This window comes from Martes martes (genome assembly GCF_963455335.1).
Source record: "Martes martes genome assembly, chromosome: X".
Classification (NCBI taxonomy): Eukaryota; Metazoa; Chordata; class Mammalia; order Carnivora; family Mustelidae; genus Martes; species Martes martes.
The window spans coordinates 9,195,917-9,266,811 of record NC_137897.1 but is presented as its reverse complement, the minus strand read 5'-3'; the positions used below and the strand labels follow the sequence as shown (position 1 = coordinate 9,266,811).

The 70,895-nt window shown below is 50.4% G+C and overlaps 1 protein-coding gene across 2 annotated transcripts; it reads left to right on the top strand.

The window, feature by feature from the left end:
- Window positions 1-30,307: 30,307 nt before the first annotated feature.
- Window positions 30,308-70,465, top strand: GPM6B (glycoprotein M6B; the record flags this gene model as incomplete). 2 transcript variants are annotated; one of them, XM_080795035.1, is made up of 7 exons in its annotated part: window positions 30,308-30,368; window positions 57,079-57,265; window positions 57,610-57,766; window positions 63,341-63,512; window positions 65,181-65,254; window positions 66,362-66,427; window positions 69,245-70,465. In XM_080795035.1, 7 exons carry the CDS (start codon window positions 30,308-30,310, stop codon window positions 69,392-69,394), a joined length of 867 nt encoding a protein of 288 aa, XP_080651161.1. In that variant the 3' UTR covers window positions 69,395-70,465. The 2 variants fall into 2 exon arrangements, with proteins under 2 accessions (XP_080651161.1, XP_080651162.1); XM_080795036.1 differs by having other exon boundaries at window positions 67,765-70,465.
- Window positions 70,466-70,895: the final 430 nt, after the last annotated feature.

Sequence of the window (70,895 nt, the reverse complement as noted above, 5' to 3'; positions counted from 1 at the left end):
GTCTTCACATTGTGAGGACTATTAATATAACCCAGAATATTCCATGATATTCAGCCTGGGGCTGATTTTGTCCCATTGGCCCACCATTCAGGTGTTCTTGCGTGTTTGTGGTGCACCCACGGACACATCCGGCTTCTAGGCAAGGAGAGTGTGCACAGCTCAATCGATCAATCATGGAAGGCAGGGTGTGATTATGTCCAGATGAACGGGACTGAGTGTTGGTGCCGTGAGAGTTCACGTGATGCTAAAGCGGGTAAGGAAAGACTTTGTGGAAATCCCAACCGTTCTGTCTTCTGAGCTTCTCCTGAATGAGTTCCCCTTACTATAATTTCATTCCTCCCTGGCCCAGGCCACCCCCGTCTCTGATCCAAATGACTGTACCTGCTTCCTGATGACTTCTCCGACACGGATATTTTTTAAGCAATGGCATGGAGGTAGCACTTGCGTCCCAGAGCATTCACTGGTATTAAAGTGAAGTAAATGACTTTCAGTAAATTTGCCAAGTTGTACGGCTCCTGGCACCACAATCCCAGTTTAGAACATTTCCATCACCCAGTAAGATGCCTTGTGTGAGTTTACCATTTGGCCCTGTTCTCATCCCCAGTCCCAGGTTGCCTGGGGACCCACGAATCTACTTTCTGTCCACTGTTTGCCTTTTCTGAACATTTTATATTTTTAAAAAATTTATTTATCTATTTATTTTTAAAAAGATGTATTTGAGAGAGCATGTGCACGAGCAGGGGGGAGGGGCGGAGGGAGAGGGAGAAGCAGACTCCCCGCTGAGCAGGGAGCCTGATGTGGGGCTCCATCCCAGGACCATGGGATTATGATCCAGGCCTAAGGCAGACACTTAACCGACTGAGCCCCCCAGGCTCCCTGTGAACATTTTATATAAAGGGACTTACGTATATTCTTTTGCGTCTGGCTGTTTTTACAGAACGTAACATTTCAGATGTTCATACACGTTGACGTGTGTATCAGCACTTTGTTTTTATTGCCAGATAATATTCTACTCTGTGTATGGACCACGTCTTGTTTATCCATTTTACCAGCTGACGGGCACTTGGGTTGTTTGTACTTTTTGGCTATTGGGATTAATGCTGCTCTCAACTTTCACGTTTAAGTTTTCGTGTGGACCTATGTTTTCATTTCCTTTGGGTATATACCTCGGAGTGGAGTTGCTATGTGGTAACTCTCTTGAACTTTCTGAGACACTTCCATGTTGGTTCCCAAAGCGGTGGCCCTGTTTTCACTTCTTGCCAGCAGGCAGTGTCCGAGGGGTCTAGTTTCTCCATATCCTCACCAACACTTGTTACTATCTTTTTGGTGATGGCCATTCTAGTTCTTTTTTTTTTTTTTTTAAAGATTTTATTTATTTGACAGAGAGAGAGATCACAAGTAAACAAAGAGGCAGGCAGAGAGAGAGAGAGGGAGAAGCAGGCTCCCCGCTGAGCAGAGAGCCCGATGCGGGGCTCGATCCCAGGACCCCGAGATCATGACCTGAGCCGAAGGCAGGGGCCCAACCCACCGAGCCACCCAGGTGCCCCTCTAGTTCTTGTGAAGTACTAGCTCATCCTCACATTAAGTTTTGCAAGGTGAAGGGCATTTGTAATGTGGGGCAGTTGCCTGAGTAAACAGGAAACGTGACTGAAGATCTTAGTTTATTGTTTTGGTGGGTAGCTCCCTTGATATCTTTGTAATGGCTGTGGACTCATGTAGTTCTTGGCTGAGACTGTAGAGAGAAAATGTATGTGTTTACTCTGTACTTTACATTTTATATCTTGAAACAAAATTTAAGAACGGTATTTTAAAAAATCAGTTAATATTTAAATCACAATGTTCATAACATTTGAAAAAGAAGCCTGCTACGAAGCATGTGTTAAAGCCATAGTTTGGAGGGCCCTTTGGGCTTGATTATAAAGTCCAAAATCGAAATTACTCATTTGATGTGATCCATAGGAGCCATTTTCTAGTGTGCCAGCATTAATCCACTTAGAGCTGAGTGACTAATGGATTAGCAAGCCATTCCATTTTCTATAAAGAAATGGGTATCACAAAGGCCAGAGCGGCAAAAAGAAGGCTGAATAGAATCATAATTCATGTGTTCAAACCATGCAAAAAATATAGGTGGGATTAATGTTGCATTCGAGTTTAGTCGGGATGTTTAGGCATTGCGTCTAGAAATAATATTCTGAAATCCATAAAGAATAGGAATCCTTAGGTGTTTAAGTAGACTCCGAGAGAGAAACTTCTTGGTAAATGTTAAAATTGGGTCTTGGAATACTTAATTACATTAAAAATTGTTTGGACTTTGGCAAAACTTGTCTTATTGCTCTTTCCACTGATTTTCTGCCGAATTTTTTCTGCTCGGTGCGCAGAACTTCGGCAGCGACTCATGTGTAAAGATGTTTGCAGACACACAAGATGATATTTGTGCTTATCTTAAGTCATTTCATCAGGTCTCATCTTTATGTTATTACTGGTTTAAGGATTTGGGATTTCTAGGACCTCGTTGATATTTTTGGCAGACTGAAACATGACGAGTGCTGGGGGATAGATCGTAATACACAGAGACATTGACAGACCATCCGAGCCATCTGCTTGTCATGTCCAGTAGGAGTTGTCTTGTTGGCGTAGTTGAGGAAAGGTGCTCACCCTTCCCGTACATGCCTGTGATGGGACCAGAAAGTGAGCAACGGCTGTGCGTGTTGGCGGCCCACTAAGGTACCTGTGTTTGCTGCAAAAGTATGAGTCAGTTCTTGGAATGATGATTAGTCAGAGAAGAAGAAAAGTGAGTGTACAAAAAAAAAGTGCTGGGGAGAGAGAAGTCCATATTTGTTCCAGCTGATGAATGTCACTGTCTTTACGCTTGACTATACGGGACAGGAAAACAGAAATACGACCTCCAGTGAGTATAAGGCAGCCTTTTTGTAAGTAGTGGGTGTTGAGTCTTTTTCTTTTTCTTTCTTTCTTTTTTTTTTTTTTGGTTCAGGGAGGGCCTGGGGACATGGATAATAGGGCCGAGGAATGCAGAGCAGAACCAGACAAACTAGTGTAGAGGTTCTGGGGGTGATGGGGAGCTACAGTAGATCAATGTGTGGAAATTCTGAATTCCATAGAGGAAACACAAGCATGGGAAAGGAACAGAGCTCAGGTGGAAAGACCAGAGGTTTAGATGTTGCAGGAAGGCAGCCAAATGGCAGAGGAAAAGACGGACAGAAAATGAGGAAGGGAAGAAGGAATGGAGGGTGGAGAGCAGGGCTTTTGGCACTCTTTCCTCCCCACTCCAACAGAGAACCCAGCAACTGGGACACAGTGCCTCTTCGTGGGTTGGGGAGAATCCTCAGAAGGACCCCACTCCCTGCACGGAGAGGGGACGTTTCTGAGAAAAGGCATGATGGAGGGAGGGTCCGTGATTTGGAGGTTGCACCTGGCCCTGAACATTTTACACCTGCCTTCCACAGTCGCTGGCTGTCCCTGCAGACAGCTGAAGCATCCCATTGAAGTGGTAGAATGCTCAAGATGTAACCTGATTTATAAGTCTATAACTCACGGTATGCTGAAAGCCAAAGAACTTTTAGTTGACCAGAAACACAAAAGTACGTATTAGAGGACAAAGAATTGCTGCTCTTAACTCCCTCCTGCAGGGAAAAACAGCTTCCATCTTCTTGGTAATAAGAAACCTTTCGTTTTGGGAATGGTCGCTGGCATAGGTTGGGAAGGAGGCCATTTCCTACAAGCGCACACGAATTCCGTGAGATGGAAAATGGCATTCTGTCCTAAGCAAATACGGAAAGAGCTGGAAGCCTTTCAGGTGCTTGCATTTCTGCTGTAGAAAAGAAAAGCATTCTGGCAAATGTTAGAAGATCCCCAGGTAAGTGAGGCAAGATCTCTCCCAGCTTTCTCAGTCTCACTCCCGTTAAAGACAGCGCGTTGTCTCTTTTCTTACTTTCCAACACTAGGAGATGCGCGGGTAGGTTTCGAGGGGAACAACCTGTAGCAGTAGGCAACTGGCAAACGCTGTGGACCCCGCCAGGAAATATTTTGTCCTGCTGCAGTCTCAGGATCCTTCTAGATCCCAGCGCTGACCTGTAGAATGGCATTGTTCAGTTCCCTGGGCTCCGAGTCTATCTGTCCGAGGCCTGGCAATCATCTCATCGTATCCAGCTGAAAAAATTAATTTGATATTTGTTCAAATAATTTTGAATCTACTGAGGTAGGGGAATTGTTAAATGGGATGCTTGACTTTCATAGGCTAGGTACGTGACCGGATCACTTTTCACAGTCCAAAGATGAAGGCACTAAGAGGTTTTGCCGTCGAATGGACAGTCAGATGTGAATTTAGGTTTTTCCAGCCAGTTCTAATATAACCAGCGTTTGAGTTAAAATAGGATTCTACCAAATTGGAATTTGGGGGTCCTCAAACAGCCTAATGACCCCCAAACTACAAAGCTACGGTCATCGAAGCATTCTGGTACTGGCCTAAAAATAGACTGATAGAACAAGAGAATAAAATTGAAATCCCCGGAATAACCCTTACATTTGTGGTCAGCTGATTTTCAACAAGGGTACTGCTCTAGAATAAAATGTGCACCCCCAACCCCCTACCACCCTGCTCACCTGTTGAAACCTAATTCCCAGTGGGACAGTATTTGGAGGTGGGCCTTTGGAAGGGGATTAGGTCATTAGGGTAGAGCCCTTATGAATGGGATTAGTGCCCTTATGAAAGAGGCTCCAGAAAGCTCCCTCACCTCTTCTGCCATATGAGTATGCGGGGAGAAGGACCCTCTATGAACCAAGAAATGGAACTCACCAGGTAGGGAATCTGCTGGCATCTGGATGTTGGACTTCCCGTCATGCAGCACTGCGAGAAATAAATGTGTGTTGTTTAAGCCCCACCAGTCTATGGTAGCTTGCTAAAGCAGCCCTAATGGACTGACAGATACCAAGACAATTAAAAACAGGGTAAGGATACTCTTTTCAACAAACGATAGTGGGACAACTGGATAGCCACACACCCCCCCACCCAAAAAAAGGTGAAGTTGGACCCCTATCTCACACCATTCACAAAAGTAACTCCTAATGGATCACAGATCTAAATGTAAAAGCTAAAACCAAAATCATTGGAAGAAAACAAGGAAGTAAATCTTCATGACCACAGGACAGACTGTGGTTTCTGAGATGTAACACAGAAAGTATAAGCAACAAAAGAAAAAAATAGATACATTGGACTTTATCGAAAATACAAAGTTTAGTACTGCAAAGGATGCCATCAAGACTGAAGAAAGCACCTGGCAGACTGGAAAAAATTTGAAAATCATACATCTAAGAAATTAGTATCCTAAATATACACACACACATGCACATATATGTGTGTGTATATATATATATATTTTTTTTTCAAAGTCTTAGAACTCTGTAATAGAAACACAACCTGAAAAGAAAAACAGAAAAGGGTTTAATACTCATTTCTTTTAAAAAGATATGCAAATAGACAGCACATGAAAAGATGTTCAATGTCTTTGGTCTTTGGGGAAATGCAAATTAAAACCACGGTGAGATTACCCCTTCACAGGCACTCGGATAGGACGGCTAGGATCAGAAAGACGCGATAGCCAGAATTGCTCAAGATATGGAAAACGTGAAACCCTCTCACACTGCAGGTGGAAACAGAAAATGGTGCAGCCGCTTTGGAAAACACTGGCAGTTTCTTAGGTGGTTAAATGCAGTTACCATGTGACTTGGCCATTCCACCTTTGTGTATAGACCCACGAGAAAAGAAAAGTTACATCCGCACGCAAATTTGTACTTGAATGTTCCCAGCAGCGAAAAAGTGCCAAAAAATAGCCAAAAAGTGGGAACAGCCCACGTGCCCACACGCTGAAGAATGGACAAGCTGAATGTGGTATATAGTCCCATAGGATATTACTTATCAGTTAAAAAAAAGGAAGTTTGGATACTTGCTGCAACACGGCTGAGCCCGGGAAACATTGTGGTCAGTAGATTGGTGGTTGCGCAGAACTGGGTTTGGGAGGGATGGGGTAGTGTGGGGGGCAGGGCGAGTGACTGCTAATAGGGTCAGAGTTTCTTTTAGGGGCTACCAAAATGTTGACAATCAGATTATGGTGATGGGTAAATCATAGAAGCTGAACAAGTGGAAAGGAAGGCCAAAAAAAAAAAAAACCCTAAAAACTATTAAATTGTACACTTTAAATGGCTGAATTATATGGTGTGTCAATAATCGCTCAAAGCTTTTTAAAAATGGTTTTTGGCTTAATCATACATCGTAACCGGGGAGAGAAATATGCTGAGTAAATGTTAAAACATTATTTTATGTTCTGCCCATTGACTCCTATTTTAATTAGGGAAATATGCATTTCTAATTACTGCCATTGTGTGCCTAAGGCTGATGTGTTTGGATAGATCTTTTTGACCATGGAAAATAGTTGTTCTTTAATCAGGTCAATAAAATAATTACTGCTGGCAGATGGATGTGCCTCCTGTTCAACATTGAGGTCATTCGGGGCCCCTGGGCTTCACAAACTGTAGGTAGAAAATTAAAACCACTTAGTGTTTCTACACATCGAGCCCTCCCAACGTAATACAGTCGGCATGCAGGTTTGCGCTCTGTAATACACTTGGCCAAATTTCCCCTCTTCAGTAATGGAGTGCTTTTTACTTACCAGTTTCTTAAAAGAGATGGTACCATGCAGTCCATTTTTATGTTTTTAAGATAGAAAAAATGATACTCCAATTTTAGAAGCCATGGGACCGAAGCACTCAATGAGTTCTCATGGAATGTGAGCACATGTTTCTAAACCTAGGCTAGGTGTTTTCGGTATGGCACCAGAGAAGGGCCCTGTAGGGTCCCTGTGGTGTCAGAGGTCAAAGTCATTTTGGAATGGAGGACTTAAACACAAGGGTGCTTTGGGGGAAAAGCTAGGACGTCATCATGCGGTAAATTGGCGGGGTATAGACCCAAGGTGGGCTGAGAACTGAATCCTTGGGAGGGTTTCCCACAAGCTGTAGCCTTGGAGTGAGGCCATGAAAGTGAATAGAATTAGGACAAGTGAAAGGAGGGAGGGAAGAGGGAGAAGGAAACGGGTCCAAGAAGTAGAGGCAAGAGGCGCCATGCAGGTAACGGAGAGAAGCGCTGCAGGTGAGCGCCGATGACTGGCTTTGAAGGATGGTGGTCCCCATGGGTCTGTGAGAACCAACTTGATCTGGGAGGCAGGGATTCCACTGCAGATGGAGCCAACAACTCAGCGAGAGGGTTAGGTTTGGACAGACGAGCTTTGGTTTGGCGTTTGAGGTGGGGAGATCGTAGGGGTTGGGAACCGGCTACATGGCCCTGGCCTCCATCCAAGCCTCAGGCCAGGAGAGGTTGGATAGAGGGGCAAGGATGGATTTGAACTACTGAAACACACACAAGCCAGTACCCATCCAGCGTGCAGAAGTCCGAGCCAATGACTATATATTTTAGAAAGAGTGTGTGTATGGTATATAGAGAGATTTTGTAGAATTCGAGTGACTCTTCCAAACAGCACATTGACGTGGGGACTTGTTATGACCACTGTGCAGATGTGGGCACGGACGGCCAGAGAGGTAGAAGTTAAATGCGTGGTAAACGGAGGAGCTGGAATTCTGGAATTCTGGAATTCTGAATGCCTAAAAGCTGTAAGTTGTTCAGATGAGGGTGATGCTTTTGACAGCAAGGGAGAGCTTTGGGAAGGATGAGGGAGGCATCAGGTGGGGGTGGAGAAGATGAATTCAACTTAGCACATTCTGAGTTTAGAAGGATGTGAAATGCTTCACAGAAAGTACGTGTATATATGAATATGACTATGCGCATATATGCCCGCCCGTGTGTGTGCACGTGCAGGAGGGTATACGGGTACATTTGCACATGCACGTGTTTATCATACATATACGCGCACACATCTGTGTGTGCGTATGTCTGTGAGGGGTTTGTGTCTGCATGTACGTATATGTGCGTGCAAATATGTGTGTATGTGTATCCTGATATGACCACCTGTACACACAGGCATATATACGCTCACATACTTTTTTTTTTAGATTTTATTTATTTGAAAGAGTATGAGAGAGAGCACAAAGCAGGGGGAGTGGGAGACGGAGAAGCAGACTCCCCACTGAGCAGAGAGCCCGATGTGGGACTCCATCCCAGGACTCCAGAATCATGACCTGAGCCAAAGGCAGACGCTTAACCCACTGAGCCACCCAGGCACGGCCGTCCACACAGTTTCACTTGAATGTTTTACATCTGTCACAGTTCAAAGTATTCTAAGCCGAATTCGTTTTCCTCGACCTCATCGAAACTTCATCATCCTTCCCTTCATGTATGTATATACGTGCGCATGTGTGAACGTGTGTTGAAATGTACATGCGAGTGCGTTGTGAACGAGCCGCGGGAGCTTCGCAAAGGAATCGCCCCCGATTTCGTGTCACGGGGTCTTGGGGAGCCCTCTTACCCTATCAGAAGCGGTGTCACTTCCTGAGAGAGACCGGACCCTTAATTCTCTGAGCCTCTTACACGCTCACAGATGGGTCATGAGGAGCATAGGGGTGGCCAAAGAGGAGGAAGACCGAGGAGAAGGAACTCCTTCTGGGGTGGGCCAGCGTGCTAGGCCGCGCTTGGGTGGACACAGCAGCCTGACCAAGGCCTGTAGGTGGGCTAGTGGTTTGGTTTGACTGGACGCCCGTGCGCCAGGCACTGAGTGAGGGCCCCAGGGACACCGGAAGTCTCCGATACAGAGCCAGCCCTCACCGAGTCGTCAGGCCACTGGTGGTGAGCGAGAGGACACGCGTGGCTTGAGAGAGTGGACCTGCCCGTGCGGCTGCGGGGGTCCGGCTGCAGAGGTCCCTGAAGAGGATCGTCAGCTCTGAGTCGGGGGGGGGAGGGGGGTAATGGCTGTTTGTCCTGCGGCACAGGGCCCCGACCCTGCTGGGGCAGCGTCCAGCAGGACGTGTTTCACGCAAATTCATCCGCTGGGTGAAGCCCAGGTCATTAAAAGCCTTTACACCAATTACTGCGCGCCTCCCTAAGCTAGCATCCTGATAAAGTGTACCTTGGCAGAATTTTGGTTTGTCGATCTTGCTTCCAGTGTTGGATGGAAACACCTGTCACCAAGCCCGAGATCAGGCAGATTTCCGCCTGTATTTTCCTCTGGGAGTTTGATAGGTTAACGTCGTGGGCTCTGAGCCGTTTTGAGTTCCTTTTCGCGTATGTGTCTAACTTCATATTTTGCATATGGACGGCCAAATGTTCCAGCACCATTGGCTGACAGGAATATTCTTTCCCCATAAAATTACCTTCTTCAAAAGTAAGTGTATTCATGTGGGTCTATTTCTGGCCTCTCTCTTCTGTTCCGCTGATCCTTGTGTGTCCTTTTGTCAAAACCACACTGCCTTGATTGGTGTGGCTTTGGAGTAAGTCTTGAGATTGGGTAATGTGAGTCCTCTGACTCTGTTCTTTTTCCGAATGATTTCGGCTCTTCTAGTTCCTTTACCCTTTCTAGAAGGGCTTGAGAGTTAGCTTGTTGGTAGCTACAGAAAGCTGGTCAGGATTTTGACTTGATTGCATTGGACCTATAGCTCAGATTGGAGAGAATTAAGCTATGGTTTTGAGCATCAGGGTTTTTTTTTTTTAAATACTGTATTTTTTTTCCTTCTAATTTTTCAGCTTTTATTTTAATTCCAGTGAGTTAACATACAGTGTTAGTTTCAAGTGTACCATCTAGTGATTCACGGACATCAGTTTTTAAATTGGGCTCTCATTCTTGGCAGAGCTGGGTTTAGGGGAGGCCCACGCTGCTGGGCGGTGCAGGCCAGCGAGACAGCAGTAAAGAGAGACGAGAGGGCAGGTGGGTGCTGTGCAGGAGAGAGTGAGACGGAGGTGGGAGCCGGGGGACTGGGGGTCCATTGGAGAAAATGGGCCTAGGGCAGGGGGCAGTGTCTAGGCATCTACTAAAGGCAGGATGCTAGGCCAGCTCCGTGGGGGCACGGTTGGGAGGCAAAGCAGATGGCCCCACCATCGTTGTCAGCCTCCTCCTTCTCCCTTCCAGAAGGGAGAGAAGGCAGGAGCGCATGGGCCGCCTTCCAGAGCCAAGCTTAGCCCGAGCGGGTGCCTGGCTCCGGAAGGCTCCAACCGCGCCCAGCCTCCCCGGCCTTTGGGACCTTGAAGATCAGCCTGAGCCATAACGAAGGAACCAGAGCTGGCGTGGAGTAGGGCGTCATTTTAATTACCTCTGATGGTTTGGAGTTATTGTTAAGGGGCCGAGCCCTTTCAAAACATTCATTCTGAGCCAGAGAAGTCATTTCTCCCCCTTGAATTGAGATTCCATCTTTTGGAGAATTAATATCTGGTGGAGTGAAACGCAAATCATTTCTTTGGCTTCTTAGAGGTTTACTGGGTTGATACGGTTTTTATGACCTTTCAGACGTTCCTGTCTGCTCTGCCAGGCCGAGCCTGTTGCGGCTTTAGGGCTCTCCTGTAGCAAAGACGAAGGTGACGTCTTCGGCAAACACAGGGACACAGCCTGCCAGGCAAGGTGAAGTCATTGCTCCCAGCCCACGGTCCGTTGGCTCAAGGTCATCACGGTGTTCCTGGTGCCTTTCAGCCCACCCCCGGCCCTTTTTATTTCTGAAGATCAAAAACATATAAATAAACATGGCAAGGGCGTCTCCTCTGAGCCTCCCTCCCCCCAATAAGTATTACAGTAAGTGAATTTCTTCCTTTTGCCAATTTCTCCAGGAGCAAGGGCGGTGCCCTACTCCGCAGCAGGACAAGAGGAAGTTTAGGGTTTATAATTAATTTTTTAAATCAGAGTTTAATTGCAATTTAATAATGAGAGGGAAGATGTTTACTACCTAGTGGCCCAATGAATATTTTCTGCTAAGTTTCGAGGCCATTTGAGAGGAGACCTGCTGTAAGGAAATTGAAAAACTGGCAAGTTGCTTTGAGGGAGGCAAATCATTACATTCAGACACTGTTGCTAAGAGCAGCCCAGCCCTCTCCCCTCCTCCTCTCCCTCCGCTGGGTTTAAAAAACAGAAGCTTAAAAGCCTCCTTTGTGTGGAGGGGAGAAATATGCTAATTTGGGGCCCATTTCCCCTCCCGCGTCTTCTCTGGGCCTGTCATCGCTGCGATATGAATGATGATCGGGGCAGGCTCCGGTCCGTATTGTGCAGGGACAAAAGGGATGAATAGGGCGGCAGCTCCGTTCACCCGTGACGCCCCCCGGGGCTGCAGGCTGCCCGGAGCCGAGTGGGTTCTCATGGGTTTGCTCTGTCCTCCCACCCCCCACCCAGGCATTGCCTCTTGTTGCCAGACAGCTCGCTTCTCCAGGGCCCTGAGGCCGCCCCCTTGCAGGAAGGCTGTGTGCTGGGGACTCAGGGTGGCGGGGTAGGGAACTTACAAGGCAGAGCCAAGAAAAAAAGAAATAGGCCGTTTGAAATGGCAAAAACTTGATTAAGTCAAGGCCGTGACTGCAGAGTGCTCCAGATCCCTGCGCTGGCCAAGGCGGCCTCCTCGCGCTTTACTTTGTTGTTTTGTCGTGTCTTCAGCTTCGTCATCTGGTGCTGTCCTTGGATGTGTGGTTAGATTTGTCTGTGTCCAACTTTGACTTTTAGGTGGCAGAGTTAGCCGGGATCCCTGTGCAGTGAGATGACAGTATTGGATGTGGAATCCCACGTTCAACAATAGGGAAGAAATGTTTTCCTTCCTGCTCCGACTGGCTGATTTTTATGCGGGGAAGTGCACTGATTTAATTCCTGTGGGCATGGTTTAGCTCAGTTAGTTCTTTAAATGTGCGAATTTTATAACTGAGGAATAATGCATGCATTGCCAAATAGCCATTAAGACCAACAAAAGTGCTTCCCAATTGAAATTTCACATGACTCATTGGAGGCAATTTGTATATTTGTCATGTATACTTGTAGTGGCTGCTATGCCGCACGTGATCGTGAGTCTTATACCACCGTTTGAAGCTAGAAAATGAATGTTAATTGAATTCTGGGTTTGTGCTGAGTGCTTAGTAGACACTGATAGGGGCACGCCTTCCGTGCAGAACAAAATTATAAGATGTCTCCATTGCGGTGGCATCTTTTTTTCTCTTGGCCATAAATTCAGAAAAGCTGGTTAATCTTTGCACTGTAAACAAGGGGATGTTATTCACACCCAGGGAACTTCATTGGCTAGAAACCGCGATTAGAGCTCATCTGTTCACCTCTCCAAGAGAAGTAGCTCCCGGACTGGATGCAAGCAGGTTTTAAATGACAGGCTCTGTGGATTTGTTTCTTCCAGTTAAGGTCTAGGTTTTGTTCACTGGTATGGTAAGCACGGTTTCGCATTAAAATCACAGCCGCTGGCTCAGCAGCCACCATTAATCTATTTTTCTGATTAAAATCAGTGGGTCAAGGAAGTCACGGTGAAGAAGCAGATCCGCCACCTAATTTTAGTGACTTAAAGTACCAACTGGTGATGGTGGCAAGCCCAACACTTGTCTCATTCAAACTCACATCAGAAAGCAGTGGTTTAACACGTGTTTTGTTTGTTCATTTGTTTAACCTCGACAGGTGGCACAAGATCGGCATTCAAGAGCCACCTTGTTCCTGGTAGCGTGTGTGAGCGCGCGTGTGCGTGTGTGTGTTAATACAGAATCTTGATGAGAATTTTTTTTTTAAGATCCTGTTTATTTGAGAAGGGAGGGGAGGGGCAGACAGAGTCTTAAGGACACCGTGCAGAGTGCTGAGTCCCATGTGGGGCTCGATCTCACAACGCCAAGATCACAACCTGAGGGGAAACCAAGAGTCAGTTGCTCAACCGAATGAGCCACTCAGGTGCCCCTTGTTGAGCATTTTTTCCCTGCATCTAGCAGTGATCATCCACTCACACGTTTCACAACAAAAATGCAAAAGTTGAGGGGTTCCCTGGATGGCTCAGTCGGTTGGGCACCTGACTTCGTTTCGGCTTCCGTCATGATCAAATGCAGTTGTGAGATTGGGTCCCACGTCAGACTCCACATTAAGCCTGGAGATGGCTTGGGATTCTTTCTCTCACCCTCTCCCTCCCTCTCTGCCTCCCCCCATGAGTTCTTTCTCTAAAACAAATAAATACATCTTTTTTAAAACTGTAGAAGTTGAATGAAACGGGGGGGGGGGGGGTAAGCAAACCCCTGCAAACGAGACTTCTTGCCCCCGTTTTGAAACTCAGATACACAAACCCCTTGTAGAGTTAAGGGTTCCGGCAGCCACTGATAATGGTGGCAGCTTGGAAGAAGTCTTGTATAATGCTGGCTTTGAGAAAGGCACGGGTAAGGGACTAGCTTTTATCTACGCTGACCTACAGTTAATGCCCCACTTTGCTACATTCTTATTTACTCTCTTACGTCACTTGAAGGTGTGTGGACTGAATATGACCGGGCTCTACAGGTGAAGATCTGGGACCTAACTCGAGGTTTTGAGGAACTTGCTTCCCAGGTGGCTTTGGGGAAAATGGTGAACTCCCAGTTTGAACAGTGAGCTCTGGGGCTCGTGAAGACAGTGGAGTTCACCATTTTACCCCAGTCTTTATCTGCCATTCTCCTGTGAGATGAGCTTTGTTCCATCACTGCCCCGTAGCTACCCACCCCCCAGTTCCTCCCGTCCTCCCGTCCTCCCGCGGTGGGTCGTGTGTGTTCTGGGAAGCTGAGAACCTGGTCCCTCTGGTTGTCCCATCAGTGACACCCATAGTGGTTGCCAGATGCTGGGCCTGTGCTGGGGAACGAATTGGGTGTGAGACCTGTGCTCGTGGACTGTCCATTCTGGTGATGGTGCCCCCGCACCATGGGGTAGGTTGCTGTTTGCTCATCAGAAGCGAATGTTTGTGTCCCTCTGCTCCCAAGATCCCCTTAGCTGATCAGACGACAAACCACCCCCACTCTCTTCTTAGCCTCACAGGGCCCCGCACAATCCCTGGCACGTGGCTGGAGCTTGAGAATGTGTGTCAAGCAAACCAAAGAGGTAGGAAGAGTTAAAAGGTTTGGACCTGCTTTTTGGTGTTGCTAGCAGTAAATTATACGTCTTTAAAAAGAAAAGAATTGGCTTTCATCACCTTCTGTGCCCTTTCAACTGTAAGCCTTAGTCTAATTTTAATTGAGAAATAATGACGTATCTGGATTTTTTTCCTGAGTGAGAAACAAAGGGAAAGAAATACAGATGTTTTGGCTGAAAGTTCAGAAGGTGAGATTTTAGGCAGAGGTTTCAGGCCGAGAACCATTAGGGCAGCCCAAGTGAGAGGGAGTAAAGCTGATATGTGAACTGACTGCTTTTTATTCACGATAACAGTTTAAACTATGAAGTAATTTCTGTCTTTACCCCACTGAATGTATTAAAACAAGTTTGGGGTTAACAGGTTTGAAATTGAGATCCCCTTTCTTTTTGAATATTACCAAATTAGCAGTCATTAGTGAAAAAGAAATAACTTTTTACTTATTTTATTTTATTATTATTTTTAAAGATATTATTTATTCATTTATTTGACAGAGAGAGAGAGAGCACAAGTAGGCAGAGAGGCAGGCAGAGAGAGAGAGAGAAGCAGGCTCCCTGCTGAGCAGAGAGCCCGATGCGGGGCTCCATCCCAGGACCCTGAGATCTTGACCTGAACTGAACGCAGAGTCTTAATCAGTTGAGCCACCCAGGCGCCCCTAGAAATAACTTTTTAAAAAGGAATAAATACACCAGGTAATTAACATATCGACTGATCAGCTATTGGGAGTGAATGTGACAAATTACCTGTCACTTTCACCCATGAAGCTGTTCTGTGAGCAGCGGAAGAGGTTACACAGAGAATAGGATTTTTGACATTTTAAACAAGCTAATTGTCAGGGTGGCCAATTAGAAATAAAAATGTCCGTGGGCCACCTGGGTGGTTCAGTCGGTTAAGCCTCTGACTCTTGGTTTCCGGTCAGGTTGTGATCTCAGAGGTGGTGGGATCAAGCCCAGTGTGGGCTCCATGCTCAGCAGGAAGTCTGCTTGAGATTCTCTTCCTCTGCCCACCCCGTCCCCCACCGTGTGCACCCCTCTCTCAAATCTTAAAAAAAGAAAACAATTAAAATGCTAGATTTTCTAAATACACGTGAGTTTCACAGTACTGTGTTCCATTTATCCTTTCTCTGCCAACCATCAGAAACAGGCATTTAAAAAAACAAGGCCACAAACTCATATTTAGTTTTGGGACTTGAGGAATCGGCCTAAATCAGGAATTTGCTTATTTTTCTCTGTCATCACAAACATCAGGGAGGCTTTCTTCTTTGGTGATAAAACAACAGCAACAGCAGCTTGGATTCTTTTAAAACATTCTAAGTGCTGAGTGGCATTTCATGTTCCCCCAAAGCAGCCATTCTTTTTTTTTTTTTTTTAAGATTTTATTTATTTATTTGACAGAGAGAGATCACAAGTAGGCAGAGAGGCAGGCAGAGAGAGAGAGGAGGAAGCAGGCTCCCTGCTGAGCAGAGAGCCCTATGCGGGGTTCAATCCCAGGACCCTGAGACCACGATCTGAGCCGAAGGCAGAGGCTTAACCCTCTGAGCCATCCAGGCGCCCCCAAAGCAGCCATTCTGAGCTGTGGGACGGATCACACTCACGCTACAGCTCTTGGTGAGAGGTTCCAATCTGTTGCTAATAAGAAAGCATGGAGGTGTGTGTAGATTTCCTTTTTATCAGGATAAGTGTATGCATCTGTTCTTACCATACACTGCCATCCCTCCCTTGCACTTTGATCAACTTTTCTGAGTGGGCAAGAATCAGTGAGATCTCAGCTGGGGAGCTGGGAATTTCCCATAATCCTCAGTTCTCCCCTGAGAGCTGGTGGAGCAGGTGACCGATATCCATGCATTATCCCGTGGCTGGGGCTGGTTGACAAGTTCCATCCTGGAGCTTTATTGCCTTCGTGAAAAAAGCATTTTCAACCCCAGTCTGGTCCTGCCTATTAATCATAACAGCTACTTTTTATTGAGTGTTCCCAGCTCTTGTGCAAAGCCCGTGGCATGCATTAGCTCACTTAATCCAATGGCGTGCTTTATCAGTGGCTTTTCATTAAAGAGATAAATTGATGTTAACAAGCATTGATTTCCAAAGATTTATGTTGTCTTTTCCGTTACACTGTCTTAGCCCAGTACGATTTTACTTTTAAAAGGTATTTTGTAAAACTCATGTATGTGTTTTTTTGCAAAGCTGTAATGTGTATTTTAGGAAGAATTATCTCTGTCGAGTGCGTGCATTGCCGATTTGGCGGTTGGGCCTCATCCTAACAGAATATTTACTTCGATAATTATACATCAGGCAAAAACAAGAGCATGTTTGGCTGTGAGTCAAGAGACCTGAATCTTTACTCCTGTCTTTCCCAATTACAGACTAGAAAAAGAGAGAAGAGCTAGACGGTTTAAAAATTTTCCTCCTGCTTTTAGAATTCTGTGTGTGCGTGACATTTATTTTAAGCTGGACCGGAAAATCAGGGAAGAACGGAACAAAACTCTTCTCGTGGGGCTTCTGTGAAGAAATTCTAGGTTGATTACAGGGACTTCATCTTAAATGCCCAGGTGGTAAAATGAAGGTAAATGGCTTGCGCTTTCTGGGCCCTGAGTGACATTGCCACCTTCGTGGCAGACGGAAGGCAAAGCCCAGTGACATAGTACTTGGTCACCTTCCTCTCTGAATTGACCCCCTCATTTGGTGGCCACTTTGAAATCGCATTAGCCCATTCTGATTCCACTCGAGTATATGATTAAGTGACCTCAACCTGTTTGTTGATGGAGAACATAGAATGAACTTTTTTTTTTTTTTTTTTAAGATTTATTTATTTGAGAGAGAGCGACAGCACGAGCTGGAGGGGCAGAGGCGGGGGGAGAGGGAGAGGGAAACCCAGGCCGACTCCGTGCTCAGCGTGGAGCCCGACGTAGGGCTCCCATGTCACGACCCTGAGATTGGGACCTGAGCCGAAGCCAAGAGTCAGGTCGCTTAACCGACTGCGCCCTTCAGGCACCCCTAGAATGAACACATTTTAAAGCATGCTGGTGCATTGCCGACATTACACACTATCTTACTCCCTCAGACAGGGGAAGTGTTTTATGCAGTGGCTTGTGGGGTCATTGTGGAAGAATTCTGTTCTGTCTTCAAATCATGGGGCGGTCGCTGCGTCCCTTCTCAGCGTCTGTCTGGCCTCACGGCGATTGTCCATAGCAGTTTTGCGGTCATGGCCAAGAGTTCTCTCAGGACTCTTGGGGTCTAGAGGCACGATTTTCCATTTTTGACAAAATCGTAAACTTTCACATTTAGCGACAGTGTGGCCAGTTTGTGTCCTAGCCACAGCTGATGGGCTTCGTGGCCCATGTCCATTCCTGAGGTCGGAAACTACACCGAAGTCGTTCCTCAGACACTGCCCTTTTCTTGGAGACGTTCAGAATCTGTATATTCCCCAGTAGGAAGACATAACGTGCGATTTAGTGGTGTAAAATACTGTATCAGTAGCTTTCGACGAGATTGCTCACCTAGATTCTCCATTGATGGTCCTTTCTACACACTGGGATGGCTTCCATCTGACCAGGCAGGGATGGGTGGTTATTTCAAGCGGTCTCAGTGGTTTCCGACTTTGAGAGCCCACCATAGTGGCAGAGTGAAGGACCTATCTGAGCTCCTCCTGCTTCTAATTCCATCGCTGAAAATAAACAGAAGAGACAATTCAATAAAATATTGCATTTGAAAAAATGTGTGTTTAAAAAGTATGTGGTTGGGAGGTCTTTTTTATTTTTTTCTTTCTTTCTTTCTTTTTTAAAGATTTTATTTATTTGACAGAGATCACAAGCAGGCAAAGAGGCATGCTGAGAGAGAGGAAGGGAAGCAGGCTCCCTGCTGAGCAGAGAGCCCGATGTGGGGCTCAATCCCAGGACCTTGGGATCATGATCTGAGCCGAAGGCAGAGGCTTCAACCCACTGAGCCACCCAGGTGCCCCTATTTTTTTATTTCTTAATTTTGACCGGCGGTGGTGGGGGCGGGGGGGGGGTTCTTCTTTAGTATAGATTTTCATCAGCAGTAGACTCGATGAAATAGCTCATGTTTTTGTGCAAGTCCTATATTCTACAAACTCCAGCCCAGCCAGTGGCTGACCCACCAAGGCACTGGGTTTCTGGGGACTTCCATGTAAGGGCTCTTGAGTGACATATCTCCAGGTCCAGAGTGTTTCCCCGAATTAGCAAGAGCAGGCATTCTAATACTGGAAAGTCAATTTCAAAGACTCTGTCAAGCTACCTCCTGGCAAATTTCAAAGAGGTTGCCAAGCTCTGTTCTGGGTAATCATACCCTGCTGTGTGTGAGTGGTTTTTCAGACTTCAGCGTGTAGATCAGAATCACTTGCGGTGAGGCTGCTCCTCTGAGTCGTTCATCGTCCATCCGAGTAGGCAGGCTCGGGAAGGTCACGTCTGGAGGAGAGGAGGGGAAGGTGATAGCCACGTGCTCACCCACATCCCCTTAATCCCCCTAGCAGTTCAAAGGCTGACAAATACCATAGTCTTCCTAGCCTAGCCTATGAGTAGCCTATTTTTTCATTGTTAAAAAGTACAGAAATAGACTGTTTCGGGTGTACAACAAAATATGATCCCTGGTCCATGAATCATTAACTGGTTTACCAATTTTCCACTGAAACTGTCTACCAGATTTGTGTTTGGGGTGGGGGGAAGGACGGACCAAAGCCTATTAGAATATCAAGTTCAGGGGTGCCTGGGTGGCTCAGTGGGTTAAAGCCTCTGCCTTCGGCTCGGGTCATGATCCCAGGGTCTTGGGATCGAGCCCCACGTCGGGCTCTCTGCTCAGCAGGGAGCCTGCTTCCCTTCCTCTCCGCCTGCCTCTCTGCCTACTTGTGATTTCTGTCTGTCAAATAAATAAATAAAATCTTTTAAAAAAAAATACCAAGTTCAGTTTTCATACTAGTCTACGGAAGGGCACTAAGTTTTATCCCTTTTGTTTGTGAAATATATTTTTAAGTGAGTGATAAGGGTCTAAATTTTGTCAGAAACTGTCTTGGTGTCATGGTTTGACTGGTTTCCATTTTCTTTGTGCTCTCAGCTTATGAAGAAAATCAGTATAATGTGACCACTTTGAGAGGTTCAAGGGCACGGGTCAGTGACATCAGAGCTGAGGACAGCTGAGCTGTCCCCCCCAAGCTTCCGAAGAACCAGTCGCTGGCATCTCGCCCCAGAGAATGCCGGGAGCCTGGTGGAATCCATGCTGGGTGTTGAGGCGTCCGTTCGCGCAGGTGAAAGGTCATTTGTCCTGCACAGTTACACGACTTAGGTGGACAGGAACAGTGATGGAGAATGGGGGTGCTGCAGGAGACCTCACGTGATCTTCTTTTACTTCTTACAACCGTCCTGCTGAACTGGTTGGTCACTTAAGGCCCAGTGGACCTTAGAACCAGGACAGGCTTCACGAAGCATCTTGTCCGGTCTCTGACCAGCGAGAAAGCAGAGACGCTCAGGTATGAGCAGCCCAAGTCCTCAGGATGGCGAGTGACAGAGCCGGTGCTTGCTTAGTAGGAAACACGGCACCCTTCCCTTGTACTACCTCGGAATCTCACAGAACTTTCCCCGCCTTGTGGGCCTGCTGGAATTCTGTGCTCACGGGCCGTGGCGCATGTCACGTGCCAGGAGGATGGCGAGGAGCTCGCAGCTGCTCCGCTCAGTCACCAGCTCCACTGGCCGATTGGGCTGCACTTGCGAAATACAGAGTTAAAGATGAAATTACGCAGAATTCGGAGACCGTGACCTCAGAGCATTAAACCAAGTTTGAGGCCCTTCTAGAGGGCAGGGCTCTCTGTGTCCTTTTTTTTTTTTTTTTTTTTTTCTTTTTAAATAAAAATCAGAGGCAAATCTAATTTGGCTCTGAGTACCCAGGTGTTAGCAACGTCCTCCAGATTCCAGAAACCAATTTTGACAATTTGTTAAAGAGTGCCCTTGGAGACACGTCTTTTTTAATCTCATTGCCTTATTCTTCTTAGCTCCGTTTATTTATTTGGAGCTTAATCACAGACTTGACCCTCCGCGGGGAGGTGTGGGGGGACGTGGGAGTCAGGAGTGCCCTTAAAAATCCAGTTAAGCCAGGCAAGGGCTCTGAAATGACCCCCCCACCCTGGGAGACAGGGAAAGACCTGGAAGGATAGAAATAATAGCACTTCCAAAGTGCCACATAAGGGGCGTCGTGGAGACTTTATGCGCCATAGTTGGCTCATCATGAAGGAGCCTGGTGAAGGAGGCTCTCCGTGAGCCTGTTGAACGGGCGGCAGGGCCGAGGCCCAGGAAGGTCATGCGGCCTCGGGAGGTCGGTCGGTGGTAGAGCTGGGCTGCAGGGGCTGGCGGGGCGGGCTGCGGGCGCGGGGCCCCCCATTCCCTGGGGAGGAATGCCGCCCTGTGTTTCACCAGAGGGTGGTTGACTTTGGCCTCCCGTGGCCTGGGTCCAGGTTCAGCTCAGCCTTTGACCTGCCGTGTGACCTTGACAAGTCCCTCGGGCTGCCTTTGGTCTCGGTTTCTCCATCCATACAAGAGGGGGACGGTTAGGCCACCGCTGTGGAGGAGCGAGGATGAAGCCCTCTGCCCCCCGGGAAAGAGAGGCGGCCCCAGCGGATCGGTAGGCAGTGGGCACCGTGGAGGACGGGTTTGGAGGGGTCCATTCCCCCAAAAGGTACATGGGGGGGTGTGGTGTGTGCCTTCCTGCCTTTACTCAGCAGCCTGACAGCTAGAAACCCGCTCATCCGCACACTGACTCCGTGGTAGGGCAAGGAGATGGTGAGTCCCGCGTCTGGATGCGAGTAAGTCCTCCTTAAACTCACCGGGAGGCCCCAGAGTTTAAAGGGGGTACCATCAGCTCTGTCCCCCACTGCCAGGCCCATCCCGTGACTTTCCAGCCTCCGTTGTGACGATTTTCACAGCCCGCGTGTCTTGTGAGTTCACCTTGAATTTGAAAATGTCTGGCTTCCTGGAGCCCTGCCTTCCGTGGGGGTGGTACGGTGTGCGGGGTGGGGTGGGGGTCCGGGTTGGCAGGAGTCTTTGTCTCCCACCTGCGTGGGGCGGGGCGGGGCGGGGCGGGGCGGGGGGGGGCAAGGAAAGGCAGGTTGAGCCGCCAGCTCTCTCCGGGCGAGAGACTACTCCAGCCGCCGTGGTTTCTGGCAAGCCGGGCAGGAGCTGCCCCGGAGACGTGCCTGGGACTCCAGGAGCCCCGGGAGCTCGGGGGGCCCCGTCCTTGTCCGCGGGGGCCGGGTTCATCCGGAGCCCTGGCGGGGAGCGCTCCTGGGCCGTTGTGGCGCGCTCCTGGCGAGGGATCGGAGCTCCCCAGGGACGTGATAATTAGTCAGGAAGCTCGTTCTCAGTAGATCAGCTGCCTCCGGATGTGTGCCTTGTGTGCTCAGGAAGGAGGAGAAACTTTGCCTTTTTAATGAAAACCACCTCCTCCCATCGGGGCCTCGCTGCTGTTTGGGCTTCCGGTGTGGTTCCGTGGCACTGGGGCCCGCTTCCCTCCAGTGTGATGAGACACACAGCGACGGAACGGTGTTGCTTATCTCCCTACCCCACCCCCGCACCCCTCCCGCTCTGATCCCCGGCGTTCCCTGGGGTCCCCGATCCCCTAAAGACTCAGCCCCACTCCAGTCTCCAAGCGATCTGGACTCAGGGCTCGCTGCCTGAGACCGAGTCGACTGCCTTCCCCCCCATTAAGTCACCCCTAAAACAGGGCTGTCGGGCTCCGACATGGAATGACTCCAGGAACAAAAGCCCCCTTCACAACTCCGCCCCCGTCCCTTGTCACCTCCCCATCCCCATCCCGGCCGCCTCTTCCAAGATGGAATTCCTTACATCTTGGACCGTCTTTTTCTTTTCACTCCCTTTCCTGCTTCCTCACTCCCACCTCCGAGGGGAAGCGTTCCGTCCTCCTCCCACAGCTGGCCCCCGCCTCGCCGGGGATCTCGAGTCCTCATTTATCCACATCCACTGGCACCTCAAATCTCTTTCCCCCGCCGCTGCCTTTTCAGCATGAAACATTCGGGGGCTCTTCCTGTGTTCCCCCTTCATCCGCCTGGGTTTTTCTCTCGCTCTCCTGTCGCTACCCGGTTTCCTTAGAAAGCCGGCTGCCCTGGCTTCTCCTCTTGGCTTCCCAGCCCCGCAGTTCGCTGGCTTCCATTCTAATCTTGCTGTCGATGCTGCTAAGGAAATTGGAATTTTCCACGTCCGTGGCCTTTGCCGAGGGCACGCGCTCTGGCTGCCTTGACTGCGGACCACCTCTTCCTTTTCCGACTTTCCTCCCCCTCTTGGACAGGCCCTGCCCGGGATCACCTCCGACTTCCCGAGGTGGTTGGCCTCCCCGGAGGCTCTTCCCTCTGGACCATCTCCCAATCGTGTCCCGTAGAAAAAAGTGTCGAAGCCGTAACTTGTGATACCTGTGAATATGCCCTTATTTGAAAACGGGGTCTTTGCGGATGCGGTCGCGTTAAGAAGAGGCTGTCGTCCATTGGGGAGGGCCCTCGTGCAGTGTGACTTGTGTCCTTAGGACAAGAGACACAGACACGCGTGGAGAACGCCACGTGGTGATGAAGGCTGAGGTCGGAATGTTTCATCTACAAGCCCAGGGAGTAGCGGGAGCCACCAGAAGTGACAAGAGGCAGGGAAAGACGCTCTCCTGGAGCCTTCAGAGGGCTTTCCTTTCCCGGAAAGGAAAGTACAACAACATAGAGGAGGGACTGAGGAGATCGGGAAAGAGCGTAAGAAATCAAAAGGCCTTATAAACCCACACCGGATGTGAAATCAGAAAGTTCATTCTGATAAAGGGAGGTCAAAGTCTTGCCCAAAGCGATAAAGCTTTGGGCAGGTCCAGTTATGGAAAAGACTGAATTCGAAACAATCCCGTTCCCCATTTCCGGCTCTCTGTTTCTGGTTCCGGTGGTTTTTAATTTATGCGACGTTTTGCACAGAGCACAGATGCATTCATATGTTCAATATTATTGCTACTTTATATTAAAAGTATCTTTTCTGGGGCACCTGGGTGGCTCAGTGGGTTAAAGCCTCTGCCTTCGGCTCCGGTCATGATCCCAGGGTGCTGGGATTGAGCCCCAAGTTGGGCTCTCTGCTCAGCCGGGAGCCTGCTTCCCTTCCTCTCTCTCTGCCTGCCTCTCTGCCTACCTGTGATCTCTGTCTGCCAAATAAATAAATAAAATCTTTTAAAAAAAAAAAAAGTATCTTTTCTGCTTTAAAGGTAAGCTTTGAGAATTCTTGTGCTCTTTGTAATTCTTCTCCCTCCAAGGCTCAGATACTTGCTGCTGGAACACCTCTTTAAATTTTATCATGGGAAGTAATGTGAAGCAGGAGTCACTTCACAAAAATTTCTTTGAAAACACAGTTTACTTACAGTGCATCCATTCAAGCACACTAGAATGTGAAGTGAGGTTGTCTCAGGGGACCAGTTTCCTTTGGGGGCACAGGAAGGCTTATGCGTGGGCCTGTAAATTACGTGAGGCGTGTGGAAGCCTAGAAGGCTTCCTAGAAGGCCCCAGAAACCGTGTGGAAAGAATGGGGCTTGGAGAAACTCACTGACTACGAGTTGCTTGTCGTGGTTTGGAGCCGGTCATCATGATGTCGTCCACAAATGCAGTCTTAGCTCCTCACTCAGGGGGTGAGAAGAGGGGGCTTGGGGAATTGGGAGGGCGTACGGGCTCATTAGAAAGCAGGGAGCATCCATCCCCAGGGAGAAGAGAGACGATCTGTAAAGAAAACTGTCAGTGGGGCGCCTGGGTGGCGCAGTCGGTTAAGTGACTAACTCTTGGTTCTGGCTCAGGTCGTGATCTCAGGGTTGTGAGGTTGAGCCCCACGTCGGGCTCCATGCTCAGTGGGGAGTCTGCTTGAAATTCTCTCTCCCTCTCCCTCTGCCCCCCTCACCACCCCATGCTTGCTCGCTCTCAAATAAATCTTAGAAGAGAAAAAAAAAAAGAAAAGAAAAAGAAAGCAGTGATAAGAGTGGGAAGGAGACGAAGTAGGGTCTGTCCCCTGGAGATGTGGGGCCACTAGGAGGCTGCATCTCGGGTACTAAGAGGCTGGGCTTTGGGGGGAAAACCATTGGTGGAAATGTGCAGATTTCAGAGGAATTAGTAGTTTGAATAAATATGGAAACATCCCTCTTGGTGACTGAATGACTCCCCACCGAGGACTCATTCCGAGGCCAGAAGAAACCTATAGTATAATTTCAGGAAAGTGGAAATGATGTGAAATTGTTGGGGTTCAGAAGGGAATGGTCTAGAAAGACTTCTTGACCATTTTTGGTGCAATAAGGTGGTTTAATTAAAGCCCGGGGACAGGACCCGCGGGCAGAAAGAGCGGCACTGGGGTTGCGATGGGTGACTGATTATATACTTTCAAGTTGGGAAGGGTTTAGGGATGGCATAAGTCTCCAAGGTATTTTGGAAACAAGGTTTCCAGGACCTTGACAGGGCTAGCTATTGTTAGGAAAAGGTCATTTATTACTGTTTCTTGTAAAAACTCAGTCATGGGATTTTTCAGAGGTGTATCAGCGGGCCGTATGCTTGGGGGATGATCAGTAATACATGTGGGGGTAGTAGAGATCAAGGAAGTTTCCAGAGGAATTTCTGTATGTTAAAGGATCCCAGGTGGTGGGCTAAGATTGCCCTTGGCAAAGTGTCAACATCGAGGCAGCTGAGTCTCTAGAGGGAGGTCACTCTGCCTGTTGCAAGGACTTGTCAATGGGCTGTGGGCAGTAAGGACATTTCATTTTTTTCTTTTGCCTCTGTTTCCCACATCAGAAGGAGTAGGCATTGACAAACTTGATGGGTGGCCTCGTGACCTTGAGAAGGCTATGTAAGTAGAGTATTGTGCAGTCTCATGCGTTTATCCCATTCTTGATCAGTTCCCAGTTGACTGAACAGTCACAGCCACGTAACATAGAATGGTGACTCACTTTCTGGCCTGCGGTGGGTGCTTAATGAACCTTGGTTGAATGAATGAATGAACGAATGAATGAACGTGTGAACGAACAAACGAACGGACCAGTCACCTGACAAGGACGACGTCCATAGTGGCCCACATAAGCATCTCTCACCGTGGTCTTGTTATGTTCTACACTTCCATCCGTATTTGGATCACAGACATATGAGATACGTAAGGCAAATTTACTAGGAGCCATGTGGAATTGTGATTTATTATTTAAAAAAATACACATTTGGTTTTCACTGGGGGCACAGAGCTCCTGAAACCCTTAGGATTTCCTGCAGTGGAGACCCACATAGGTGTCTTTTTTATGTTAATGAGGTGACTGACTTCTGAAAGCTAAGGTTGGGAGTCTGCTACCAGTAGAGCCAACTATGTGATTAGAGTGATGGAACTTTCCGTCCCAGTCCCGCTGCCTCATTCCCGCCCCCAACCCAAATCTCCACCTCTGGCCAATGATTTAATCAGTTGTGCCTCTGTAATGAAGCCTCCATGAAAACCCAAAAGGACAGGGTTCGGTGAACACCTGGTGATTTGGGGACAGTCCTGTGCTGGGAGAGGGCTTGGAAGCTTGGTGAATTTCCCCATACCTTGTCCCTGTGCAGCTCTTCATTTAGCGTTTGATTCATGTCCTTTTGTATCATTTATAACAAACCCATAACCTAGTAGGTAAAATGTTCCTCTAAGTTCCAGAAGCTGGTCTAGCAAGTTAATTGAATCCAAGAAGGAAGGGGGTCGTTGGAGCCTCCGATCTGTAGCTGAGTGACAGCCAGACTTGGAATTGGCACCTGAATTTGCAGGGGTGTGTGGCGATGGGGAAGGGGGGGCGGGGGGCGGTAGTCTTATGGGACCGAGCCCTTAACCTGTGGGACCCCAATGCTGCCCCTGGGTAGCGAGCGTCAGAATTGACTTGAGTTGTAGGACGTCCCGCTGGTGTGGCGAGGCTGCTTGCTGGTGTGGTTCCCCCCCCCCGCCCCCCCTGCACACGAGCGAGCACGTGGTAGAAGTGCGGGCCCAAACCGTTGGTAACAAACCTGGGAAGGTAGTCATGGAAAGACAGTGTCCCCCAGAACATCCTCATCCTCATCGGAGAGGAAGGCCGGTGGAGAAGCCCCAGGTGTCTCGCTCCTCCCATGCCATCACTCAACCCAGACTCTTCTGGAAGGTCCAGTGACTGAGCAGTGGTAAAAAGATACTTCCTGCTTGTCAGTCCTCATCCTCTTTGCTCCTTCTATGGTATTGGACCCCATGGGACACTCCCAGCACGGGACTGTCCCCAGATCGACGCTCTGCCCTTTGCGGACCGTCTTCCACTCCTCTCCTTCCTCTTCGGCCTTGTTCCCTGCTTCTCTCATTTTCCACCCTTAGCCTCTGTGACCCTCCCTTTCATGGTTTCCCTTTCCCTTTACAGTCAAGAGACCGTGTTCCTTAAATTCTCATCTCTGTGTTTTTAGTCTTTGTCTCTGACTGGTCATTTGTTCACCCCTCATTTAAAATATATTTGCGGAGGACCAAGACCATGTCCTCACGCAGCCGCGCTGCCAACTCCAGACGGCCTTTCGCGCCTTTTCCACTCCCAGGTGCACGTACCCGGTGTGAGGTCACCAGGGTCTCACGGTGACTTGTTTGCCAGCCTCATGACCAACACGAAGACCTCGGCAAAGCGCAGGTCACGTTCGTTCTCGTGCCTTCCCTCTCGCCCCCATCTGCCTCTGGGATCAGCAAGGTGTTCCACCTACCTGATCCCCAGTCTAGCCCCCTCCGGCTCCTACACGCTCCAGACCCCCAGCGCGCTCTTGGACCCTCTGTCGGAAAAATCACCGCCCCGACACGCCGGCAGGACCGTTTTCCTGTTTGTGAGCTTTTCAGGGTTTCCAGGGCTGCTCTCCCCCTTCCCTGTTCTACCTTTCCCTGCTCTTATCCACCCTGCCCTGCCCAGTGCTTTCCTGCTGCTGCCTTCCCTTCTCCCCCCTTCCCTACCCCCTCTTACCTGGCCATTCCCAACCACACCGCAGTAGCCAGCTCCGCTCAGGTCTGCTCTGCAAAGCTTTCCCCAAGTTCTCTTGCCCTCCTCTCATCTTCTTTGTTGTGATACTAGAGGACCTGTAGCCAGTAGGATCACCCTGGTTTCACAGGCTTCTCTGGGGCCCATCAGGCTGTGGGCGACTCGGAGACAGGCACCGTCTTGTGACGTTAGCGCTTGGAAGGCGAGTCCACGCATGCTTATGGAACCGGCTAGAATTCTGCAGACAACTTGCAAGTGTTGAACCCTGTGAAGCTTCTGTTCTCAGTCTGTGTTCGCAGTTTTGTGTGGACTGATCTAATATGTCCATTTTGTGTCGGTATTTGCTATTCCCGTCTTGGCTTTCGGAAGCAATCTGCCCTTCAGTCAGACTGGCTGAACTCAGGGGGCTCAAAGAATATTTTCCAGCTTTATGAAGACCTCTCCCATCCTACTCATATGTATCTAATTGTTCCAGCCAAAAATGGGGGCAGACCCCAGAAATGTTATAAATGTACGCTCTTCTTTCTTGCTGTTGACAATTTTTCTATCATGCTTTTTTCCAGCTCGGATGGTTTTTCATAAACAACAGCGAGATTTTGAGGCTGTTGGTAGAGGTAACTTTTAGCAAATGGTCCTGTGTTATCAGCCTAATGAAAACAACATGGGGAAGTTGTGAACGAGGCAGAAATGGTGACTTGCTCGTGTGCATGTTGTTCTTCAAGGGGAACATAGATCAAGGTATCACCCAGAGAATTTGTGAATATTTTGTCCAGTGGTTTTGATTTCTGAGACTGTGATCCAGAACCAGAGTTGTCCTTAAATTGAAAATGTCTTCTGTATTTAATGTATACCCTCTTCTGTATTCTGCCTTCCCCTTTTAACAATATCTAACAATAATATTCTAAAGTGAGAGCCAAAAGTGTTCCCTCCGGTGTATAATTGAGTGGTTTTGCTGGACGCTTTTAAAAGAAAACCAATTGCATAGCTAGCCGTGATCGCCCCTTTTGGTGCTGAGTTGCATTTTGTTTTGGTCTTCATTCTCCCCTAAACTGCCAAGGGAGAAGCCCACCGCGAAGTCACAATTGTCATCTTTTGCTCCGAATGCACTTAAGTAGTCTTTGCAAAAATGCATAAGGCCATCCTGTTTGGACACATCATCAGGTTTTCCCATGGACGTAGTTAGATCACAGACGAATCTCCTTCTGTCTGAAGTTTGAGGCCGCCATGCTTCTCACTGCTCTCGCCAGGAGACAGTAAAGTTGTCTGGAGCCATCATTTAAAGGAAGAGTTGACTGTGGGTGTGGGCGTCTCAGAGCATGGCTAAGGTGAAAAATGAGAAGTAACATCAGAAGAAAACGTCGAAACAGGCTAAACGAGTTTTCAAAATCTTTTCTGGCTTACCAGGGGCCAGAGGTATGGAATGTAGAAGGTTTGGGGGATTATCTCACACTAAGGTATTAAAAGATCAGGTTGTTGGAGGATTTTGATTTGGGATTTCGCACTTTTTTTTTCCCCCTTTGTAAGCGTTGAGCAACAAAGCATCAAACCTTGGAAGAGTTATTTTTTTGTGGGGGGGGAGTGGTCTCTAACTTGTCTTGATGTTTGCTTCTAAGGTGGGCGCTTAAACCACCCAGCCGGCCCAGCCGGCCAGCTGCTAGGGTTAGAGAACCCTTCACCCTGTGGTTTTCAGGATTCATCCCTGTAGTTGACTTGAGTTTCTATAAATATCTTTAATAGAGACAGTGAAGGGAAGTGGGTCAACCAAATCCTTAAATCATGGCACAGAAACCAGCGATGCTTGGAAACATATGGCTCATGACCAAGAGAAAGGATCTTCTATGCTTGGATGCGTTGAGAACTGTGGTCCCATAATATCTGGATACGCAGGGAGGCTCGTGAAACCAGCAGGTAGCTGTCATCGGCGCGATAACATTGAGACCGCTCTTGAAAACACCCGTTTGACCTTGAGGGAGCGGTTCTAATGAGTAAAACCCTCTATAGAACTAGTCATGGCCAGTAAGGAAAAGCATTCTATTTTCATTTTCTTTCCAAAAAGTCACCAAAATGTCAGCTAGATGGACTTGGAGAGTGTCATGCTTACTTTTAAATATGGCGGGATACCTTTTTATGAATTGGGCTTGAGCTCAAGTTTCTCTTTCTGGCACAAATGTTGGTTGCAGACAGGGAACGGGTTATAATCCTGATGCCGCACTGCATACAGCTGTAGCCATGTTATGGGTTTTCTTCCCTCTTAGGTATTTTTTTTCTCCCCTCTTTAATATATATCTTTTTTTGTTTTTAAATGGTAAATGCTGCTGCTTTTTTTTTTTTTTAAAGGATTTTATTTATTTGACAGACAGAGATCACAGGTAGGCAGAGAGGCAGGCAGAGAGAGAGGAAGGGAAGCAGGCTCTCCAGAGAGCCCGCTGTGGGGCTCGATCCCGGGACCCCTGGGGATCATGACCCGAGCCAAAGGCAGAGGCTTTAACTCACTGAGCCACCCAGGCGCCCCTTTGATATATATCTTATGATACGTATCTAACACATAATTATATACCAATATTATCATATATATACTTTAAGTCTAGCTAGCTAGCTAGAGATGGCGTGAAAGACAAATACTAAAGAAAGCGAATACAGCCAGAGACCATGGGCTGGTCCTCTGACTGTATTCTGCCGGGGTCGGGTCACTGAACTTCAGCCGGCCTGCGATGCCCCGCGAGGGGGTCCCCCATTGAAGGAAGGAGTTTGCAGGGACGGAAGCCCCGCGTTCTGCAGAGAGAAGAGACATCCCGACCAGCTGAGTCACGTGGTGGGAGGGGGCTCGAGCGCTCGCTCTCTCTCCCCGCCTCGCTCCCCTTCTCCTCCACATCCCGTCCTCTGATGTCACAAATCTGTTCCTCCCTGGGAGAGCTGATTAGCATTCAGTGGGTGCAGCTGGCCGGGAGCGAGCGGCGCGGGCAGGCGGGCGGGGGCGCGGCCGTCCCCGGGGAGCCGCAGTGGGACCGGGCGCGGGATGGCCGCGTTCTAACTGGGATCCTCGCTGACGTGCGGCCGCCGGCTCCTTGGCAGCCGTCTTTGTGGACCAGTAGGCAGAGGGGAAACGGACGCTGCCGAGCCTCTTGCATCTTGGAAGGGACTGTAATCTACTGTAGGGAAGAACAGAACCTCTCAATCACGCGGTGTAAATAAGAGACGGAGGGGAGCCCAAAAGAAAAGGAAGAGGAGGGGAAAAGTGTGTGTTGGGGGAGCGGGGAAAAGCATTTTTGGTGGATGGTATGAAGCCAGCCATGGAAACTGCAGCCGAGGAAAATACTGAACAAAGCCAAGAGAGAAAAGGTACCCAGCGCTCTGACAATAGCCTGTTTCCAGCTTTTCACTGGGGTGCTTTCAAAGGGGTAGCCCGGTTTTGTGTCTCTTGGAAAAGAGCTCTGAAACAATCCCTCTGGCATGGTCTTGCTTTCAGGGTGGTTTTTGCCTGTAGGCTGATGTTAAATTAATAGAGCAGCCTTCCTTCAGCCCAGTCCTGTTCCAGATCTTCCTACCGAATGTGGGATCTCCCAGGATGTCCGCAGTTTGTCACCTTGGGTAGCTGAACTGGGGAAACGGTCTTTTTGTTTTGTTTTTTTTTTTCATTAATATAATGAGTCATAACTTAGGTCCCAGGTTCTGCATGTTATATTCCAGGGGCATGGAATGCGTTGTTTTCTGCTAATGCTGGGGAAGAACTGGGGGGTGGGGGGGTGGGGGGGGGCGCAAACTAAATGGCTTTGGTTCCGCTAATGCCGTAGTGATTTTGGACATTTTCTAGTTTTCTTATTGAGTATAATAGTTCTTTCCAGGCATCGGGTCCTGACTGTGACATGTGATAACCATTTACAGTGGGAGCTTCAGAGAGGGGACATCAGCTTTGTGGCCCTGGTGCTGATGGAGAGGGGTGGGGGCTCCCCTGCCGTTTATGACTTGGAGATTTGGAGGAGGAGAATTGGTGAAGGTCCTGTCCCTACAGTGGAGTCTTATCATAATGCTGACATAGGGAATGGCCTTTTTAGAGAAGTAAGTGTTTTGCAGTAAGAAAATGACAGAAAGTAGAAGATAAAATTCATCTGTTTTTTTTCCTAGATAAAAACTGATCTCAAGCGCGATAGCCCATAGAATGCGCTCAGCCACTGTTAAATTACAATGCGGTGAGATGCCGCTCACCTGTCTCCCTCAGGCAAAGTTACAGACTCTCCTAAGACACAGGAACGGGTTCTACACCTGCAGTGGCTCTAATATCACCAGCCTTCATGCCAAGGTTATTTCCCACGGCCCTGAGACCGACCGATAGGCACAAAACAATAGTGATTTTGCAGGGCGGGAGCACAACTCCGTTTGACTTAGGAAGATGTTGGTTCAGCTGTGTGAAATAGCCAACCATTTTACACCTACAAACATGGCAATTTCATGTGCTTGAGCCTAACAGCAGGCTTGGGTAGAAAGCTGCTTGTGTTTATGCAGAATTTCTCCCGTACACGGCACTTTAATAACATCGTTTCGTAAGCAGCGCAATTTCATTATTTCATTTTTTCAACTAATTAAATTTCAGAGTCTGATGACATCTGCATAACACGAAGTTTGCCATTGTAACCATTTTGAAGTGTGTATTTCAGTGCCATTAAGAATTGTAATTTTAAAATTGGCAGTTAAATTCAATCCCTGCATGAAACCTGCCTCCCCCACCCCAATGAAACAAAACAGAAACTTTGCCTTTTCTCGTATGTATGTATTTTTAACTTATATGAGTGGCCAAAGAGCAGTAAAGAGAAGCTCCGGGGAGTATTTATGAAGCTGAGGAATGGAGATAAAAGTAACGATTGATTTCCGTGATCTTGAGAGGTGAAGTTTGCAAGGGCCTAATCACGTACTAGCCTCTCATGGTTCACAGCGATGTTTTCCTAAAACAGGTGATTTCATGTAGTGCCCGCTTTTTTATTAATATGGTATTTGCCATATTAATAAATCAAAGTAACCATTGAAAAACCATTAATAAAACCATCTTGGTCTCTGCAAAACCATACCTTTTTTGTTTTCCTCTCCAAAAGTAAGCGAGGGGCATAAAACCAGGATAAAATCCTTACTGCACAACTGCGTAGTTCATTCTCATTTAGTTATGGACGGCTGTTATTTTACAGCAATTAAATCCTATTTAACACCAAATCTACGGGCTGTACTACCGGCATCGACCGTCTGTAGGCAAAACCTCGTTAGCTAGTTAGCCACGGTTTCAGAGACAAAATCAGAAGCAAGAGACAATGCCTGGAGGAACTTTAAAAATTGCCAACATGGATAAACACTAGCTGTGGAGGTCATTTGGAAATGGCAGGTGAACACAAGCTGCCGTCACATGTAGAGTTCAGGCGTGAGTAAGCACACGGGCCCACCCGGGCGTGTGTGTCTGCTGCCACCACGGGGGCTGTGGTCACTACGGGACCATTTATGCCGATCTGGAGGATGGCTTCTCTGCTCATCTTAATTTAGACGAACAAGTTCACATGCCAGCTGCACCCAAGTCAAAAACCCAGACAAGTATCATCTTTGTCATTTCCCAGTTTGCTCGCCCATTGTCATTCTGGGCACACACACATAGACACACACGCACACACACAGGCATGAAGTGACAGTCACAAATGTTTCTGCCTGCTTGTCACTCCGATTTCATTTGAAATATACAAGATAAGTGTTGATTTCTTTGAAATGTACATTGAAAATTTTGACATAATTGGAGAAGGCATTATGTAATTCTTGAGCTGGTGGATCTGGGTTTTTTGTGTTTTTTCTTTCAAGCCTTTCAGCAAGGGATTTAATTTCCGAAATCTAATCCTGTACATTTTGTCACTTCCCACACAGTTTTTCACGCACATCTATTTTTTCCCCTTCTCTGTTCCTCCTTTCCCATTTGTTTTTAGTAGTTGGTGCTAAGGGCTATACCTGCCTCTTAATCTGGGGTCTTATTGCCCAGTGGGAATTCTAGCTTTGAATCATTACTTCTTTGGAGAATTATTTGGAATATGATTAAGAAAAGAAATTAAACTTAACTTTATAAATTGACCTCAACTTCGTTAGGTGGCCTCACTTCCTTCAGCAGGACAAAGAGAGCTATTTCTTTAAATTGGGAGGACTTTGTTCCTATTTCAACAAAAAACATAATCCAAATCCTTAAAAAATATATATATATGTGTGTGTGTATGTGTATGTTTTTGAAACTGCCTCATGGCTCTTGCCACAGAACACTACTTAGATGGTCAAAATTCCCCCAGAAGTATTCAGGAGATATTCAGAAATGTTTAGGGAAAGCAAGCTGGTCTTCTCAGAAGGCTGTGAGAAATGCCGGGTTATTACAAATAACGGTTTTTACATGGGACACATTCAATTGAAGCGCGAGGACTGAATAAAGAGTGTCACTGAAGTGAGGTTAGTGGAAGGACTGAATAGGACAGAATCAAAGAACCAGATCATGGGCCTCACCAGTCAAGAGAGGGAGAGCTAGGTTTCTATTTATTTCTGTGGAGGATTACTTGATGTCCATTCATTTCTGAAAACCAGTGCATCTCGAAGTGCTGGGAGTGCTCAGTCAAGGGTAGAAAAACAATTGATTCAATTGCTGTGGTGTGCGGGGGAAAAAATTTGTGATGCAAATTGTTTTTATTACATGTAGGGAATTGGAATCTACTGGAACCATTAGAGTCGAGGTAGTTAAAGTGCCTGGAATTACCACTGAAATAATTTCGAGAGCTCCAGGCATCAAACCAAAAAGGAAGAACAACATAGCAAATGGGAAATAATGTGTAATTGGAAATACACTCCAGGATGTAAGCAGCGTAAGAAACGAATTCAGATTGTTGACTTGGGTAGAGAAACTGACACATTCATTTAAATTTTTAGATCAAATGTCATGTCTTATGTGTTTAGGTTAGGTTTTGTTCGTTGCAGTTTAAATGCGTGCACTCTGGGCCCTGTCTTCTTTTTTTTTTTTTTTAGGAAGAAAACTCTTCTAGAATATATGGCCTGTGAGCTAAAAACCCTGAGGGACACATTTAATGTGTCATGCTCTTCCTGGTGATGTAGACATGATTTGATTTTGAGATCTTTTATTGACAATTTCTAACTTGATTATGTGAGTCCTGAAAGTTTTAGATGTAGTTTTTCCCTCGAAGGATCTGCCAAGGAGGACATTTGAAGAGAGGGTGTCTGGGGACTAGGCTGTAGAGAAAGGCCTGGCAGGCCAGATGGTGCCGGACGTATGTGGTAGGTATGAGACAGCTTGCTTTTACCTTATTTTATTTTACTTTATTTTTTTTAGAAAGTTAAGCGTGGTGAAGATCTCAATGAGCCATTTGGCGCATCTCCTACTTTTATGCGGTTGCTTCCATTAGCATATTTTGTAAGGCTTGGCCTTGCTATTTTAGGAGACAAAGAATTCCAACCCCTTTCTGGAAATTTAGATTTGCCTTGCTTGAAATTGGGTGGAAACCTCAAGTTCCGATTGTCCTGTTATGAATCGCGTTATTCCGTGACTTGAAACTACAAGTCGATTTAGAGTAAATCATCTTGATGACATGACTTGGGAGCCTTGATGTATCAGAGAAGGTGTGAAACAGCCAGTGAGCGTCCCCACGATGTAAATTTCCCCTCACTGGGACTTGGTGATGGATGGGATTGTTCCAGAGACACGTTCTTGCTTTTTTCTCCTTGGGACCAAAGGTCCAGCCCTGTGAGATGGCCGGCCAGGAATAGGGATGGCAGTGGGGTGGAGGAACTAGGCGACACACACTCGCTTGTAAGAAAGGGAGACTCCAGTGTCAGCTGCACAAATGTGCCTGGTTGTTCATTCGTTCATTTAATAATACTCTCCTTTGAAACATCACCCGTCCTCTATCCTCCCAGCACACTGCACAGGAGTACAGGGGCCCTTAACTCATCTCAGGGACGTATAGCAGGATCTTGGTTTTAACCGTAATTTTGCCGTCTCAGTGGCGGATTACATAGCAGGACGACAGTAGCAGAGGGGAGAACTTTCCTCCTCAGCCTGTCCAGGGACCTGTCTCTTCCAGACACGTGTGAAAAAGAGAAAATAAACTAACTTCCTGTCTTAGAGGCCGAATGGATTAATGGCGTTGACTTCTTTCTATATCCAAGCCTTACCAGCCACGTTCCGTAGCCAGGGTCAGCACACTTCATCCACGAAGGGCCAGGGAATAAGTATTTTAGGCTTTGTAGGCCACACAGTCTCTGTTGTAACTACTCAGATCTACGGCTGTAGCGTGAAACAGCCATGGATAGTATATGAACCAATGAATGTGGCCGAGCGCCGATAAAACTTTATTGACAAAAACAGGTGGCCATCGTTGGCTGACCTCTGCCATTTCTCGTGGTGGTGTTAGGGCTTTCCTTTAATATTTGAAATAATACCCACGAATGAAGGACGATAGATCCAGCTTTCGAAGACCTTGCCTAGGGAGTATGGTCTCTCGAAGGAGGCTCGGTCTTTGACACTTTGTTGGCCCCAGTGATAATTTCGTAGATGCCAGAAAGTAGACCGGCCCGTAGTTCAGTTATTCCAGCCTTGTCGCAGAAATACATCACACTCTCTAAGTAAATGGGAAAAAAAGGTACAAGGCATCGTTTTGTTTTCCTCAGTTCCCCATTTTCTGCTTCATACCCACCTTTGGTGATGACCGCCCATGGTTGTGACTGTCACCATTAGCCACCACGGCTCCCCTCAGCCCCAGCTGTCTGTAGTAGCTCAGATGTCACTGACTTGGGAGGTCTCCTGCCCGTCCCTGGCTTCCGCTCCCTGGCGGGAATATTTGCCGCCTTCCCTCGGTAGGGCCTCAGCAGGGACTTTCCTGGCTGTGTGCGAACGTTTTCCCATTTCTTGCCAGCTGCCCAGCATCGACACATCGACACTGTCTTAACAGACCATTCAAGCCGAGGCTTCTCCTTGCAATCCTGTGACTCCCTCATAAACGTTGGGACCCTGGCCTTTTTAAACGAAACGTATACCGTGCTCTTTGAGATTTTAGAATTAGTCTTAATATTTAACGTCTCCCAAGATTTGGTTCCAAAATGGGAAACAGACATGATTTTCTTTTCTTTCACGGGGAAAAATTTACTGTTGTGAAAAGGCCTTCCCAGAAGGACTGGAAAACAGCCACCCACTTGCTGACCCCATCGCCACGTCTGCTGGAGAGGCAGTATTTACGCTGAACGAAGCATGTCTGGCATGGCCGCCATGTTTTGGTCAGAAAACCTAGAAGCTTTGGGCAGTCCCTGGTTCTTTATTGTCCTTGCCTAGCAGCCTGTGCCTGATTGCCTGACTGTCTGGAGACTTCCCCATGCATGAGGAGAGGAGAACAGAGAATGGCTGTGTCCGTGCAGAGATGCATGGCCTGGCCTGGGTGAGGTCAGTGTGGTGGGGGACCCGGAGGTCCGTGTCTTGGTCCACAGGGTCCCAGGATGCTGCCTTGCCTTCAACCAGATACTGTCCCAGCAGACATTTGATGGGGCACCTGCTGTGCGTTGGGCATGGCGAGAAAAATGGTATTGAGAGGACGATGACACATTTCCAGATCAAAAGTGCTCGAGTAAAGACTGGGTGTCGTTGCTCTCAGACAACGTAGCCCAACCCGCATCCGAGAGAGCATCTCCTGAGCAGGGCCGTGGCGCTCTAAACCCAGGGCAACTTGAGAGTTAAGTCCTTTCCAGAACCCTGAGGTAACACCAGGCGCTTGGGACCTGCGCCCTTTCCTGGGGAGGCACAGAAGCACAGCTCACCCCCACACTGACCTCAGAGAATCTCTTGTCGGGAGGACCGCTGCCTCCGCGAAAGAGCAGGGACTTGGAGCAGCTGCGCCCGCCACAGGGGGCCGGCCTGGTGGTCTCGAGGCCTGTCCTCTGTTGTCACATGGCCCAGGCGCGGCCCCGGGCTCCTCCTCCCCTAGCTGCATGATGGGGGGTGGGGGGTGGGGGGTGGCGACTGACCTTCTTCTTGCCCTCGCTCGCTCCATCTGGAAGGGTAGACTCCTCAGAGCCCCGATGTCATAGGACGGTGGGGGCAGACATCGTGACCTTGGATGATGGAGGGAACAGGTGCAGCGTGCTTGGCGTGGTGCCTGGCGTCTCACCAGCGCCCCGTAAACGCGGGCTGACCACCAGACAGCAGCGAGCAGGTCCTTGCGCAGGTCTGACCTTGCTGTAGCATCCTTTTTTTTTTTTTTTCCCCACCCCTTTTGAACATCTTTAAACTTCTTTGCATGTCCTTTAAGAGTTGGTGGAAGCCATCAAGGCTTTCCCTGAAACAGCACCCGGAAAAGCCCCCACTCACCAGTGGGAGAGAACCCCGGGAGCTTTCGGAGACCGCACACGCTTCCGAGGGGGTTCTGTGAAGGCTTTGCGAGGTGCTCCGTGCCCCTGGTCAGGCATTTGCTTTGTCTGTGGCTGTTGGCTCTGGGGCCCCGTGGAGCGTTCTGACCTCCTGCTGATGGAATCATGGCCGCTGTCAACATCAGAATCCCTTTTTCTCCTTAAATATTTGCGCCCCCGAGCCCCTTGTGAGGTTCTGTGTGATTGGCGTACGTGAACTGGCCATACTTGACCTTCTGAGCTCTTAGGGATTTTAAGACTGTGGCTGCACTCATAGTTACGAGCAGCCTTTTCCGGGCCAGGCACACGGGCAGACCCGTAGCTTTCTCTCCAGTCCCTTAAGAAGTGGGAAAGAGAGTCCTCTTATGACACAGGGACCCGAGTTCCCAGGAGGCCACTCGTCACCATGTGTGTGAGGAAGCAGGGGTTGGAGCCCAAGACCGGCAGCCCATTTTCTCTAAAACACTGGGAGGTCATTGGAACAGGACTTAATCCAGAACATTCTAGACTCCGAAGGACTGAGCTTAAGACGAGCTGACAGAGAATACCGCAGGTGTCCGTGGGAGGACAGGAGTTTGGTCCAAGATTCAGCAGGCCATGGGCCCGCTGGCCAGGTTTTCAAGGCTGCAGCCGGGCCCCACCACGGAGGCCGTGATTATGACGCTCTGTCGGTCCAAAAGGGAAACAACCAAAAAGACCAGCAGTCTTGGGAGAAGCCAGATTTCCACCCTAAATAGCGTCTGCCCAAAGTGAGTGTTCTGAGGGGCGGGGTGGAGGCGGGGGGACATCCTGGTGACAAAAAGGAAAAGGAAAAGGCAGTTCGGGTGAGTTTGTCAACGTCAAGAACGGAGGAGACTGCAGCGCTCTCGATGCTTCCTGCCTCGGTGATCAGCCGGTACAGAAAGGTTGCATTTCAGTCGCGTGTTTTTTAAACTCGTCGTGTCCTTTAACTGTATGGTAAGAGAGTAAATGCTGATGTAGAACCTTTGCTGGAGATAGAGACACTGACTCTTTGCCACCTGAAATTGGCAGTGAACAGCAGAGCTGAAATGGAAATTGGCAGGTACCACTGGATGTACCCAGGCTCAAAGAACCACCAGTACCGTCCCGTGCCGACCCTGGGGGACAGGGCTAGCCCCTTGAGCAGTCCAGGTAAATACAGCCTCGGGCCGAGTTCAAATAGCAAGTCAACTGTTACCTTTAATATTATTTGTAATGGCTCTTTCAGTGTGGTGCTATTTTATGTTTTGTTTGATGCATTGATTTGTTCGCAGGGGCGCGGGTGGAATTGGCCCTTGACGATTTTTTTAATCATCTTTTGTTTTTCTCTCCTCCTCTCCATTCCACCCCATCTTTGGCCTCTTTCTTCTCCCTCCTTCCCCTTTCCTTGCCCTCACCTCCTCTTCTCAAAGGGAGCAGTGTGCAATGACATAAAGCTTGGGGGTAACTCCGAAATTGTGAATGTCTGAACCAGTAACGGGGGGTGGCGGTGGGTGTCACGTGTGTCCTCCTCCACAACACCGAGAACGGGGCCGGGGCGCTCCAGGAGCCTTGGCTCCAAGAGGGCCGAGAGTGTCCCCAGGTGGCTTCCCGGCCCCACTGCTTTGCAGCAGTCTGTTTGAACATCACTGTGCTTGAGAAGGAAAAATCCAAGCCCATGACATGAGGATCCGATAACTGTACTCGATCCCATCAGGTAGGTCCGGCGGGTCTGGTTTCCAGTTTCCGCGCTCGCAAGGAACACTGGCCTCCCGGGACTGCGAGGTTCTAGGTTGGAGTGAGATGTGGGGACCCAGAAGCGGGGAGAACGCCCGCCCTCCCCGTTCCCAAAGTCTACACCTATCTTAGGACCCGGCTCAGTTAGCGAAAAGTCAGAGGACTTCAAGTTATTTATAACTTCAAGTTATTTAAAATGTGGATAGAAGGGGATGGTGGCGGTTTTTCGTGATTCCTTAGTGTTCCGTAGTGTTACTTCTCCCCAATGCGTGCACTGCATACTTTTTCAGGAATCGGTCAGAAATGATCGTGTAGGATCTACAACTCAAGAAAGAGCAACCCCGAGGTACGGTGCAGGGCATGCATTGAGTTCCGAAGTCTAACACCCATCATCACTTTAATACAACTTTTTCCTTCAAAACCAAAACCCATATTGTGGCTTCAGGTTGATTAACATGAAGTCTGATTTCGGATTTCTACGTCTTGAATTACGCATTTTTTTCTTTTGACCTATGGCCGTCAGGCACCAGAAGTGTGTGTGCGCGCGCGCGTGGTCCAGTTAGAAACAGTGAGCGAGAAGTGACATAGACATCTGTTCTCATAGATCCTTGCAGGGATGGAGAGGGTTCTGGAATCTTGATTGAAGAATTGCTGTTAGACATGATCTATTCGTATAGTGCAATACTTTTCAGCAGTAAAGTGGAAAGAGATGTTGCTACGTCTTATAACTTGGGTGAATCTCAAAAACATTACACCGAGTGAGAGAAGCCAGACTTAAAAGACCAACTATTGTCTGATTCCATTTATATTATATTTCCAGAATTAACAAATGCACAGAGACAGAACATGGATTCCTGTTTGTCAGAGGCTGGAGGAAAGGGAGTGTAGGCCGTGACTGCTAATGGTTACAAGGAATCCTTTTTAGACTGAGGGGAAGTTTTTAAAGTCACATTGCGGTGATGTTCACACAACTCAGAGCCATCGAACTGCACACTTGGCACAGGTGAATTGTATAGGTAAAGGGTATCTCATGCTGTTTTTAAAAAGCGCCCCCCCCACTGGCCCCAGGACCTTTAGATATGCACAGTTTGCGGGGGAGGGGGAGATACTTGGTACCAGGACAGGAAGGCCTCCAAGTTACCAGAAACTGCTAGAAAGCGCCAAGTAATCTTAGATCTGAACCAGTTTTGCTGCCAGGTAAGCTACACCAAAACCCCCCATCCTGCGTTTTCAGAGCTTTTGGAATTCTGGAACACTCTGAGGAGAAACACAGAAGTCTGACAGTATCCCGTTGCCGGTAAGACTTCATGTGAGAATTCTGTGAACAAGCAAGCAGGCTCTCGTCTGAGGGGGAGAAAACAAAAGCCCTAAACCTGATTTCTAGAATCATCTTCCCAGATCCTGCAGTGGCCTTTTCAAAGCGCACACAGTCTGACCTTTTTGTCTGTACTGACTGCGGTCCCTGGAATGCACGTGCCTCCTGGGCACACACCCTGGGGACGGTTTGTGGCTGGAACCAGCCACGTGGCCCTGGTGCGAGGGGACCCGACCCAGCCGAGTGAGCGCCTTCCCAGTCGCTTGGAGAGCTTGTTGGCTCTTACATCAACGCAGTTGCCATTCTGTACTTAGATCCCAAACCAGATGGTGTGAGGGAAAAAATAGAGAATTCCATATGGCTCTGGTGTGTCCCCTCCCCCCCCCCCCAACCGAGTTCTCAGTTTCTTTCCACGGGGCGGGGGAGAGGTTTCCAGAGAGGCCGAGCTGATCTCTGCCAAAGGAAAGTGCCCGTCCTGTACGCGGCCATGGCAGCAGCGAGCCCCTCCGCCTGCTGCCCCAACTGGCTTTCCCAGTGGGGCTGCTCGAGGCTGGTGTAGACGGTGTGGTGCAGGCTTCCGAGTGGAGGCCCCGGAGGCTGGGTCCTCTGCTCCGAGTGAGATCTGCGGACCGGCCTCACCTGGAACCTGTGACAAATGCAGAGTCTCGGGCCCCACCCCAAACCTGCTGGCTCACAGCTCGCGTCTCAGCAGGATTTCCAGATGGTTCCAACAACACGCGTTAAAGTTGAGAAGCCCTAGCTCAGAGGAAGGCCCGAGTAGTAAGAAGGGAGACCTGGAAAGGAATTGAAGAAGCGATTTTTTATCCTCTGAGATCCAGAAGTCTCTCTGTCTTTGGCAAAGGCTGAGGACGGCCCCGGGGCTTCAGTCCTCCCCGTCTGTCTGTGGAGAGGCAGGTCATCGAGGCCCCGAGTTCTGGTTAGTTTGAAGGACGGTGACCTTGGATTCTCTCTTCTGCTTGTCTGAGGCCAGGCCTCCTGGGGGACCTTGGTTTAAAGTCTTGGTGAGGGGGTGTGGGGGAGGGGCAGCGCAAGCGGGAAAGGTCTGTCTCCTTGTGGCAAGGAGGGGGCGAGGGGACCGCTGGTGCAAGCTTAGGAGAGACTCTCAAATGTCCCTCGTCGCGTTCCTTATTATACCCCAGTGACTCGCTAGATGCTGGTACTTCCTCTAGGCTCCGAGCAAATGCCCCAAGGCAGACCCTTCACGCGCCGGCCCACGCGCGGCTCAGTGTCCAGTCTGAGAGCTGAGCAGCAGCCAAACCATCCCCTTCGCCAGTCACCAGTCCCCTCTCTGCCCGTTTCCCAAATCCGAATTGTTCTGGTGCTTGGTTTGAGAGGGCCATAGATCATTCCAGAAACCCAAGGAACGCGCGCGCGCATGTCCTCTCACCCATGGTCACGGCCGAGTTCTGGGGAGCTGCCCTGGTGTGACCCGGGAAGACGAGCCCCCTCACATCTCCAGCCTGCACCCCTCATGCGTTTTGGCTTAAACTGGGGTTCACCGTGGACGCAGGGCAAGTGAATCACAGCCCAGGCCCCCGCGATAACTTTTCTGAGGGTTTGGGGGGTTTTGTCGTGGTGGTGGTGGTGGTGGTGGTTTGAGTTCTTGGCAGTTGGTTTCCTGCCATGGGTCAATTGTTCCATTTTTCGCATCACCTGCAGTCCTCACAAACCACGTGCCGTAGACAGCGAGTCATGATTTTAGAGCTCATTTACCAAAGGCTGTTCTTATGTCAGCCAAATAGGTATAATTTCTCGTTTATGAATGTGCGTTTTTATCAGCTGGCTCGTTGGTGTGTGATTACGCTTGATTATGTAACAGCGGCTGCCGTGTTCAGGACTCCCTTTGCCTCCTGGTCTCGTGGCTGATCCTCTCGACTCCGAGTCGGCAAACAGAGAAAGGCAGAGATGAAAAGCACGTCGATCAGGATTGAAGATCTGGAGCTTTCTCTCAGACACAACATCTGGTCGTAGGGCCACCGACTTGGATAATCCAAAGCAGCGGACCCCCCCCCCCCCCCCGTCTCTTAGAATTAGTGACATCTGGTCTTGGCTCCCTTCATGATACCCCTCGTGTGCTGTGTCTCCGTTCGAGTTCATGAAAATGAATTGTGTTTCGAGACCTTTTGACACCCTTAAGAGCTAAGTGGAGATGCTGTGAAGCAGGAGGCTCGAGTCCACCCACCTCCCCAGGCCGTGTCCTTTCGGGCACCCCCTCCTGTTCACTCACAAATAAGCCACACACACCCACGTGTTTCCATGTCTGTCAAAAGCTTATATAAAATGGCTTTTGTGCTAAACAGAAAGCTCTGCGTGTCAGAGAGTCATGTAGGTGGGATGAGTCTTTCTCTGAAGACCGTCATGCTTGCATTTTATCTGGAAACTTCTGTGGATGGTGCTTTCCCCCCAAGGAATAATTGTAGTGGTAAAGTGTCAGGCTGGGGGACGTAAAGGGATCAAAATGAGCTTTTCGTGCTCTTAAAACAACCCTGTTTACGTTCCTGTCCTCTTTCCCAGTGGTAATAAGCAGAGCTTATGGACATTCCTGGGAGGACTTGACTTAGCCCAAGCTGGTGATGCCACCCACTGCATTTTTTGTAAATAAAATGTTATCAGAACACACCCCACCCATTCACGTACGGCTCGTCTGTGGCCGCGTTCCTGCCACAACAGAATTGAGTGGTTGAAACCACATGCTCCGAAGAGCCAGAAATATTTGCTCTCTGGCCCTTCACAGGGGAAGAAAATCCTGCCAACCCTTGACTTGAAATACTTACATTCTTAGCCCACGTCACAGATTTAATCTGTTTACGGAAGACAACACCCAGAGACTTTACTGGTCACTCACTTTGCTGAGATCATCATCTGGGATCCCTCCTTTTCTTCTCTCCAGGCTTCAGAATCCTTGCCCCTCGAGGGGACCCACTGTTCACAGGCTTTAGGCTAAGGTTCAGCCCTTCTTCCAAGCACCTTGGCCCTCTCTAGAAGCTCAGCCCCTCTGGTCTCTTTCAGGTCCTTCTCTGAGCATCCCCGTAATGAGCCAAGTCTTGTGACATGATGTCAGGGGGTTCTTCTCATCAGCTGTGCCCTCCAGTATCCTTCAGATTTTCTCTTCTGTGACCTATAAAGCCTGTGTCTATTTTAATTAGTGTAATATTGGGGGTCATTTTTTTAAAAAGCTTTATGTATTTGAAAGAGCGAGAATGTGTGTGGGGAAGAGGGGTGGGGGGGAGGGAGAGAGAGAGATAGAGAGTGTGTGTGTGTGTGTTAAGCAGACTCAGTGCTGAGCACGGAGCCTGAGCGGGGATCGATCTCATGACCCTGAGGTCATGACCTGAGCAGAAAGCGAGAGCCATCTGCTCAACTGACTGCAACCCTACAGGCATCCCGGGTCTTTTTTTTTTTAAGTTTTTATTTTAATCACCCAGTGCTCATCAGGACAAGTGCGCTTCTTAATCTTAGGGGTCATTTCTCTAAGTGGTGTTTCAGAGTATGAGTCTCTGATGCCCTGAATCAGAATCACCAAGGATGCTGGTTAAACATTTGGATTCCCGGGCCCCACCCACCTTGGGATGGGTCCCAGGAATTTGGTATGTTTTAATATGTTCCCCAGGCAATTCAAATGTGCTCTGGTTTGAGCGCCACGACTGTATGTGCAGAGGGTCGTAACCTTGGTTAGGAAACTATATCCTCGTTATACCATCTCTGGCAAAGTATCATTTCAGTTCAAGATACCTTTCTGAAACTGAAATTCAAAGGCAACTTGTATACCTACTGACACACCAAGATGCCCCAAACTAAATCACCACATCCGTAGCAGACCGCACTACCGAATTCGACGACCGCTCCTCTTGTGTTCTTATATTGCCGTTGTGTCTTTCTGTATTAAAAAAGGTGGGGATCCTGTTGTAGAGTCACTGGCAAACTCCAGAGCTGTGGCTGCTTATTCATTATCTACTGTTGCGTGGCAAGTTAATTTTGAATTTAGCAGCTAGACACGACATCTGTTATCTCCATTTCTGCAGCTCGGGAGTCTGGGCTTGGCTTAGCGGTATCTGGGTGTCCAGTGAGGCCGCTACATAAGTGTCGGCTGAGGCCGCAGTTTCATCAGAAGGCCCAACCGTGGAAGAATCCACTTCCCGGCTCACTGCGTGCTTGTTGGCAGGACTTGCTCCCTCGCAGACTGTTGGCCCAAGACTTCTCTGGATTCTTTGCCATATGTGCTTTCCCATAGATCCCTCATGACTTGGTAGCTGGCTTCATGAGAGAGAGCAAGTGAGCGGATGAGAGAGAAAGTTCCGGCAAGCCAGAAGTCATGGTCTTTGGAAACCTCATCAGGGAAGCACGTCCCTAGGTCCAGGCCGCACTCAGGGAGAGGGAATCACACAAAGGTGTGACCATCAGGAGGCGCGGGGACCTTCGGGAGTATCTTAGGAGGCTGCCTGCCACAGCCGTATACACGTTTCCGGGTAGAAGTGTGCCCTTCCTCCCCCCAGAGCGTGGTCTTCTCTCCTTGAGGACAGAGGCCCCTTCACCTGTGGGGCCACTGCAGGGTGGGTTCTGCAGCCACAGAATCTCTCCCCCCAGACTACCCCACCCAGGTGGGGGGTGGCTCCTGCCTTTGGCTGCTGATCCTTCGTTCCCCAGAAAGATTCACAACCCTCTTAAAATTACTAGTGTCTTTTGTAAACATCAAGCTTAAGAAACAGGTCTCTCTCTTCTTTGGAAGGTATCATTGACATGTGCACGGTGCACGCATTTAAAGTGGCCTGTTTGTTAACTTGGACATATGAATGTGCCTGCGAAACCAGCAGCACAGGCCAGATGGTCCTTCGACTCGCAGGTGTCCCCGGGTCCCTCTGCATGGCCTCCCTCTCACCTGCCCTCTCCGGCCAACCGCCGATGTGCTTCCTGTCTCCCCGGGTTCGTTTCCATGTTCTGGAATGGCCCTGCTGATGATTTGTTCACATAGATTCACATAGTTTCTCGAACCCAGCCATTCCTGTAAAATGTGCTGTGACACTGACTGTGTTAAATAATAAAAATCCCACTGAGTAAATTGTAAAGATCCAATTGGTTCTGTTAAATGATGGATGACTCTGTCGGCATCCCATCGAGCAAGTAGAGGAGGCTGTGAGTATTTGTTCAAAATGGAGGGTTTTCAAAGAAGGAGGGTGGGGCAAGAAATTTATAGCGGAAGGAAAGGGTTGTTCCAGGCAAGGCCCTTCTTCTCTTAGGGGGAAAAGCAAGGGGTCCTGACTTCTCATGCAGGTGACCTCATCTTTCCTCAGGGGATGAAGACCCCTGTGGCAGACTCTGGCGTTGGCTGACTGAAAAAATTCCTGACTGACTGGTTATGACTGCATTTCTGGGAGAGGTTGACATAGCAAATAGATTAGGTGTTAAGCCCCTGGCTTGGGGACTTGGCCTAAGTGACGCCATTTTGGGCCTGTGGCTTTCCTATTAACAGCTGCTTCGTGGCCCCAACCCTTGTCTGATTTTCATCCTTCCTGCCTCTGTGGAACACACCCTGTGCCCTTCGACTAACGCTCTGAAAGGCCCGTGCTGCTCGCCCCCACTCCAGTCCCGCCTACACAGCCGGGCCACAGGGATTTCTCACCAGCGCCCCTCAGGCCTCGTCACTCGCCTGCTCACGAACCTGCCTCTGGCCCCGCTGCCTGCCAAGGGAAGCACCCCCGGCTTCTCCCGTGACGCTGCCCCAGTGTCTCCATAGAGTCGGCCACGTCCTGACCTCTGCCACACGCCCCTCGTCCCACTGGGCCTCCTCTCCTCCCTCCCTGCACGCTTGTCCATCTGTCCCAACTGCCAGGGTAGGGAGATCCGTCCGTACCTCACTCCCCCCCCCGTCCCTGAGTCGGTGCTCTTCTCTCTTGCACGTAGATGGCTTCTTGTCTGTCTGTGTCCCTCACCCCACCGTCACGTGGGGCCCCCTGCGCCCCGCGCCCAGCACGGGCCCTTACACACAGCAAAATGCACCAGGAGCGCGCAGATGCCGTCGCCCAGATGCTCCGGGAGGTCGAGGGCTGCTAAAGCTTACACGTAGTTTTCAAGTTTCTTGACTACCCTGCAGAGCTCTGTGCTTGTCCGATCGCTCCCCTGACCCTAGAGCTCCCCTGACCCTTTCCCTGCTCTCCGTCAGCCTCTCCGACTCGCCACGCCCCCGGCGGACTAGGCCACGAGCCCCCACGGCGATCGCTAGGAAAACCAGAGCCAGTTCCCACAGAAGGCAAAGGAAGGCACCAAGTGTCCGTTTCTTGAATTTGTTTACTCTTAATTTGCAAAGATGTCATGACTTTGATCATAATTATCTTGTACTGCTCACGCCATATTGCGAATGTTAGAGGCTAATGTGTTTTTAAGATTTTCACGACATGCCACAAATATGAAAATGTCTTTTTTTTTTTTTTTAAGATTTTATCTATTTATTTATTTGACAGAGAAAGACACAGTGAGAGAGGGAGCAGAAGCACGGGGAGTGGGAGAGGGAGAAGCAGGCCCTCCACAGAGCAGGGAGCCCGATGCAGGGCTCGAGCCCAAGACCCCGGGATCATGACCTGAGCCGAAGGCAGATGCTTAATGACTGAGCCACCCAGGCGCCCCTGATAATTTCTAATTTAATAAATTTTAGGACAAGAATTTAAAGAGGTCTGTTGAAAAACCATTTCCTTTGCATCATTAAAAATAGTTGCAACATTCTTCCCATTAGACCGTTGAACTTTTGGGTCAGTGAATGTCGGGAGAGAATGGAGAAGCAAGTCGTTCAAGTGACCTCTCATTTAGCGCTTTGTCGGGACGCTCCCCGTCCACTGACTCCATGATACCTTCTTCATGCCCCGTGCCAGCGGTTCACAGGCTTTTGGCTGTTAGGTCCCCCTCACACTCTCAAAAATACCTGAAGACCCCCAACAACCTTTGGCTGATGTGGCTTATATCTGTCAATGTTTTCTGCATTAGAAATTATAACCAACTTATTATTAAATAATGAACTTATTTCAAATAGCAACAACAAATCTGTTACACGTTAACATCGTGTTTAGAAAAGATAACCACTTTTCAGAACAAAATAAAACTTCAGTGAGAAGAGGAGTACGGTTTTAGATTTTTATAAATGTCCTTGAGACCAGACTCCCTGCTAGACAGCCGGGTTCGCCTGTCTGCCTCTGCATTCATCCCCAGGCATCTCGGATAACTGGTTTTGCTTGAGGTATGTGATGAAAACTTTGTCTCTCGACATACCTGCGAACGGTTTAATAGCCTTTCCATGTATTTGTGAAACTCCTCCTGATAATACACTAAAATTCAACAAGTGGTAGTTTCCTAAAGATTATTTGTAATGTGGACTCTGGAGACATATCTGTGACCTTGTTTTGTACTCTGTCGCTCTCCATTGGACTTTGAGTGGCTCTGTGTACAAGAGTGATTTTGCAACCTTACATGTCGGTCAGGCAGAAAATACTGGTTCTCCGAGTCACGCAGATCTTCCAAATACTGACACATTTCATTATGCCACATCAAAAAAGTCCCATTTGTTAATATCGCCAAGAGTTTCACCCAGAAGGGTTTTAGGTGTTGGGAAAGCTGGGACTTTCCCTGTGGCAGGTATAAGGTTTCCAGAATACCGCCAATGGTTGTCTAGCTCACTTAGATCATTTTTGAGAAAATGTCTGCTAGACACCCAAGTCTTCCTAGCTAGAGTTTGTCACTAATTCAAGAAAAAATGATGTTCCAAAACAAAAAAAAAAAGTACTTGTTTGGCTTGCAACTCAGTCACACTAGAACTTTCCGTTAGGACAGCCATCACACTTCGGTGTGCCGCAGATGTGCTTTGTGCCTCCCTCTGGCTTCATCACACACTATTCGAGAGGTGTATCCTTGGGAGGTTGTGATTTGGTAAACTTCATCACTTCTTTACTGTGTCACGGACCTTTTTCAGTAAAACTTTTTTTTTTCAGTAAAACTATTTTTAAAAAATTTTTTAAAGGATTTTATTTATTTATTTGACAGACAGAGATCACAAGTAGGCAAGAGAGGCAGGCAGAGAGAGAGAGGAGGAAGCAGACTCCCCACAGAGCAGAGGGCCTGATGTGGGGCTCGATCCCAGGACCCTGGGATCATGACCTGAGCCGAAAGCAGAGGCTTTAACCCACTGAGCCACCCAGATGCCCCACTATTTTTAAATTTTTTAAAAAAGATTTATTGAGAGAGAGTGAGAGTGTGGGAAAGGGATAAAGGGAGAGAGAATCGCAGACCCACCTCTGAACATGGCACCAGACGCGGGGCTCCAGCTCACAGTTCTGAGATCATGACCTGTAATCAAGCCGAAGCCCAACCGACTGAGCCACCCAGGCGCCCTCCTACCTGTTTTGTTTTGTTTTTTTAACCACGCATGCGTGCTGGAGAAGAACGCCTGGCAGCTGAGTACATTTCACTGCTACTGCCTGATGGGAGCTACTCTGTCGCCAGGGTCACCGCGCAGATGTCAGCACAGTAAAAACAGTAACATCTTAGGGGTGCCTGGGTGGCTCAGTCGGTTAGGCATCTGACTTTTGATTTCAGCTCTGGTCAGGATCTCAGGGTGGTGAGATCGAGCCCCACTTCAGGCTCTGTGCTCAGCACGGAGTCTACTTAGGATTCTCTCTCTCCTTCTGCCCCAACCCCTGCTTGCTTTGCTCTCTCTTTCTCTTTCTCTCTCCCTCAAAAATAAAATTAATGAATCTTAAAAAAAAAAAAACACAAAAAACAGTAATATCTTAGTGGTATTTCTAAAAAGAGGTTTAACCTCACAGACCTCCTGAAAGAGCCCCCAGTCTCCCAGGATGGTCCAGGCCCCAGCTCCGCCCCCCCACCCCGATTCCCTTTTCTGGCCTGTGGGGCCAGCAGAATAGAACAATCTGGGGGTGGGTGAGAAGTGCAGAAGCACTTTCTCTCACTGCCAGCCCCCCACCTGCCTAAACAGAATCTGCATTTAACAAGCTCCCCAGGGAATTTCTAGGCGCGTTAAAGTTCGAGAAGGACTGCTGCCTAACAGGGCTCTGCAAACTTTTCCCCTAAGGGGCCAGATGGCAAATATCAGTGGCAACTACCCAGCTCTGCCTTTGCGGCTTGAAAACAGCTGCACGCTGTACGTAACCTAATGAGCAAGGCTGCGGGCCCGTCGAACTTTATTTATGGACACGGAGAGCCGAATCTCCTATCCTCATATCATGCAAAAATGATAAGAAAGGATATCACTCCCACAGGCCATAGGACGAGCGGAGCGTGGCCCACGGGTCACAGGTTGCTTCCCCCTTCTCTGTCATGCTTGTTCTCCAACTTTGGATGCTCACTGAGATCGTTTCAGGAGCTGGCTTTTGTCCTTAAAAAAGCCAGAGCCTCTGATTCGCGAGCCCCAGCCTCAGAAATCCTGATGTAATGGGTCTGTGGGGAAATCTGGGCATCAGGGCTTGAAAAGGCTCTTCGGATCGTTCTAGCGTGCGGCGGGACTGGAGACTTCTGGGCTGTCACGTTCTTCAAACGGAGTGAAGTGGAAGCATTCGTTCGTTTGTCTGAATTGTAGAATTTGACACGGACCAGGGCGGCCCGTGTCACCTGAGGGCGGGGCTTCTCACGGCTGACCCTCTTGATGTCTTGTGTCCCCACATCCCCTGCGCGTGTGGGTCCCCGCGTGTGGCGCGGGGGTGGCGCGGTACCCTGCAGGGTGACCAGCGCCGTCCCTGGCTTCTTCCTACAGCGCGCCAGTAGCGGATTCCCAGTTGTAATGATGGAAGGTGTCTTCACTCGCTGCCATCAGTCCCCCGGATGTAACCTTTTGTGCTTACGCTGTCTGGGTTATTCTACCTGGGTACTCCTGATCGTGGTGTGGCTGTCCCGTGAGCTGTAGGGCGTCGAGTGGCGTCGCTGGCCTCTGCCCATGAGAGCGGGCAGCAACCCCCCCCCCCAGTGTGCTTTCAAGGGAAAATCTCTCCAGACGTTGCCCAGTGTCCCCAGCGGGGCAGAGTCACCCCCTGGGGTGGGGGTGGGGGGACCGCTGCTTAGTGTCCTTCAGAATCCAGGAGGGAGGCCTCGGGCGGGTGACACTTCTGTGTCTTGGAAGTCGGTTTCTGTCTGCTTCTATTTCCCTGGTGCCTGTTGTTTCAAAGTTGCAGACGTTGGTTACTTCTTTCCTTCTTAATTTTTTGGCTCCTTGGAAATCAGCAAAGTAGCAAGGAAGGCCCTGTTTAGAGGGCGTGGGGGGTGTGTGTGAGAGCGGGCTGGAGTGCCTGCATGTGTTTCTCCTCCTCTCTCTCTCTCTCTCTCTCTCACTCTTTCCCTGGGGAAGAATCTGAGCCCTTGTTCCTGCAACCAGGATCACAGACAACTCGGGGCAAATCACTGGGCTGTTATGAACTCAGCCATGGCAACGGCCATCCGCCAGCCCGAGGACAAGACGTGTTTTATTCTGTTGTTCCGCACAAAAGGTTCTAGAGATGCTGGAGACAACATGGCCATTGAGAGTTGGAGGCATTGATGCGTGTTTTTTCTCCCTACTATGTGGTTTATATTTAAACTGTCTTAGGCTAATGCACACTGGGGTTTTTGTGTGAATCAAAATCTAAAAATCTCTTTGGCCAGAGCCCAGCTCAACGAAGGCTTAAGACATTCTGAACCTCGCAGAGCTTTTAGGGGTTCGCTGAGAAGAGCTGACAGTTACTGGTAAAACGTGCTAGAAACTCTAGTGTTGACTTTTAGTTTTCCTCCGTCTGCTTACGTGAGTAGATCACGGTCGTCAAAAACTGCTTGCTTGGCCTTTTCAGCTCCGCATTACCCAGCGTCACTGCTGGTGTGACGCTCTGGAAGGACGCGGTCTGTGGACCGCAGGAGTGTCTGAGAAAGCGCTGATGTCCCCTAACTAGCATCAGCTTTCCCCCCGGGGGCTGCTCTGCCGATCCTTGACACCATCCCCACGCCGCCTGCCACTCTTCATCCTGGGAACAGCCCCAGTCCCCGTTCCAGTCCCTTTGTCCAGCCCCCTTCGTGGCCCAGGGGAGGGGACCACGCCGCGGCTTTCTCGGGCCCTGCTCCGCTGGACCCCGGAGGTGAGCGGTAGTCGCTCGGCTCAGAGGAAGCCCTCCAGCTGCACTCCTTTCGAGACGGCCGAACAACTTGGAACATTCTGTCCTCCTTCACTGCGGACCCCGGGACTTGCCATGCATTTGATGGGCAGGGGCTGGAGTGTTCCGGCCAAGCTCAGTGGGCTGCCTCTTAGGGAGAAAACCCCAAACAGGGGTTGAGCCCCAAAGCGGGCCCTTCGGATGGGGTTGGGGGCACACCATAGGACCGGGAAGAGGGGAGAGGGGACTGCTGGCTAGAAACGGGCTTCTCAGTCTCCCTGGGGCGCACGTCACCACGGGGCTTGCGAGGATGCCCACTTTGATTTAGTCGATCTGGGGCGGGGCCCAGGCATCTGCCTTTCTCGCCAGCCCCCCCACCCCCCCATGGAGTTGCTGTGGCTCGGCCAAGGACCACGCTTTGCGAAGCAAAGGGTCTGAGTCGCTTCCGAGTGGTCAGTGGTCCACTCATGTCTTGGTCTCTGAAAGTTCTCGTTGCCATCCAACAGCAGCTGACAGGGTCCAACGTTAGCTCTTCGGAGCTACAGACCCAGGAAATCAGTCGCCCCCTGGAAACCTTCCCTTGAGATGACGTGTGGTGTCCTCAAACTCAGCATGTCTAAAACTGAACTCATCATCTTGGTTCCCCAAGCCTGGCTGTCTTCCGGTCAGCCCTAGCTCGGGGAACAGCACAACACCCATCCGGTTACCCGCACCAGACATTTAGGCTTCCTCCTTGGTACTCACCGGCCCATCCCCAGCCTCACCAGCGAATCCACACCGAGTTGTGCCCATCGGGCGTGCTAAGCAGCTCTCGGACCGCTGCCTGTGCCCCACTCCAGGCTCCCGTCACCTTTCACCTGCATTATCACCCTGGGTTCCCGGTCCTCTCCACATCCCCTCTGTTGCTCGCCAGCCAGACTGCTCTCGTGCAGCCCCAGTCTGTTCCCTGCGGACAAAGATGCTCCGTGGCGTCATTTGGTTCTGGGGATAAAGTCCAGAATCCTTAACGCAGCCTCGAGGGCCCTCGGCGGTCCAGCTCCGGTGGACCCCTCGTGCCTTCCTTGTCCTGCCCTCCCTCTGCTCTGCGTCCTGGCTTCTTGCGGGCCTGGGAAGGTGCTCAGCTCTTTTCCACCACGGAACTTCTCTTCGTGCTCTACCTCCTTCCTGGAACCCCTCCCTTACCCGTCCTCCTCTCTCTTGACCAAATGAATTCAAATCCATCCTTCCTATTTAAGTTCTGGAAGCCATCCCCGCACCCCACCGCAAGCCTCCGAAAGTCGCCACTCTTTGCTCTTGTAGCACTTGGGAAGTAAAGCCATTGCGTGAATGTCCCTTTGCCCCATAGACTAAACTCCATTAGACTGTGTATTGTGCCTACCTTAGCCCTTCACCGAGTCCCCAGCACCCGGCTCTGTGCTTGGGACCTCGGAGACACTTGGCGAGCGGTGACCGTGCACTGATGGAATGAAGCAGAAAGGACAGTCGCTCCCCCCCGTCCCCCTGCTGTCATCCACCCCCGTGTCTGTGATTCCGCTTAGCTGACAGCTTCGGGGAGACCAGGCCTTCAGGAGACCCCAGTCACGGAGGTGATGATCAGAGTGGGGTCATGGGCAAGAGTCTCTCTTGTCTGCGCGAGCACCGAGCAGAGTTGTGCCCCGGAGGCGGGTGCGGCCGAGGCAAGAATCTGCACGTTGAGCGCGCGCAGAGGTGCCACTGGGCCTGGGACCGCACTCCGAGCGCCACGGCCGCCCAGGGTGGCTCTGCCGCTCTTCTCCGTGAACAGGGAGCGAGTCCGGCTTTGCAAGCCCCGTGCTGTGGGTCCTGCCTACTCCACTTGCCCCTGCAGGCCACAGGTGGCCGCGGTGTGTCAACGAATCGGTACAGCCGTGTTCCAGGAAAACTGTATTTACAAAAACACAGGCTGTACGTAGTTTGCCGACCCCTGGTTTAGGAGAACTTGGAGCCTTGACTGTGATGATGTGAGAGTGGGAGGCTACGCCTTGTCCTTCTTTCTGGCCCTGACTCGTGTCTCTCTAGAGCTGGGGCACTGGGCTCAGGATGGCGTGGCCAGCGAGGCGGCGTCTGTCATTCTCGGCCGTACTGGGGACACTATGAAATGAAACAGGATGCTCCTGTGGGCCTATCAAGGGAAGAGAAGGCCTCTTGCCTCTTCCCATGGGCCTACACTCAAAATTGGCTCCGGAAGTGGCAGGCCCGGTGCAGAAGGAAGATTCCCACACCCCTGTTCAAAGATGATGACAACTGTCAAGACAGCAATAACAGCGTATTCAGCTGAGCACGGGGCCCCATCCTGCTCATCCCAGGCAGAGCGGATGCCTGGGAGGCTGGCCTGAGCACATGTCACCGTCCTGGCCTCCGCCGCCACCCTCTGCCACATACGTACCTGACTGTACTGTCGACGTGAGCACGAACAGTATTGCTATCCATAGTCAGCAAGTTGATTCTGAGCATTTAGGTTTCTCTGGGATAAGTGTGCGGCATAGGCCCAGACCGCCCTGTGTATAAAGATAACTTACACGCTTGGCTAAAGAGAGCTTCTAGACTGACCTAGAAAGTCCAGTGGGGTGATCCATTCATAAAAGGTCAGGGGGCCACCGCACACGCAATGTCAGCCCCGCAGGTCACTGACCAGCGAGGTAGACTATGCTCCACATCCAGCTATGTGATTTCCTACATATTCTTCCTGTGTTGTGTTCCAGAAGGTTCTACTCACATTGGCTGGCAGGGTCCATAAGAGTTTTGTCTGTGGGCACCTCGGGGGATTCAGTCGGTGAAGCCCCGCCTTCAGCTCAGGTCATGATCTCAGGGCCCTGGGATCGAGCCCTGAATCAGGCTCCCTGCTCAGTGGGGAGTCTGCTTCTCCCTCTCCATCAGCCCCTCCCCCCTGCTCGTGCGTGCTCACTCTCTATGTCAAATAAATACACGAAATTTTTTTTCTTAAAGAGCTTTGTCTGTGTGTGTGGAACCACAGTGACCGATGTGGTGAGTTGTCATGTGTGGGAACCAGTACCTACAGCCACAAATAAAATCACTTGCTGCAAGCGTAGGAGCACTGGCGGGTGCTGAGAGTGTCATTCATTGACGTGATCCCCCAAATCCTCCAGTCCCTGGTTTTCCCTGCTGTTCCCAAACTCGACCCTCGGCATGGGGTATCTGCAGTCCTTGAGACCAGGAACTCAGAGAGAAACTTGAGCCTTCCTCTGCTGGTAAATCTGGGCCTGAATGGCTTCGTTCTTCTAACCCCACTTGTCTTTTCTGAGCCAGGGAGCAGCTGTGATCGTTCCTTTGAAAGAAACAGAATGCTCTAACCCTTTGGATGAAAGACTGTTTTGAAGTGGCAGCTGTGGGCTTGGAAGGCTGAGTGTTGCCGTTCAAGGGCAAGCGCGCTGCCCCACCGCACCCCCACTTGCCGCCGTGAGGAAAGACGTGGTCTTCCCAGAACGCGTCCGCAGGATGCACTGAACATCGGCCCGGCTGACATGTCCGTGCTGCCACGTCTGCTGTGTGCCTGGCCTGCACATTGCGTCTTTCTGTGGAAGCCTCCAAAGAGTACTGAACTCATGAAATCTGAACTAAAACTCCCAAGAATCCAACTCACTTTTCAGAAAATAGCAGAGGCAGAAGGTCAAAAATGTATCTTCCAAAGCAGGGTTCTGTGAGGATAGAATGTTCCATAGTTACTGTGCAGTAGGGTAGCCTGTAGCATGTGCGGCTGTTGAGCATGTGAAATAGGACGACTGAGGAGCGGAATTGTTTTATCGGCCGCTCTGTTGGACAACATGGTCCCAAGGGCACCCGTCTGTCTTGGTCCAGTGGGGACCAGCTGTGACTTGGTTAGCTGGGGAAGCAGGCGTTCATCTTGATCTTCACACCATCTTATAGGCTGAGAAGGGGGCAGGGAGTGAGCGACACCCCACACGGGGGTCTGCGTGCTCTTTACATAGTGGGACACGAGGCTGAGGGCTGTCGTTGCTCTTGCTTTGGGAGTCTGGAGAGAACTTGTACTTTCAGTGGCCCGCTTCTCCCCTCCCCTCATTCCCTAGAGAGCTGTATGACAGAATAAGACGGAACGCCATCCTCCTTGCTCCCAAATCTCAAGTTTCGAAAGCTCTTGACTTGCTGGTGAACTTGAACTGTTCCACGCACTGATTCCCGTTGTACGTGGTTTCATAAACCCATTTCATGGAGGTTGGTCTCCATGATGACAGCCAGCCATCTTTTGCAGTGAAAGAAAGCGCACTTTCTTATGAAGGCCTGACCTTTCCATATTTTCCGTAACTGAAGAGGAATCTGGTTTATAGTCCTCTCTTGTGGTGGGTTTAGACAGATGCTGCTTTTGAATGGGATGCTCCTCAAAATGGCACAGCCCCATCTCCAGTCCTTCCCTGTCTACTGGAAAGACCACTCTGGGGAGGGGGGGCGTTGCAGCTGGGTTAATGTGCTGGCCTTGAAGTAAATAACTGCTCTCGATTGCTATTAAACGTCATGATGCATTCAGGTTCGTTTTCCCTGACAAGCCATTTACTTAAAGGCCTGGACGATACAAACAGGATACCTAACCCTGAGGCCACCACTGCTTTAGATGAAGCACAGATGTCTCCATACTGAAAATGTCACCTGGCTCTGTCCCTTGGGGGGAGCATTATGGACCTCATCAATAAAAGTTTATTTTAAAAATGAAGAAAAATCTTCTTAAGATGAACAGTTAACTGTGGCTCTTTCTTCATTTCACTTCATGGATGCTCATTTTGTCTTTATCTGTTTTTTTTGTTTTGTTTTGTTTTTCTTTTCTGTTCCTTTGCCTTCAAGTACTTAAATGTCACCCGCCAGTTCTGGATTCTTACTCTGAACACATTTGGGGGAAGGAGGCAGATGGAAGTGTGGTGGGAGGAGGGGGAGGAGGGATAACGCACTGCTGGTATTGCCTGGGCTGGGCAGACGTTTTTATTAAAGAGATGAGGGGATTTGATGTTGACATGAATGAAACCTGAGTGCACCCACTTGAGTGGATGTTGGTGACTTTGTACTTGTAGGGACCAAAGAGATCCATCACCTTTCCACAATGACCATGTTGACATTTTTTTCTGAACCCAGCTTCACTGCTGTCCTCTCTGTTGACTTTGTTAGTGGAACAACCGCTCCTCCCTGTCACTCGAGCAGCACCCCTATCCCCGCCAGCCCCAGGTCAGTGAGGAAGCCCTAGAACTGTGACTCGTTGTCGGGTGGTTGCTCTGCTACTCACCTCGAGTAAATTAAGCCACGTTCGCCTCTTGGAGCCCCAGGGTCTTCCCCCCCAGAATGTGAGCCGAGGACAGCCACCCTAATGGCCCTCGGCGTGGCGAGCTTAATCGCAGAGCACGAGAGGGGAGCTGGCAAGGGCGAGCCCTCTCTGCGAAGGGCTGGTGTTGATGAAGACCGAGATGTCTCGCCCGTAACCACTGCCTTTTCTCTCCTTTGGGTCCAGGCTGCTTTGAATGCTGCATCAAGTGTCTGGGAGGGGTCCCCTACGCCTCTCTGGTGGCCACCATCCTCTGCTTCTCTGGGGTCGCCCTGTTCTGTGGCTGCGGGCACGTGGCCCTGGCGGGCACCGTGGCGATCCTTGAGCAGCACTTCTCCACCAACACCAGTGACCACGCCCTGCTGAGTGAGGTGTAAGTACTGGCTTCCCCGGGGAAGGGCATCCGCCAGGCGACTGCCCCGGGATGGCTCTTACTGGCAGGAAAGGGAGGCTTCTGGTTAACGCTTACTTGGACGCAGGCAGAACAAAAGCCCACGGGAGAAGGCAGGAGAAGGAAGGGCTGAGAAGGCTGGGAGTGTTTGGCCCGAGGGGCGCCTGGCCCAGGTTGCTGTCGGGTGGGCGGTGGGCGCTGCCAGCTGCGGGGTGGGAAGGGGTCCCAGGACGTGGCACAGCCTCATTCCGTCCAGAGGCCCACAACGTCTGCTCTTCACCCTGTGACGAATGTCGCCCTTGCGGCTGTCGTCCTCCCTCCCCCAGGATACAGCTGATGCAGTATGTCATCTACGGGATCGCGTCCTTCTTCTTCTTGTACGGGATCATCCTGCTGGCCGAAGGCTTCTACACCACGAGCGCAGTGAAGGAGCTGCACGGCGAGTTCAAAACCACCGCCTGCGGCCGCTGCATCAGCGGGATGGTGAGTCCGAGCCTGTGGGTGTCTGCCGCGCACCCAGGGCCCCGCCTCGGGTAGGTCTTTGTGTTCAGCGGAGGCTGGACCATCGCGCACGGATGGCGGGGCCATGACGCGGATGCTGGCCACGGTGTTCGAGTGCGGAGCGTGAAGAAACCCTCCAGCTTATTATTGATGGTAAACGGAAATCCCTGGCTGGAGTACTAACCTTTCCCTCACGCGTACACAGGCAGTAAGGGCCCCGAGGGTTTTCGAGTAGAAAGTTGTGAAAGGAGGTCGCTGTGAAAGGAGGTCACTTGTGTACCGTCTCTGTACGCCCTCGCGTTTGTCTCCGAATGTAGACCGTGGCCCTGAAGACGGCGTACTGTGAGGAATTGTCCCATTCGTTCTGGAAGTACCGAGTGCTTTTTCTACTAAGCACCCGGCTGCGGATCTTGCTCGTCGCTGTGGGTGTGCAAAGAGGAAAACACGGGCTCCCGTCCTCAGGCAGCTGAGCCAACTCCAGCCCTTGGGCCAAATCCGGCCTGCCGTCTGGCTCGGCGCGGCCCACGAGCTGAGGATGGTTTTCTGTCCTTAGATTGCTGGGGAAGGTTAGATGCGGGAACGAAGTGAAAGTGGCATCTGGGCACCCTAGGTGTGTTGGCCGCCAGGAAAGGGGGGGCGCTCCCGCGAGCCAGCAGTGTGCCCCAGCTGGAACCGAAGGGTCTAGTGGAGGAGGATGGAAGTGACGCTGCTCGGGAAGCGGAGAGACCAGGTCAGGAGAGGCCCCGAGTGCCAGGCTTAGAATCCAGCGTTGAACAGGGAGCGCTGGCATCCCCCACGCGAAGGCGAGCGCGATCTCCGAGTGGCTGGGAGAATGGGGCCGGGGGTGGGGGGGAGGCAAGGTCAGCCGGAGCGGGGTGGGCGCTGGTGCACAGCGGAGATCCCAGTTGGGCCCCTGTGGCAGAGCGGAGGGTGGGGGACACGGGCCAGGTGGGGGCGAGCTGGCCGCTTAGGACTGGGCCGTGGGACTAATCTCGAGAGGACGGGATGAGCGGCCAGTCTCCAGCAGGGCCGTGTGTGCTTTCAGTCGCTGGAGGCCGTGGGGGGAGGTCGGGGGAGCGTCACCGAGAACCCTGGGCTGGGGTTTCTGCGAACACTCGGGCTGGAAATGACAGAGACCGGTGGTAGGCATGAACAAGGTGACAGGTTTGTGGAGGAAAGCGCCCTGGGGAAAAGCCCGGTCTACCGGAAAGACCCCAGAAAAGGAGCCTTCATGGAGAACGGAGGAGAAACAGCCAGAGATGTAAGGACCGTCGTGCATATAAGGACATGCCCCCCTCCAAGGGTGCAAACAATTTAAGAGCCTCAGGTCCTATCTCCATGTCACTCTTGCTGTGAATGCCCACCTCCCAGTCCTCTGAACCCACAGGCGACGGCAAGTGGCACCTCGGGGGCTGGCATCTCTGACCCGGTGAGCTCTGGAAAGTTCTCTGATAGCTGGTTCTGCCCTGGCTCCGCCCTCCGGCAGGCTGCCCGTCCTGTCCTCCATCAGGGGCTGGGCTAGTCCTTAGTTCCCACAGCACGACTGTCCCCAGCCTGTACCTGTGACGGTCGTCCTGAGGGCAGGGCTGCCAGCTGTGATGCCCGCGTGGACAGCGCTCCTGCGGGAGGCCGGGGGCCTCTCTGTGCCCAGCGACTGCCATCAGCGAGGTCTTACACCAGGGCCCGGCGCAGCTCTGTGTCGCTGTCCCTGTCAGCGCCAGGCCGGGGAGATAGTGCGCACGGGCAGCCGTCCCATCAGCACGGAGCCGCGTGGGGCCGGGTGGCACCACGTGAGCTCCCCGGAACGGCAGCGTGTGGGGGACTTCGGAATGGCGCCGTTGGGATTTCGGCCTTGGCGGGGCCCCTGTGGGATCCGCCTGCCGCCTCTGTGCTCACGTGCGGGGAGGGAGGTGTGCGTGCGCCCCCACGCGTGCGTGTGCCCGTGCACATGGCATGTCCCCAGTCGCGTCGCCCCCAGAGGGGCACGGGTGGGACGGATGCCGTGCAGCAGTGAGCCCCCTGCTCGCTTGTTTAACCCTTTAATTCTTGGATGATAGGAGCCCCTCCAACTCCACATCCCCTACGGGACTGTCCTGATGGGACTGTCATTTCAATTTGGCTTTTTAAGTTGAAGTCCACAGAACAGGGAAATAAATGAGTTTAAAACTCTGTTATTTAAAAACAAGATACGACTACTCTCCAACTGGGGGGGCGGTGCTTCGGTCGGGGAAGGAAGCAACCGTAGGAGGAAGAAAAGAAGTCAGGAGCCTAGGGGAGAGCAGCAGAAAGTCGATGTGTGGGGGGACCTCAAGCCGGTTCCGCCCTCACTCGGGGGTCCGGTTTCTGCCCCGATGCAGGGCACATCTGCCTGGCTTTGGACATGTTGGGGGACGGAGTCTTTGTGAAGTCGCTCCCCGAGGTGGCCCTAATCCCTCGGCAGCCCGTGAGAGCGAACTGAAACCAAAGCCGGAGTCGGGGCGCTAGAATCCCGGAAGAGGAAACTTAAGAAGCAGCCATGCCCCGTGCCCCGCGGGCGTCGCCTGAGCCCGCTGCTGCACTAGCAGCCTGTGACGTGGGGTCCGGGCTTGGACCCCGTGTCTGCCCTCGCGACGCTTCTCCCCGCGCTCGGGCCGCTGGTGCTGCCCCAGGGCAGTGGATGTGTGTCCACACACGCCTGCACAGGTTGTGAAAGATGTTAACGTGCCTCAGTTTACCTTGTAAAGGCATTCAATAAGAGGACGGTAGAGAGTGCCCCAGAGCTGTGCCAGGGCCAGGAGGGAGAGGGCCTGGGCTCGGGGCGGTTCTTGGGGACCAGGCGCGAGTGTGCACGGGGCTTCTGGCCCAACAGGTCAGGCGTGAAGACCTCCGCCCCGCCGCCAGCACAGCTCACTTTTGCCTCTTTTACATGTTCAGTTTTATTGAAGAAATCTCTGTTCCAAAACGTTGAAAAGCCACCCTGGGCGCCTTGAACACGGGTTGGCTTCGTACGTCGTACTTCACGGCCGCTGTGGTGGTGAAACACGGAAGGGCCGGGAGGGCCGCGGCAATCCTGTGCCCAGCCCGTCTGTCGGCGCCGTTTTCCCCAAGTATTTATCCGTTTCGAGTCTGTCCCATTTTGGTACTTCTTTACAGTATTGCAAACTTTCTCATTATTCTGTCGGTTGTGGTGATGTCTGACGTTGCTAGAGGCAGTGACCGACACAGGCTGGGTCCGTTCTTCCTGCCCCACGGACCAGCCATTGGCCCCATCTAGTCCTCGAGACACAAAAGTATTGAAATCAGGCCAGTTACTAACCGTCCAGTGGCCTCCAGGTGTTCAAGGGAAAGGAAGAGTCACCTCTCACTTTCCACCGAAAGCTAGAAATGACCAAGCTTAGCGAGGGAAGTAAGTCGAGAGCCCGGCCAGGCGGAAAGCCGGGCCTCTTGTGCCAAACCGCCAAGGAGTGAGTGCGAAGGCAGGTTCTTAAAGGAAATGCAAGGTGTTAGTCCAGTGAGCACACAAGCGGTTAGGAGACCGTTGTAGTTCTCTGGACAGAAGGGCAGACCAGCTGGAACATGGCGAGGAGGCCGCGGAAGGGAGGCCGGAAGCCAGCAGAGGCTGCTTCGCGGGCGTTGAGGAAAGGAGCCGACCCCACGGCGTCAGATGGTGGAGACCCAACAGCCTTCCGCTGGAAGAAGACGCCCCCGACGACTTTCACAGTTGGGAGAGGAGAGGTCAGTGCCTGGCTTCGGAGTCGCAAAGGGCAGACCGACGCTCTCGCTAGCGGCTGGTGACGGAAAGGGCTCCTGCTGAAGCCGTCGCGGAACTGGAGAGGACTCAGTCCAGTTCTGAAAGCTGTCGGGTGGGTGACACGCTGTCGCACAGCCGGGCCTGCTGCGGCGAACTTCCGAGTGAAAGGAAGAGGCGTCTGCTGCGCAGACGTCACTGCCGAGCAGCCAGCAGCGAGCCTCCACCGGCCAGAAGACGGACCCACTCAAAGCTCAGGTGACGGTTAGCGTTTTTGAGCAATAAAGTATATTTTCTTAAAGGTCAGTACCTTGTCTTTTCCAGACCTGATATTCTTGCACACTTATCAGACTACAGTGTAAATAGAAGTTTGCACTGGGAAACGCCCAAATTAAATGGACTCGCTTTGCCGTGACGGTCTGGAACCAAGTGGCAGTATCTCGGAGGTAGGACGGTACCTTCGAGGGGACCGGGGAACAGAGCTGCCTTGGAGCATGCTAGGTGACCGGGAGGCCTGATGACAGCTAGGGCAGACCAGCTTCCGCCAGAAAGCTCCGTGAGCTCTGCCCACCCAGGACAGCGAAGCTGCCCTTTGTCCATGAGCGGTCCTGGTGCTCTCCGGTCCGTGATGAGAAAGTCGCTGCTGGGGAGCGCATTCTGGAAGCGCCTGTGACGGCCTACGGCCCCAGGACAGGATAGGTCCGCAGGGGGCGCTCTCCACAGGCCTGCCCTGCGGAGCCCTGACGACCTCTGGAAGGCCATGTTCAAGTCTTTTCTTTTTAATAACTCTGCAAAGATCCTTTTGAAGGGTGGGGAAGGAGAAAGCAGCCTGGTCTGGAGCGGCCCATCCACACGCACAGGGCCGACAGGTAGTGTGAAACTGCTGAAACGGGCTTTACTCTCCCTAGAAATGCAAATGCCTCGAAGTATCAGTGCCCCGGAGACACATGCAAAGGTGACTTCTGCAGTTTCCTGCCGTGTGAGCCTGTCCCCCAAACAGCCCTGAGCTCCTCCAGCTCTTGCTGGCAGGATGGAAAGGGACACCGAGTCTGCAAGTGTTGAGCATCGCCTGAAGAAAAGAAGAGCCCAATGAGAACGGCAGAGCATCGCCCACAAGCTCTGTGGGTGCCCGTTCTGAAAATAGGACTACCCTGACGTGACGTTTTTGGAACAGCTTTTCACCAGTGTCTGAAAACTGGTAGTCAAGGCAGGTTAGGCGGTGAAGCCCCCGGACGAGGTTCTCCCCGAAGCCGTCCACGCCCACGTGCGCGGAGCAGGCTGGAGCACGGCCGTGCGCACAGAACTGCCGTGATTCTTCCAGATGAAACAGCGGAGAGGGGAAGGGGAGTTGTACCAGACACTGTGCCTTAAGCTTGTGTTCAGGGCTGTTTTAGACCGTTACCTAATGCGTTTAGTGATTTTGCGGGCCTGTGAGACTAGGGAAGTTCCTTTCGAGAAAGGGCTTCCTGGAGCACCTGTCAGTCACCGTACTACGCTTGCGTCACAGAACATCAAGGCCCGTGAAAGCAGCCGGACGCTCTGCACGGTGAGTCCGGGCAAGAGCGGCAGGTGGGCGGCCAGCTCCTGAGAAGGGGACCTGCACAGGCGGTCACACTGTCCATCGTGGAGCTCCGGAAAGCGTGACCGCCCTGGCCCAGCCCTCGCCTCCCCGCTCCTTGTCACTGTGCCCATCGCTCCCGTGGCCCAGGCGGTGCTGGGAATGCAGCCCCCGGGTTCGCCATCCAGCCATGTGTGAGCACTGCACCCCCAGGTGCTGTACCCTGCCCCGTCCCCCCCGCAGTAATGATTGTTTTTTCTTTTCTGCTCAGTTCGTGTTCCTCACCTACGTGCTGGGAGTGGCCTGGCTGGGTGTGTTTGGTTTCTCCGCCGTGCCCGTATTTATGTTCTACAACATCTGGTCAACCTGTGAGGTCATCAAGTCACCGCAGACCAACGGCACGGCCGCTGTGGAGCAGATCTGCGTGGACATCCGACAATACGGTACCGTCCCCTTCCGTTGCCCCCCGGAGCCTCTAGCCTCTTGTGCAGCCCTCTGGACCTGAGTGATTACACGGGTGGCTTTTTGAATCACCATGATCGCTGTCATACATTACTCTTAACGTATGCTCTGTTTTCTGGAGGGAAACATCGCGTACAGTCTTAGTTATAATACAGATTTTTGTTGTATTTTCAAGTATGGAGCAAAGGAAACTTTTCAAACTGGTATCAAGTAGCAGTGCATTATAATCCATCTTCTGGACATCAAAAGATTACAGATTTTTTTTTTCAATTTCTCAGTTTTGTACCATTCAAGTCTTTATCCAAAATATTGTTTATACCCTGTAGTCCAATTAATTTCCATGTCCCACTCTTCAAATCCGGGCTTTTAAAATGACCGACTGCTTAAACTTTAGCTGTCCTGGAAAACGCACCAAAATCCAGACATATTTTAAAGTCGTCAGACTGAACTCAATAAAATCTGGCTTGTTGGAAACCCCTTTAAACCTATTTTCTAACGAAGGGGATACTTGCAATGGGCAGCTAAGGCTGGTTCATTTTGACAAGCCGCAGAAGGGCCATTGCTCTTCCTGTCAATTAAATGGAGAGGCAGCCTCCCAAGTAAGGACTTTAATGAGTGCTTCTTGCCAAGATGCTGAGGAACCCCGTTCCTGGCAGAAACAGCGAGGCGGGGCGGGGAGGGGGGGAGAACTTTTCATTAAAATTAAAGACAAGATTTCTCAGCAGAGAGGATGGTTTCATTTTTGCTTCTTGTTTTTCCCATGGGGCTTGGCTTCAACATCTTTTCTTACAACATAATGAGAAACTTGCCCAGGACTGCCCATTGGAGTACAGTTTTCTCATAAACACCAAAGTTCAGCCGCACTGGTCAGAGCCTAAAGATGATTTTTTAGAAGTGTTTGTGAATGTCTAGATGTATATCATTTCCTTATTTTTTTTTAAGATTTTATTTATTCACTTGACAGAGAGATCACAAGGAAGCAGAGAGGCAGGCAGAGAGAGAGGGGGAAGCAGGCTCCCTGCTGAGCAGAGAGCCCGATGCGGGGCTCGTTCCCAGGACGCTGGGATCATGACCTGAGCCGAAGGCAGAGGCTTTAATCCACTGAGCCACCCAGGCGCCCCTCATTTCCTTGTTCTTAAATATTTGACTCAACACTTCCAGCCAGAGACCAGCAACCTGGTGGGCCATGGCGGGACAGGGGGTACAGGGGATGGACTCCACCATGCCTCCATTCTTTAAATTCCAACTGGATTTCCAATCCCAGTGAAAATGAATATAAAAGACCTACAGAATCCAAATTCCATAAACTTTGAGTATAGACCCTCCATTTTGGGACTTCAGTAGGAAGTCCATGGACTGGGAAATCCTGTATGAAGGTGGCTGTCCTCCAGCTGTTTAACCGGTTGGAAAACCAATTTTTACAATATGAGGTCAACTCAAGCAAGCGCAGTTGGCAGGGAAAACAAAGCAGCTTAAAGCACTTAAGGACCAGCTGACTTGGCTCTTGGCCTGCTGAGTAGGACTTCTTACTGATTCTCAACGGCCTGGTCGGCAGAGGTGTCGTGTCGGCGGGGACGAGCGAGAGCAAGGGGCACTGCGGGGGGCGCCACTAACCGACCACTAACCTTCTGCTGGGCTTCACCTCACAGGTATCATCCCTTGGAATGCTTTCCCAGGGAAAATCTGTGGCTCCGCCCTCGAGAACATCTGCAACACCAATGAGGTAAACCCTTCTCCTGTCAGGGTCTGGACATGGCCGCTTGGCAGAGCCGGCTGAGGGAAGGGCCCTCCTGGAGAGACAGAGCAGGAGGTGGTACAGACGCTAGGAAGGAAGGCTTTTCTCTGCAGACTTTTTTTTTTTTTTTTAAGATTTTATTTATTTATTTGACAGACAGAGACCACAAGTAGGCAGAGAGGCAGGCAGAGAGAGAGAGGAGGAAGCAGGCTCCCCGCTGAGCAGAGAGCCCCATGCGGGGCTCGATCCCAGGACCCTGGGACCACGACCGGAGCCAAAGGCAGAGGCTTCAACCCACTGAGCCACCCAGGCGCCCCTGCAGACCTTTTAAGACCAAACCAACAGTCTGTCTTCACCCATACTCACCCATTTCTGACCTAGAAAATGCCCCTTTCGCATGGGCCAGCCGGTTCAGGGAGGACCCTTAGCACGCCGAGAGCTCTCTCTTCGGGCACTAATTTGAGAGTGACCCTAACCGCCTCCATCTGAAAACACACGTAGATTCTTCTCTTTTGCCGTCACACGGTTTTTCAACACTTATCACAGGACAAATGCAAATTTTCATATAGGAAAGATCCCCTTTAAGAAAAACCCTAGAATTTGTATAGAAGCCCAGTTCCTCTCACTCTAGTCACAGCTGGTCATCACTACTTCTCACTCACTCTTAGCTCGCAGTACACCCTAACCCACTTTGCTTTAAACTCAGGCCTTAGACCATGCTTTCGGCATCGCTTAGAGCTGTTTTCTCAAGGGCGCCGGGGGGAGCTCACATCCTTCCGGGAATCCGAGCCTGCTTTGGGAAAGCAGCGAGTCACTGGAATCGTCAGCCCCCGCCTCCGTCGTCGGCCAGTTGGCTTCCAGGGCCTGGTTCCAAGCAGGGGCTCCCAAGGGTGGCGGCACAGGGCAGTCAGGAGGAGAATTATACCGCCCACCCCTGAGATTTAACTCGTCGCGGGTACAGCCCGAGCCTCAGGGAGCTTTAGCGAGCCCCCCAGCCCCCAGCCCCCACCAGGGAGCGGCCGTGGAGGAGCGGGCACAGGTAGAGGCCCGTCCCTTCCGCCTACAGTGCTCACCCGGTGCCCTGTTCTTTCCTAGTTCTACATGTCCTACCACCTGTTCATCGTGGCCTGCGCCGGAGCTGGTGCCACCGTCATAGCCTTGGTGAGTAACCTCGGACCCGCGCTCGCCTAGTGCCACGCCCCTCCCTCCAGGCTCTCCTGCCAGACGTGCCTTCCTGCGGCCCACCTCCGGGACGGAGCCCCGGTTCCATGTCACCCGTGTAGATCTCCCCCCGGGCTGGGGTGCAGGCAGATCGTGCTGCCTGTCAGGCCCAGAGCGCAGGTGGCAGAACTTGGATTCTGCTGGAAGACGACAGGGTAGTACCCAGGCCTGGCCTAGGGCAGGGGTGCACCGTGAGCCTGGACTTGCCGGGCAGCTCTGCCAAGAAATCTGTGTTTCCAGCTGGCACTGCCTATAGGTAGCCCTCCGTCCCGGGACGGCTGAGCTGCTGCGGTGGTCTCCTCTGCCACTGAGCTGCTGTTTCTAGGGGGACACACAGGGTTCACTTTCTGCCACCGCCGGGTACATCTCTTGCCAAACGTATCACCACATAACCTTGTTTGATGTGGTTCTGCTCCAAGATACCGGATTTAGTGTAGACCACGGTGGTGTGAACACTGAGCTCCTGGTGTCCGCACTGCGGCTCCTACCTGAAGGAAGCTCCGTGGCCCCTCCGAGCCGTCTTGCTCTCTGGAGACTTCCGAGAGCCCTTCGTTCGGCACTGCGGTTAGGAAACCTGTAGAGAGCAAAATATCAGAATGTAAACCCCCTTCCTGCCCCAGCGCGGACTCGCCTGCGGCAAGGCGGCTCGGTGACGGTCTGAGACAAGCAAGCCGCTGGGGCCTTGGCCGACCGCAGCTGGGAGCCTAACCCTGGGCCCCACTCTGCGTGTCCGCCGGGGACCAGGCCCGTGCCGCGAGCAGGGACGGTGGCCCGGAGGGAAAGGGGCGGATAGGGAACTGGCCGCCGAGGAGGAGCAAGTATAAAGGGCCCCGGGTTCCCGCGTGTATGGCCAGAGGTCGGGAGGGGTCGCTGTGGGCGTTCAAGAAATCAAGGCTTGGTAGACCCAGAGGGAAACTTTCCAGCCCCCGCAAACAACGGCCTTTCCCATCCTGGGGACGACCTGTGCTCTTGCTGAGCGAGGGGCCGGCGGCGGACTCCGTGCCGTCACAGGGGCCGGCGGCGGAAGACCAGGGGACACGGGCCCCCAAGCTTTCCCTGGCGCTTTTCATCTTCCAGCACCTCCCAGGCGTCTGCATCAGCGGCCTGAGGGCAGAGGCCAGGACTAGCGGTGTGCACGTGAAGCGCGAGGACGTCCGTGTGCCCCGCAGGACCCCCTTCTGGGTGATAGATGGGGAAGAAGCCAGGCCGTGGGTCCCGAGCGGGCGGCCGCCCTGACTGCCGTTATCTTACTGTCGTGTTCTGTTCTCTTCCACCAGCTGATCTACATGATGGCTACTACCTATAACTATGCCGTCTTGAAGTTTAAGAGTCGGGAAGATTGCTGCACTAAATTCTAAATTGCTTAAGGCCAACAAGGAGCCGTAGGGAGCGCTCCTCGGGAGCCTGACATCTCCCTGACTAAAGCCGAGCCTAGGTTGCTGCAGTCTGGTGACAGGAATTTGTAAATAGCTTTAGTCCACTCATTTTGCATTGTAGATTAATAAGATGACTTACCCTGAGTGAATTACAAAAAGATGAGATCTGGCTATTTCCACGTTGTGAAAAGGATTCAGTTATGTACTGACCTTGGTGAGCATCCGTTAAAAACTAATTCTCTTGAACTTGGAGCAGTATCTCTAAATGAAGTGTTAAAACTTTGTAATACCAGCCTTGTCTGTTATTGTCGCTTGCTTGATAACCAATACCAGTGCTGGAGAGGAGATGGCAGAGAGACGCGTTTTCACCGACTCTGGAAAAAAAGGCAAACACACTGTAAATCTGACTACAACTTTTTTTCTGATCTCATGGCTCACTACCCAGTACCGGCCCCTCCAGGTAGCGCACCCAGCTAGAGGACAATGTGAAGAAAAAGCAAGGGCACCCTGTCATTTTCTGTGGGACCAGGATCTGTATGTGGGGCGTGTAGCTCTCCGCAGCACACTTTCTCAGCAACCGCGCCTTGGTGCGTTTCGGTGCGGAGTGTCTGATTGCTCGTAGCCGGCTCTCAGCCCGCACGTCCGGTTCTGAGCGCAAGAGCAATGGGGCCTGGATCGGAAAGTCTCAAATATGTTGAAAAGGAAATCGGAGGAACCGGAGATGTAGATTTTGCAGGGCAGATGAGGAAAAGGAGCGGGCGAGAAGGGTTGGCCACCTCCACTGTGGAGAAAAAGGATCTGTACCCCGGTGACCTGCACTAACGGCAGGCCTGGAACGAAAACCGGAGGTGCGCTACCGCGCACGCGCTCACGCAGACGGCAGGCTGGGCCTGGAGGTCTGCATTTTGGTCTTGACATTCACTTAATTTTCCCGTTAACTCCACAGTTGATGAGTTACTCAAATAAGTATCATTCACTTGTAGGCCTTTGGGGAATTGATTTTTAAGATCTTGGCACGGCCCTGATTTTAAGATAAGCACACAAGGTGTTTCGAACGTCTGCGTTAGTTAAAATTCCTCCCAAAATGGTAAAGGAGAAACAAGACAAAACAACCCTCTCCTGTTTCATTTTTGCTTTTTCTTAACAATAACTTTGGCCGTTTTTTTCAGTTCATTGTGTTGGTATACTAACTTTTCTTCAGCCTCTCACTCTTAAGCATACTCGTAGAGCATGCTTCCGGATCGGATGGCTCTGACAGCAGAATGAGTATTAATCCAGAATAACCCTCTCCCCTTTGACAGCACAGACCGTCTAACTGCCTAGCAGCTTGCTTTGCCTTCTCACATGCTCACTAGCCATCATGCTCACCCTTCTTTTCCAGATCCACTTCCTCATGATACTGTCTTCTAACTGGGCTTACTTAAAGGATGCAAGCAAAATGCAGGCTTACCAGGATGTCAAAGCAAAGGAAGAGCAGGAACTGCAGGACATCCAGTCTCGGTCAAAAGAACAACTCAATTCGTACACATAAATGTTTGCCAGAGCGTTACGGCCGACGCGTTGACAGCTCTGCCCACTGCCGAGACAGCTGCTCTGCAGTACAGATGTGTACCCCACCAAACAGCCTATCCACTTCACTGTCTGGCTCCAGCTGCTGGGATGTATTTCTAGGAACACCTTCCAGCAGGTCAATCTTTTTCTTTAGAGCAGATGTTGGAGGTTTCATGTTAGCCATTTTAAAAGGCAACACTTTGACAAAAGGATGGTTGATCTTTCTGAAATTGGTGGCATGTTCAGGTTTATCGGTAGAGCGCTCCTACCAGGACAGGCGATGGGGACATGGCCTGTTCCTTGAGAGGGACCGAGGCTGTGCCGGCATCAAGGAACGTGACCATCAATTCACATACACCATCTGTCCTCCAGTCACTTCATCTATAGGGAATAAAATGGAATGGGGGTGGGGGGGGTCCATTTCTGACAGCTGACATTTATTAAACTTTGGCTCAAAGATAATGTGATTCTTAACAATTGACTTTTTAAAAATTAGCTGCCTTCCCTACCCCTTGACTCCAGCCTACACGAATCGCCTGACCCAATCAGAAATCTATTTTTCAATAATGCTAAAAGGAGCTACTATAATTCTGCTACACCTGCCCCCAAAGAAGCTGGATTCTGACTCCTTGACAAGCTTTCCAGAATCAATTTTATAATAGATTTCCTTTAAATAAAATGGCCCAGTTGTCATTGTTCTTTCCTGGGAAATAAATGTCAGCTCTGCCTTAACGAGTATTTGTTTTAAATTTCTAGGAACTTATTTTACAACAGGAGACCCCAAATCCTTCAAAGACTTTTGTTCCACCAATGTTTTTCTTAATTAAGAAGTGTTACCTTATTAAAATGACCACCATTCGCAACCATTTCTATGTGGTCTGAATAGCAAGTTTACAGTTTCATACCAACTATCTAAAACCTAATTACAAGTAGACCACAGACCTCCTCCTACTTTTATAGACTTGAATACTTAAGTGATTTAAATTAGGGTTGGTATTTATTTCATTTTTTAAAATCTTTCCTGGAATAATAAAAGTTCGATGTTCAACATAAAAAAAGAAAAAAACAAAAAAACACCTGCTTGAGTTTAAGCCATTTTCAAAAGAAACTTGCCTTCTAAATCATTGTGTTCCAGAACATTAAGTGATTATAGGTACTGGGTATTAGTGACGGTAAACTTTGTGTTGTTCTTTATGAAATGATACATATAACTGTTGGGTGCATCAGTGCTTTTTAAAAGGGGCTGCATAATATAGGGTTAACTATGTATATTCATGTTAAGAATTAACTTGTGGTTTGGCTGTTTCCTGGATTTTAAAACATATACATGTGCAGAAATGTATTAAAATGAAAGGAAGCATACCTTTATCAAGACGCTATTAAAATTGAACATCAAGTATAGTATTTCATTTGGATTCTTTCTGTTGTTGTTAATGCCTAAAAATGCCTATTTGGATCTTGACTTTTTTCTTTTAACTGGG